Genomic DNA, 71535 nt, shown 5'->3' with positions numbered 1-71535 from the left:
GGGGGGGGAACCCTGTGGCACCCCCTCCCCAGAAAGCCCTCTCCCCCGGTTCAGGAATAGCCAAATTCAAGAAAATGTAAACCAGGCTTGACTTTCCAGAAATTATTTTTGGCCGGGTTTAGCTGCACCCTCCAGGCTCAGGATCACCGGTGTATTTGCAGGTTTTGCTCTGCATCATCAGCCTGCCCAGACTCTGCTCGGTGTTTCACAAATGGAGAAGACAATGGATATTGTGCCAAGCTTCCTTGCAAACAGCAACACCTGCATCAGCATGACAGAAAAGAAGGGAAAAAAAAAAAAAAGAAAATAATCAGCGGTTAGAACAGAGCCAGTGTCCCACCATCTTCCCCTCCACTGTTATTATAGAGGCAAACCTGGGCCTAAAGCTTCCACCTCTCAGTTCCTGATGCTGTTTGACTTCAGCCTTGACTCCCCCTGATCTACCTGACTGCCGTCCAAGTGGGGCTGGGGATGCTCAGCCTGGAAACAGGAGACACTGGGGAGGCCTCCCTGCAGCTCTGCAGGACTGGAAGGGTCCCACAGGAAAGACGGGGACAGTGTTCAGCCGGGCCCGTGGCAACAGGACAAGGGGGGATGGCTTTCAACTGCAGGAGGCTGATTGAAGTTGGATCTGAGGGAGCTGCTCTTTTACACGGAGGCTGCTGAGGCACTGGCCCAGGCTGTGGATGCCCCATCCTTGGCAACAGGGCTGTGAGCAGCATGGGCTGGGGAAGATTGCTCAGCTCGGAACAAGATGCTCTTTAGATCCACTGTGATGTCACAGATGCGATGTTCCAGCAGGAACTTCCAGCGTCCAGCAAAGAGCACAACACAACCACTGGCCCTTGTGTCAGCCCACCCTGTGCCAGCCCTCGTGCCAGCTCACCCTTCACCATGTTCCCTGTCACTCTTCTCGTCACCTGCGCCCTGATACTCCCATCAGTCCTGAAAGCTCTCTGTTGCCTGGATTTTGTCATCCGTCCCTGCAGGATGCTCACATTTGTCCTGAGGAAGGTACAGTGCCATTCCATGGAGGTGGACACCCCCCAGCTGCCCGGCTGGGCTGGAGTTCTGTGGGGATGGGGTGGGACAGGGACCCCACTCTGAGGTGTTGCTACCTCTGCAGGCTGTCACCGAGAGAGAGGACGAGATGGAGGTGGACATGCAGGCTGATAGAGAGGAGGACATGGAAGTGGATGGCGAAGAGAGTGGAGACAATGCGATGGAGGTGGACATGGAGATTGATACAGAGGAGGAGATGGAAGTGGATGGAGAAGAGAGTGGAGAGGACGAGATGGAGGTGGACATGCAGATGGATACAGAGGAGGAGATGGAAGTGGATGGAGAAGAGACTGGAGAGGAAGAGACGGAGGTGGACATGGAGATTGATACAGAGGAGAATATGGAAGTGGATGGAGAAGAGACTGGAGAGGAAGAGATGGAGGTAGATGTGGAAGAGGAGATGGACGTGGACATTGATGAGAAAGATGAGGAAGAGGCCATGATCTTGGGATGAAGAGCAATACCAGCAGCAGGACAGGCATGTGGTCCCCACAGGCAGAGCGGGTCCCCTGCTGCCAGGCTGGGACTGGGCTGGGTGGTCCCTGCTCAGGGATGTGGGACCCGGTGCATTGGGTTCTGGTGGCCATCCCCAGCCTGTGCTGCGCTTGCTGGGCCAGCCTGGGGGCACATGGAAGAGCCCTCTCTGCCTGATTGGAGTGACCGTGCCTCTTGCTTTTCCTCAAGGACCGATGGAGATCCCGGACAGAGATGCCACCCTTTTGTACATACGTTGTAGAGTTTGTTGTTGTCTTTAGGCTATAGGTTTTAGGGCTTCTTTTTGTCTTCTGTAAATACGTTTCATAGACTTTTGTTAGATATGTTCTTAGGTATATACGTTCCATAGATAGTTGTTGTTACAAATATTCTTACAATGTAAATGTGTTCTGTGTTTTCTTTGCTGTTTTTCTGAAAATAAACAAGCTTTATTTTTCACACCCCAGTTCTCTTTCCATTTGCTTCAGGCACAGGTAGCATTTGCAAAGTTGTGGTTTCCGCTTGCTCCAGGTTCCCAGGGCTGGAGGTCGGTGGGGGCACAGCCACAAGCTTTTGTTTGGGGGCAATATTGGGAAGGGGGTGGGAGAGGGGGCACAGGGGGAGGTGGGACCCACTGAGGCTCCCCCAGGTCACCCCAGGACCCCCAGGCCCCGTCCCAGCCCCCCCAGTTCCCTCCACAGCCCCGGCTGAGGGGGGCTCAGCCCAGGAGCCGCCGTCGTTCGGGGCTCCCCCGAGGGCAGCCGCCAACGGGAGAGCTCCCGGCTCGGAGAGGCCCCAGCAGAGGAGGGGATCTTGTCCCTCCTCGAGGGCCCTGAAGGGTCTTCAGGCCCCTCTGAAGAGGAGTTTTTCTCTTTTTAGGGATGTTTGGGGGGACCTCACCCCTCCAAGGGTGTTTTTTCCTCCCCATTTTCAGGTGTTTGTGGGGCCACAGCCCCACAAGCCCCTTTTCAGGGGTGATCATGACAGCTTTAAGTGACATTTTTCTGGGGGACTCACTCCAAGCCGCTGTAGGGGATGTTTTGCCCCCCAGGGTGGATTTTTGGGGTTTAAGGGCCCCCGCTCTGGTCGGGTCCCACTCTAACTCCCCTGAAGAGGCCAACACCACTCCTGCTGATTCCGGCAGCGGAGCCCTAGGAGGGTTGTAAGAGTTGAAATTTTTAAATTTCATTTTTATTCTATTTTATTTAAATTCAAATTTATTGATTTTTAGTTTTATTATAACTCGTTGAGAGGACAGCAAGGACATTCAAGGGCAGGAACATTTTTTCCTGGCTGGTGACTGGAATTTCAGACCCTGGCAGTGTGTGCAGAACCACACAGACTGGGATCAAACATGGGCTGGGATCACCTGGACTGAGATCCTATGGACTGGGACCATATGGAATGGGACCATAGGGATCAGGACGGTACACACTGGGATAAACTGGGTTGAGATTCTATGGACTGGGACCACATCGACTGGGATTGCACAGACTGGGATCCCATGGACTGGGAAAAAGCATTGGCTACCATTGGCTACCATCCACATAGAAAGGTGGCCACCTCAAGTTGTCTTGATCCTTTTTGGGTGTCCCATCCCCCTCTTTCCCCCGCCTTCCCCATCGTTCCCGCAGTCCCCGCTCCCCTCCCCCGTGTTTGGTTTTGGGGGTTCCAGGCCCCTCCTGCTCCGTGGGGGGGGGTCCCGATCCCTCTTTGGTTTAATTTGGGGCCCCCAACCCCTTCTCACCGCGACCCCCGCGGCCGGGGGGGCTCTCAGCACCACCAGTGCCACCAGTCCGGCCCCAGCTGCCCCCGCACGCCCCATCCCCATCCCCAGGGTCACCTCCCCCCTCCCCAAATTCCGCTCCCGGGGAGCGCTGGGCGCTGCGGCTCCGCCTGGCGACTGAGGAGTCATCGAGAACAAGCGCTCTGATTGGCTAGAAATGGCCCCGCGCAGTCTCTGATTGGCTAGCGCATTGAGAAGCGCTGTGATCTGCCTGGCAACCGATGAGCAGCGCTATCGCAGGCGCTGATTGCCTGAAAATCGCCGGCCCGGCAACTGAGTTGTCAGCAGCGCCGCGCGCTCTGATTGGCCAGGAGCTGTTTTGGGGTGGGGACGGGGGGAACTGGGGACCCCCAGGAGTCCCCCGGCTTTGGGGGTTTCCATCCCCCCTCGGCCCTCGGGGCAGCCCTGGGGCCACCCCAACACCCCCAAAGTGGGGAGGGTCCCCGGAGCCCTTTGGATCCCCCAAAAATGGGCTGGAAGCGGCAGGAGCCGCCCCAAAAAGGGATTGAAGGGTCCGGTCCGGGAATGGGGGAGGCTCCGGGGATGGCTCCAATCCGGATCGGGGCGGGCTGGGATTGAGGGAGGGTCCGTTCAGCGACTGGGCAGGGGTCTGGGACTGGGTCAGGGGCTGGCATTGGGGAGGGTTTGGGAATTGGGGAGGGGTCTGGGATTGAGGGGATTGGTCCATCTCGGGATTGGGGCAGGGTCGCTCCCTGGGGGAGGGGTCCATTATTGGGCCAGGGCCTCTCCCCTTCCCGAGCCCAATCCCGTTCCTGATCCTGTTCCCGATCCCAATCCCATTCCCATTTCTGTTCCCGTTCCCGATCTCATTCCCGACCCCGATCCCACTCCCATTCCCGATCCCGATCCTGTTCCCAGTCCCGGTCCCGCCGCTGTTTCCAGGAAATGGCTCTGCTCTCAACCCCGACCCCAAACCCAGCGGGTCAAACACCCCAGATCCTGGGGTCAACTCCCCCCGACCCCAAATCCTGGGGGTTCAAACACTGGGGGGGTCAAACACCCTCAAACCCAAACTCTGGGATGTCAAGCCCTACCCCCCCCCCCCCCAGCCCCGAACCCCAAATTTTAGGATCAAACCCTCCAAATCCCAGATCCTGGGGTGTCAAACACTCCCCAATTCCCAAACGATGGGGTTAAATACCCCTGATTTTGCTGATGCAAAAAAAACTTCTTTTCAGGGTTGGACGACCTGGTTGCGACAGCGGAACCCTTCTAAAAGACGGATGCTAAGAGACATAACCGGTGCTGTGGGAACAGGATTGGGAATTCTAAATAGCATTGATTCAGAAGTATTAATGAACACATTGGCTGCCACCACTAGATTTGACCAAATTCCAACAACCACTGCAGTCGTCCTTCTTGGCCTTGGGAAGACATCAGCGCTTGCTATCAAACATATTACCAAGTTGGGAGGAAGCAAGCGTAAATGATCACAAATTGGTAATTGATGCACTCGGTGCCACACAAAAGAACGTTTCTTTAGCTCTCAGCTGTATCCAGGCTCAATTAGGGATGCAGTCGGTTGCTGCCTCGATTATAAGAGAAGGTGAAGAAGGCACTTTTCCTACTGAGATTCGGAAAATAGTTTGGGACAGTGCCGCTGATTTTGAAAAGGAATTCCAATCCCGGTGGAACCTAGTGAACTTTACCTATGACCCCATCACAAACATAGCCACAGCTTTGGTGTTAACCGTACGTGATGCCTCAAGTGCGTTTGGTATTCCCCATCATTGCACTAGGACTGGGACACATATGGAGCCACTGGGAATGTGCTGGGGGCAACTGGGACCACGCTGGGGGCAACTGGGGACAAGGGTGAGTGACTGGGGCCCTGCTGGCAGAGACTGGGATCATACTGGACTCATACTGGGATCTTACTGGGAGTGACTGGGACTATTCTGGGGGCAAGTGGGAGAACTGGGAAAACACTGGATGGCACTGGGAACAACGGGAACAGTGCTGGGGGCGAATTGTATCATAACGGGGAATGACTGTCAGCAACTGGGCTCCTGCTGGGAGCAGCCCCTGGCGGCCCCGGGAGCCCCGCACCCCTTTCCCGGCCATGCCGCCCCTCCAGCCCCAGCACCCCCCATTGCCGGGGTGCCGGCACTGCCAGGGGTCCCCCCCTCTCGGGTTCCCCGCTGGGGCTTCTGGGGCTCTCCTCTCTCGGGGCTCCCGCTCAGGGCAGCCGCGGCTCTCCCGGGGCTCCCCAAAACCGGTGTCCCCCCGACGGGGCTCTGCCGCCACCCACACTGGGATCCCCCAAAAACACCTCTCGGGGACCCCCCGATGTCCCCCCGAGGGCCAGCTGCGGCTCGGCTTTGGAGCCCTGCCAGCTCCAAACATCCCTCCCAAAGAACCCGAACCCAGGCACCCCCCGGGATATTTGGGCCGAGCTCCCCCTCCCTGGGCACCTGCGGGATGGGGGCGATGCTCCCGGGGTGCTGCGAGCTCAGGCAGCGCCAGGGCCACGCGATTCCTTCTCTCCTCTCCTCCGGCTGCTCCCTGCTGCCGCTGCGCCTCTTCCTCCCTCCCTCCTCCTCCTGCCCCGCTCCGGGATCCTGAACCATGAGGGGAAAGGAGCGAGGAAAGGGCAGAACCATGAGGGGAAAGGAGCGAGGAAAGGGCGGAACCGTGAGGGGAAAGGAGCGGGGCCAGGGGGACGCGCTGTCCTAAAAAAGCCCGGTTTGACCCAAAATCACCCAAAAGGGCATCAAATGCAGCCTACATCCACATGGTTCGGCCTGACACCAACCAAATGGGATTAAAAGTATCCAGAGGGCTCTAAAATCCAACCCAAGGGGCTTAAAACTGCCCCAAGTGTTTTATAGCCCTCAAGAAATGGCTTAAGATCACCCGTAAATCTTTCAAATGTGACTAAAATCCACCCTGAAAGTATCTGGTCCAGCCTAAAATCATCCAAAGGTATCTAAAATCACCAAAATGTCCCTGACACCAACACAAGAAGACCTAAAATCACCCTAAAAAGGCTTGGTTCAACCTAAAATTGCCCAAAGCAGCAAAAAACCCTACTTAAATGCACCCAAAATACACAAAAAAGGGACCTAAAATCACCCACACAGGATTAGGATTCACCCATATGGGCCCAGTTTTTCCTAAACTCACCCAAATGGGCCCCAGCCCCACCCACATGGGCCTAAAATCATCCAAAGGGGTCTGAAATCCCCCCTAAACCCCACCAGATTCGGCCTCAAATCAGCCACAGGGGCTGAAAATCCACCCGAAAAGGCTCGGGATCCCCGCAAGGGATCTGAAGCCCACCCTAAACCTGCCCGGTTCGGCCCAAAATCCCCCAAAGGCGCCGAGCCCGAGGCCGAGCCCGGGATCGGCTCCGGGGTCACTCCGGGACCTCCGCGTCCGCTCCGGGCAGTTTTGGCCGCAGCCCCGGACGGGCCTGGGCGGGACCGGGAGGGACCAGGGAGGGCTCGGGAGGGGTTTGGACATCTGGGGCTTTTTTGGGCTTTTGGGAATTGTGTTGGGAGTTTACAGGGAATTGTTGGGGTTTTTGGGGAGAATTATTGGGTTTGGAGGCAGTTGGGGGATTTTGGGGAGTTTGGTTTTGAGGGGTTTTATTGGTGCTTTGAGGGGGAAGTTGTTTTCCTGGGGGTATTTGGGGGTTAATTGAAATTTTTTGTGTTTTCTTTAGAATTTTGGAAGGTTTTACTGGGATTTTGTGGGGATTTTGTGGGATCCTCTGGAATTATTTCTGGGTTTTATTGGGATTTTTAGGGGATTTGGAGGCAATTTATTGGAATTGTGGGGGCATTTAGTGGGATTCTTTGGGGATTTGGGTTTGTTAGGAATTTTAGTGGGGATTAGGGGGGGTTTTGTAGGTTTTTTCTAGGTTGTTGTCAAGATTTCTTTGGACTCGTGAGTATTTTGTGGGGCTTGTTGTGGTTTTGGAGACATTTTTGGGAGGATTTGTGGGGTTTAATTGGGATTTTGTGGGCTTTTATTGGGATTCGAGGGTGTTCTAATGGGAATTTGTGAAATTTAATTGCGATTTCATGGGGTTTATTGGGACTTTCAGGGGTTTAAAGGAGACTTTGGTGCCTCTCAGCCCTTCCCCACACCCTGGGACAACTCCAAAGCCCCCCAAAATTCCACTAAAACCCCCCAAAATCCCCCAAAAATCCCAATTAAAAACTCCTAAACACCAAAGAATCCCACAAAATCCCAATGGAACCCACCAAAATTAAAAAAAAAAAAAAAAAAAAAAAAACCACAAAAAAACGCCCAAAAATTTCAATAAACCCCCCAAAAAATAACCACCCCAAAACCCTAAAAAATCCCCAAAATCCAAAATCCTCAAAACCCACAAAACCCCCATAACCCCACAAACCCAGTAATTCTCTCCAAAATCCAATAATTCCCCCTAATCTCCCAACAAAATCCCCCAAAGCCCATACATGCCGCCAAAATCTCCCCAAAATCCCCCCAGAGCGCCCCAGACTCACCGGGGGCAGTCCTGGATCAGGGGGCACCGGCCGGTGGAACAGGAGCCACCTCAGGGGGCCCGCGGTGCTTTTTGGAGAGGGGGCACCATGGGAGACCCCCCAAAAACGGGGGAGGGGAACCCCTGTGGCACCCCCTCCCCAGAAAGCCCTCTCCCCCGGTTCAGGAATAGCCAAATTCAAGAAAATGTAAACCAGGCTTGACTTTCCAGAAATTATTTTTGGCCGGGTTTAGCTGCACCCTCCAGGCTCAGGATCACCGGTGTATTTGCAGGTTTTGCTCTGCATCATCAGCCTGCCCAGACTCTGCTCGGAGTTTCACAAATGGAGAAGACAATGGATATTGTGCCAAGCTTCCTTGCAAACAGCAACACCTGCATCAGCATGACAGAAAAGAAGGGAAAAAAAAAAAAAAAAGAAAATAATCAGCGGTTAGAACAGAGCCAGTGTCCCACCATCTTCCCCTCCACTGTTATTACAGAGGCAAACCTGGGCCTAAAGCTTCCACCTCTCAGTTCCTGATGCTGTTTGACTTCAGCCTTGACTCCCCCTGATCTACCTGACTGCCGTCCAAGTGGGGCTGGGGATGCTCAGCCTGGAAACAGGAGACACTGGGGAGGCCTCAGTGCAGCTCTGCAGGACTGGAAGGGTCCCACAGGAAAGACGGGGACAGTGTTCAGCCGGGCCCGTGGCAACAGGACAAGGGGGGATGGCTTTCAACTGCAGGAGGCTGATTGAAGTTGGATCTGAGGGAGCTGCTCTTTTACACGGAGGCTGCTGAGGCACTGGCCCAGGCTGTGGATGCCCCATCCTTGGCAACAGGGCTGTGAGCAGCATGGGCTGGGGAAGATTGCTCAGCTCGGAACAAGATGCTCTTTAGATCCACTGTGATGTCACAGATGCGATGTTCCAGCAGGAACTTCCAGCGTCCAGCAAAGAGCACAACACAACCACTGGCCCTTGTGTCAGCCCACCCTGTGCCAGCCCTCGTGCCAGCTCACCCTTCACCATGTTCCCTGTCACTCTTCTCGTCACCTGCGCCCTGATACTCCCATCAGTCCTGAAAGCTCTCTGTTGCCTGGATTTTGTCATCCGTCCCTGCAGGATGCTCACATTTGTCCTGAGGAAGGTACAGTGCCATTCCATGGAGGTGGACACCCCCCAGCTGCCCGGCTGGGCTGGAGTTCTGTGGGGATGGGGTGGGACAGGGACCCCACTCTGAGGTGTTGCTACCTCTGCAGGCTGTCACCGAGAGAGAGGACGAGATGGAGGTGGACATGCAGGCTGATAGAGAGGAGGACATGGAAGTGGATGGAGAAGAGAGTGGAGACAATGCGATGGAGGTGGACATGGAGATTGATACAGAGGAGGAGATGGAAGTGGATGGAGAAGAGAGTGGAGAGGAAGAGATGGAGGTGGACATGGAGATTGATACAGAGGAGGAGATGGAAGTGGATGGAGAAGAGACTGGAGAGGAAGAGATGGAGGTGGACATGCAGATGGATCCAGAGGAGGAGATGGAAGTGGATGGAGAAGAGACTGGTGAAGAAGAGATGGAGGTAGATGTGGAAGAGGAGATGGACGTGGAAATGGAAGAGTACCTTGAGGACATGGACATTGATGAGAAAGATGAGGAAGAGGCCATGATCTTGGGATGAAGAGCAATACCAGCAGCAGGACAGGCATGTGGTCCCCACAGGCAGAGCGGGTCCCCTGCTGCCAGGCTGGGACTGGGCTGGGTGGTCCCTGCTCAGGGATGTGGGACCCGGTGCATTGGGTTCTGGTGGCCATCCCCAGCCTGTGCTGCGCTTGCTGGGCCAGCCTGGGGGCACATGGAAGAGCCCTCTCTGCCTGATTGGAGTGACCGTGCCTCTTGCTTTTCCTCAAGGACCGATGGAGATCCCGGACAGAGATGCCACCCTTTTGTACATACGTTGTAGAGTTTGTTGTTGTCTTTAGGCTATAGGTTTTAGGGCTTCTTTTTGTCTTCTGTAAATACGTTTCATAGACTTTTGTTAGATATGTTCTTAGGTATATACGTTCCATAGATAGTTGTTGTTACAAATATTCTTACAATGTAAATGTGTTCTGTGTTTTCTTTGCTGTTTTTCTGAAAATAAACAAGCTTTATTTTTCACACCCCAGTTCTCTTTCCATTTGCTTCAGGCACAGGTAGCATTTGCAAAGTTGTGGTTTCCGCTTGCTCCAGGTTCCCAGGGCTGGAGGTCGGTGGGGGCACAGCCACAAGCTTTTGTTTGGGGGCAATATTGGGAAGGGGGTGGGAGAGGGGGCACAGGGGGAGGTGGGACCCACTGAGGCTCCCCCAGGTCACCCCAGGACCCCCAGGCCCCGTCCCAGCCCCCCCAGTTCCCTCCACAGCCCCGGCTGAGGGGGGCTCAGCCCAGGAGCCGCCGTCGTTCGGGGCTCCCCCGAGGGCAGCCGCCAACGGGAGAGCTCCCGGCTCGGAGAGGCCCCAGCAGAGGAGGGGATCTTGTCCCTCCTTGAGCGCCCTGAAGGGTCTTCAGGCCCCTCTGAAGAGGAGTTTTTCTCTTTTTAGGGATGTTTGGGGGGACCTCACCCCTCCAAGGGTGTTTTTTCCTCCCCATTTTCAGGTGTTTGTGGGGCCACAGCCCCACAAGCCCCTTTTCAGGGGTGATCATGACAGCTTTAAGTGACATTTTTCTGGGGGACTCACTCCAAGCCGCTGTAGGGGATGTTTTGCCCCCCAGGGTGGATTTTTGGGGTTTAAGGGCCCCCGCTCTGGTCGGGTCCCACTCTAACTCCCCTGAAGAGGCCAACACCACTCCTGCTGATTCCGGCAGCGGAGCCCTAGGAGGGTTGTAAGAGTTGAAATTTTTAAATTTCATTTTTATTCTATTTTATTTAAATTCAAATTTATTGATTTTTAGTTTTATTATAACTCGTTGAGAGGACAGCAAGGACATTCAAGGGCAGGAACATTTTTTCCTGGCTGGTGACTGGAATTTCAGACCCTGGCAGTGTGTGCAGAACCACACAGACTGGGATCAAACATGGGCTGGGATCACCTGGACTGAGATCCTATGGACTGGGACCATATGGAATGGGACCATAGGGATCAGGACGGTACACACTGGGATAAACTGGGTTGAGATTCTATGGACTGGGACCACATCGACTGGGATTGCACAGACTGGGATCCCATGGACTGGGAAAAAGCATTGGCTACCATTGGCTACCATCCACATAGAAAGGTGGCCACCTCAAGTTGTCTTGATCCTTTTTGGGTGTCCCATCCCCCTCTTTCCCCCGCCTTCCCCATCGTTCCCGCAGTCCCCGCTCCCCTCCCCCGTGTTTGGTTTTGGGGGTTCCAGGCCCCTCCTGCTCCGTGGGGGGGGGGTCCCGATCCCTCTTTGGTTTAATTTGGGGCCCCCAACCCCTTCTCACCGCGACCCCCGCGGCCGGGGGGGCTCTCAGCACCACCAGTGCCACCAGTCCGGCCCCAGCTGCCCCCGCACGCCCCATCCCCATCCCCAGGGTCACCTCCCCCCTCCCCAAATTCCGCTCCCGGGGAGCGCTGGGCGCTGCGGCTCCGCCTGGCGACTGAGGAGTCATCGAGAACAAGCGCTCTGATTGGCTAGAAATGGCCCCGCGCAGTCTCTGATTGGCTAGCGCATTGAGAAGCGCTGTGATCTGCCTGGCAACCGATGAGCAGCGCTATCGCAGGCGCTGATTGCCTGAAAATCGCCGGCCCGGCAACTGAGTTGTCAGCAGCGCCGCGCGCTCTGATTGGCCAGGAGCTGTTTTGGGGTGGGGACGGGGGGAACTGGGGACCCCCAGGAGTCCCCCGGCTTTGGGGGTTTCCATCCCCCCTCGGCCCTCGGGGCAGCCCTGGGGCCACCCCAACACCCCCAAAGTGGGGAGGGTCCCCGGAGCCCTTTGGATCCCCCAAAAATGGGCTGGAAGCGGCAGGAGCCGCCCCAAAAAGGGATTGAAGGCTCCGGTCCGGGAATGGGGGAGGCTCCGGGGATGGCTCCAATCCGGATCGGGGCGGGCTGGGATTGAGGGAGGGTCCGTTCAGCGACTGGGCAGGGGTCTGGGACTGGGTCAGGGGCTGGCATTGGGGAGGGTTTGGGAATTGGGGAGGGGTCTGGGATTGAGGGGATTGGTCCATCTCGGGATTGGGGCAGGGTCGCTCCCTGGGGGAGGGGTCCATTATTGGGCCAGGGCCTCTCCCCTTCCCGAGCCCAATCCCGTTCCTGATCCTGTTCCCGATCCCAATCCCATTCCCATTTCTGTTCCCGTTCCCGATCTCATTCCCGACCCCGATCCCACTCCCATTCCCGATCCCGATCCTGTTCCCAGTCCCGGTCCCGCCGCTGTTTCCAGGAAATGGCTCTGCTCTCAACCCCGACCCCAAACCCAGCGGGTCAAACACCCCAGATCCTGGGGTCAACTCCCCCCGACCCCAAATCCTGGGGGTTCAAACACTGGGGGGGTCAAACACCCTCAAACCCAAACTCTGGGATGTCAAGCCCTACCCCCCCCCCCCCCAGCCCCGAACCCCAAATTTTAGGATCAAACCCTCCAAATCCCAGATCCTGGGGTGTCAAACACTCCCCAATTCCCAAACGATGGGGTTAAATACCCCTGATTTTGCTGATGCAAAAAAAACTTCTTTTCAGGGTTGGACGACCTGGTTGCGACAGCGGAACCCTTCTAAAAGACGGATGCTAAGAGACATAACCGGTGCTGTGGGAACAGGATTGGGAATTCTAAATAGCATTGATTCAGAAGTATTAATGAACACATTGGCTGCCACCACTAGATTTGACCAAATTCCAACAACCACTGCAGTCGTCCTTCTTGGCCTTGGGAAGACATCAGCGCTTGCTATCAAACATATTACCAAGTTGGGAGGAAGCAAGCGTAAATGATCACAAATTGGTAATTGATGCACTCGGTGCCACACAAAAGAACGTTTCTTTAGCTCTCAGCTGTATCCAGGCTCAATTAGGGATGCAGTCGGTTGCTGCCTCGATTATAAGAGAAGGTGAAGAAGGCACTTTTCCTACTGAGATTCGGAAAATAGTTTGGGACAGTGCCGCTGATTTTGAAAAGGAATTCCAATCCCGGTGGAACCTAGTGAACTTTACCTATGACCCCATCACAAACATAGCCACAGCTTTGGTGTTAACCGTACGTGATGCCTCAAGTGCGTTTGGTATTCCCCATCATTGCACTAGGACTGGGACACATATGGAGCCACTGGGAATGTGCTGGGGGCAACTGGGACCACGCTGGGGGCAACTGGGGACAAGGGTGAGTGACTGGGGCCCTGCTGGCAGAGACTGGGATCATACTGGACTCATACTGGGATCTTACTGGGAGTGACTGGGACTATTCTGGGGGCAAGTGGGAGAACTGGGAAAACACTGGATGGCACTGGGAACAACGGGAACAGTGCTGGGGGCGAATTGTATCATAACGGGGAATGACTGTCAGCAACTGGGCTCCTGCTGGGAGCAGCCCCTGGCGGCCCCGGGAGCCCCGCACCCCTTTCCCGGCCATGCCGCCCCTCCAGCCCCAGCACCCCCCATTGCCGGGGTGCCGGCACTGCCAGGGGTCCCCCCCTCTCGGGTTCCCCGCTGGGGCTTCTGGGGCTCTCCTCTCTCGGGGCTCCCGCTCAGGGCAGCCGCGGCTCTCCCGGGGCTCCCCAAAACCGGTGTCCCCCCGACGGGGCTCTGCCGCCACCCACACTGGGATCCCCCAAAAACACCTCTCGGGGACCCCCCGATGTCCCCCCGAGGGCCAGCTGCGGCTCGGCTTTGGAGCCCTGCCAGCTCCAAACATCCCTCCCAAAGAACCCGAACCCAGGCACCCCCCGGGATATTTGGGCCGAGCTCCCCCTCCCTGGGCACCTGCGGGATGGGGGCGATGCTCCCGGGGTGCTGCGAGCTCAGGCAGCGCCAGGGCCACGCGATTCCTTCTCTCCTCTCCTCCGGCTGCTCCCTGCTGCCGCTGCGCCTCTTCCTCCCTCCCTCCTCCTCCTGCCCCGCTCCGGGATCCTGAACCATGAGGGGAAAGGAGCGAGGAAAGGGCAGAACCATGAGGGGAAAGGAGCGAGGAAAGGGCGGAACCGTGAGGGGAAAGGAGCGGGGCCAGGGGGACGCGCTGTCCTAAAAAAGCCCGGTTTGACCCAAAATCACCCAAAAGGGCATCAAATGCAGCCTACATCCACATGGTTCGGCCTGACACCAACCAAATGGGATTAAAAGTATCCAGAGGGCTCTAAAATCCAACCCAAGGGGCTTAAAACTGCCCCAAGTGTTTTATAGCCCTCAAGAAATGGCTTAAGATCACCCGTAAATCTTTCAAATGTGACTAAAATCCACCCTGAAAGTATCTGGTCCAGCCTAAAATCATCCAAAGGTATCTAAAATCACCAAAATGTCCCTGACACCAACACAAGAAGACCTAAAATCACCCTAAAAAGGCTTGGTTCAACCTAAAATTGCCCAAAGCAGCAAAAAACCCTACTTAAATGCACCCAAAATACACAAAAAAGGGACCTAAAATCACCCACACAGGATTAGGATTCACCCATATGGGCCCAGTTTTTCCTAAACTCACTCAAATGGGCCCCAGCCCCACCCACATGGGCCTAAAATCATCCAAAGGGGTCTGAAATCCCCCCTAAACCCCACCAGATTCGGCCTCAAATCAGCCACAGGGGCTGAAAATCCACCCGAAAAGGCTCGGGATCCCCGCAAGGGATCTGAAGCCCACCCTAAACCTGCCCGGTTCGGCCCAAAATCCCCCAAAGGCGCCGAGCCCGAGGCCGAGCCCGGGATCGGCTCCGGGGTCACTCCGGGACCTCCGCGTCCGCTCCGGGCAGTTTTGGCCGCAGCCCCGGACGGGCCTGGGCGGGACCGGGAGGGACCAGGGAGGGCTCGGGAGGGGTTTGGACATCTGGGGCTTTTTTGGGCTTTTGGGAATTGTGTTGGGAGTTTACAGGGAATTGTTGGGGTTTTTGGGGAGAATTATTGGGTTTGGAGGCAGTTGGGGGATTTTGGGGAGTTTGGTTTTGAGGGGTTTTATTGGTGCTTTGAGGGGGAAGTTGTTTTCCTGGGGGTATTTGGGGGTTAATTGAAATTTTTTGTGTTTTCTTTAGAATTTTGGAAGGTTTTACTGGGATTTTGTGGGGATTTTGTGGGATCCTCTGGAATTATTTCTGGGTTTTATTGGGATTTTTAGGGGATTTGGAGGCAATTTATTGGAATTGTGGGGGCATTTAGTGGGATTCTTTGGGGATTTGGGTTTGTTAGGAATTTTAGTGGGGATTAGGGGGGGTTTTGTAGGTTTTTTCTAGGTTGTTGTCAAGATTTCTTTGGACTCGTGAGTATTTTGTGGGGCTTGTTGTGGTTTTGGAGACATTTTTGGGAGGATTTGTGGGGTTTAATTGGGATTTTGTGGGCTTTTATTGGGATTCGAGGGTGTTCTAATGGGAATTTGTGAAATTTAATTGCGATTTCATGGGGTTTATTGGGACTTTCAGGGGTTTAAAGGAGACTTTGGTGCCTCTCAGCCCTTCCCCACACCCTGGGACAACTCCAAAGCCCCCCAAAATTCCACTAAAACCCCCCAAAATCCCCCAAAAATCCCAATTAAAAACTCCTAAACACCAAAGAATCCCACAAAATCCCAATGGAACCCACCAAAATTAAAAAAAAAAAAAAAAAAAAAAAAACCACAAAAAAACGCCCAAAAATTTCAATAAACCCCCCAAAAAATAACCACCCCAAAACCCTAAAAAATCCCTAAAATCCAAAATCCTCAAAACCCACAAAACCCCCATAACCCCACAAACCCAGTAATTCTCTCCAAAATCCAATAATTCCCCCTAATCTCCCAACAAAATCCCCCAAAGCCCATACATGCCGCCAAAATCTCCCCAAAATCCCCCCAGAGCGCCCCAGACTCACCGGGGGCAGTCCTGGATCAGGGGGCACCGGCCGGTGGAACAGGAGCCACCTCAGGGGGCCCGCGGTGCTTTTTGGGGAGGGGGCACCATGGGAAACCCCCCAAAAATGGGGGGGGGGAACCCCTGTGGCACCCCCTCCCCAGAAAGCCCTCTCCCCCGGTTCAGGAATAGCCAAATTCAAGAAAATGTAAACCAGGCTTGACTTTCCAGAAATTATTTTTGGCCGGGTTTAGCTGCACCCTCCAGGCTCAGGATCACCGGTGTATTTGCAGGTTTTGCTCTGCATCATCAGCCTGCCCAGACTCTGCTCGGTGTTTCACAAATGGAGAAGACAATGGATATTGTGCCAAGCTTCCTTGCAAACAGCAACACCTGCATCAGCATGACAGAAAAGAAGGGAAAAAAAAAAAAAAAGAAAATATTCAGCGGTTAGAACAGAGCCAGTGTCCCACCATCTTCCCCTCCACTGTTATTACAGAGGCAAACCTGGGCCTAAAGCTTCCACCTCTCAGTTCCTGATGCTGTTTGACTTCAGCCTTGACTCCCCCTGATCTACCTGACTGCCGTCCAAGTGGGGCTGGGGATGCTCAGCCTGGAAAGAGGAGACACTGGGGAGGCCTCCCTGCAGCTCTGCAGGACTGGAAGGGTCCCACAGGAAAGACGGGGACAGTGTTCAGCCGGGCCCGTGGCAACAGGACAAGGGGGGATGGCTTTCAACTGCAGGAGGCTGATTGAAGTTGGATCTGAGGGAGCTGCTCTTTTACACGGAGGCTGCTGAGGCACTGGCCCAGGCTGTGGATGCCCCATCCTTGGCAACAGGGCTGTGAGCAGCATGGGCTGGGGAAGATTGCTCAGCTCCGAACAAGATGCTCTTTAGATCCACTGTGATGTCACAGATGTGATGTTCCAGCAGGAACTTCCAGCGTCCAGCAAAGAGCACAACACAACCACTGGCCCTTGTGTCAGCCCACCCTGTGCCAGCCCTCGTGCCAGCTCACCCTTCACCATGCTCCCTGTCACTCTTCTCGTCACCTGCTCCCTGATACTCCCATCAGTCCTGAAAGCTCTCTGTTGCCTGGATTTTGTCATCCGTCCCTGCAGGATGCTCACATTTGTCCTGAGGAAGGTACGGTGCCATTCCATGGAGGTGGACACCCCCCGGCTGCCCGGCTGGGCTGGAGTTCTGTGGGGATGGGGTGGGACAGGGACCCCACTCTGAGGTGTTGCTATCTCTGCAGGCTGTCACCGAGAGAGAGGACGAGATGGAGGTGGACATGCAGGCTGATAGAGAGGAGAAGATGGAAGTGGATGGAGAAGAGAGTGGAGACGATGCAATGGAAGTAGACATGGAGATGGATACAGAGGAGAAGATGGAAGTGGATGGAGAAGAGAGTGGAGAGGAAGAGATGGAGGTGGACATGCAGATGGATACGGAGGAGGATATGGAAGTGGATGAAGAAGAGACTGGAGAGGAAGAGATGGAGGTAGATGTGGAAGAGGAGATGGACGTGGAAATGGAAGAGTACCTTGAGGACATGGACATTGATGAAAAAGATGAGGAAGAGGCCATGATCTTGGGATGAAGAGCAATACCAGCAGCAGGACAGGCATGTGGTCCCCACAGGCAGAGCGGGTCCCCTGCTGCCAGGCTGGGACTGGGCTGGGTGGTCCCTGCTCAGGGATGTGGGACCCGGTGCATTGGGTTCTGGTGGCCATCCCCAGCCTGTGCTGCGCTTGCTGGGCCAGCCTGGGGGCACATGGAAGAGCCCTCTCTGCCTGATTGGAGTGACTGTGCCTCTTGCTTTTCCTCAAGGACCGATGGAGATCCCGGACAGAGACGCCACCCTTTTGTACATACGTTGTAGAGTTTGTTGTTGTCTTTAGGCCATAGGTTTCAGGGCTTCTTTTTGTCTTCTGTAAATATGTTTCATTGACTTTTGTTGGATATGCTGTTGTGGTTTGACATGGAAGTGAATTCTTTCAGGAAGTTGGGTCAAACCAATCAGTAGTCAAGTTTGGATATTGGCACCTAAAGTGGCCACTAAAGGTGTGGATACGCCTCTGAGAAGACAGGGGGTTAAAAGCAGGAACTCCCAAGAGCTCGCTCTCTTTGGTTCCGGTCAGGGTGCAGTGCAGATCTCCCCTGCCCAGCCATGGGGCTGAGTGGGGGAGGGGAAGCCATGTGGTCTGGTCGAGGTGAGCCGAGGGGGCTGAAGGATTGGAACCGAGCCAGCTCCTGTGGACAGAAGGGTGGAGAGAAGCAGAGATGTCTTTGTCGTTCCCTCGCCAAGAGGGAAGAGACAGAGAGTCCAGACGGCACCTGTAACTTTGCCGGCGCGGAGGAGAAGGAGGGGTGGGGGAATGCACCCAGCCTTGGCCTTGGGAATCGGCTGCTGGGCAGAGATATCAGCCGTCCAGGGAGTCTGAGCTTTTAACCCTTTCCTGAGAAATGAAGGCTTTGTAAAATATTACTCCTCCTTGATTTGAAGTAGAAGAGAGACAGTCTGGGATCCGAGATGATGGAAGAAGAAATTCTTGAGTTGGAAGGAGATGATGGAGTGGCTTGTGGCTGGACTTTTCTTGTTAGCCATAGACTGAACCAAATTCTCCTGACAGAAGCTGCACTTAGGGGGGTGGTTTGGTGAGCCAAGAGACTTGTATTAGTGATTACCAGCAGAGGATTAGAGAGAACAGAGGAGAGTTGGAGGAGAAAGTGTGGAGAAGCCCTCTATCTTCAAGGAAGAAGAAGAGGAGAAGAAGACCTCTGTTCTTGGACCCTCAGCCCCAGGGGAAAATGGGGGGGACTGTAGTCCCGCAATGAGAAACTGAACTGTTGTCTCTTTTGGTCCATGGCAAAGCATCCTTAAAGGAGCCCTATGAGCAGTCTGTCCATGCACGGTGGTGAGAGCACTGTGACATGGAGAGGAGAGTGTCACCACGGCAGATTTTCTCTGGGCAGTTGCCATGTGTGACATGGAAACACAAGGGTGGCAATTGTGTTTCCTGGGGGGTCTGTGGCACAGGAGAGACTCCTGTCTCCCTTGAAAGATTGAGTATTTGAATATCTGAAGGGTGGCAACTTGATCAGGATCCCGGGTGGTATCTCACTGTGGTTCCATTTGGAAATTAGGTGGGAATTAGTTGGGAGGAGGAAGAGTGTTTTGGAAGGTCTTCGTCCAGGATTGAGTGTCTGTGTTTTTATAGTAGTAGTAGTTTAATAAAGTTCTTTTCTTTGTTATTAAGCTTGAGCCTGCTCTGCTCTGTTCCTGATCACATCTCCCAGCAATTATTTTAAAAAGTGCATTTTCATGGGAGTGCTGGCATCGCGCCAGCATCAAACCATAACATATGTTCTTAGGTATATACGTTCTATAGATAGTTGTTGTTACAAATATTCTTACAATGTAAATGTGTTCTGTGTTTTCATTGCTGTTTTTCTGAAAAGAAACAAGCTTTATTTTTCACACCCCAGTTCTCTTTCCATTTGCATTAGGCACAGGATCCCGAGAGGATCTGGGGGTACCCGGGTGATGCCGATGATGGTGATGGGGATCCCGTGCTGGGTATAAATTTCATGATGAATTCCTGGGGAGGGTTTTGTCTATATCCAGGGTTTTTGCGGTCCCGGTGGATTTTTGGGGGTTCCCAGGGGGGTTTTCAGGATTCCCAAAGGGGGCGATCGGGCGATCCCAGGGGGAACCCAAGGCTGGTTTGGGGTACCTGCCGGTGAAAGAGATGGGGACCCTCTGCCATGTAAGAACCTTCTCAGGGGCATCTGGGGGTGCTGGGAGCTCTTGTGGGAATTTTGATGTCCTGGGATGGTTTGGGGGGTGTCTGTGTGGGGTTTTTGTGGTCCTGGGGAGTTTTTGGAGGGCCCAGGGATGATTTTGGGGTCCCGGGGAGGTCGGGGTGTCCAGGGGGGTTTGGGGGTTCCCGGGAGGGTTTGGGGGTTCATGGGCAATGCTGATGACAGAGCTGGGACCCCGTGCCGGGTATGAACCTTCTCACTACGCACGGGCAGCGTCAGCGTGTTCAGGGAGATCCTGGGGGGCCCGGAGGTCACCCCAAAACCCAGGGGACCCCAAATCCTCAGGGACCCCCCCAAACTCCCCTCCCCGCTGGATCTGCTGCAGGCAGGGGGGCGCCAGCACTCGGCCCCCACCCCCACCATCACAGGGGGCTGTGATGAAATCTGGGGGTGCACGGACAGGTCGGGGGGACCCCCAAAGTCCTGGGAAAGGGGGAACACAGGGGAACTCCCAGGAATGCCCACTGGGGGCTTAGGGGAGATCCAGGAGGAGTTTTGGGTGAGCTTAATTGTGTCACTATCGTCAGGAAAGGGGACTCCAAGGGTCCCCGGTGTCCACATACCCTGCAAAAGGTGGGAAAACCCGGGCTGGCTGGGAATAGGGGTCCCAGGTGTCCTCGGTGTTGAGGAAAGGAGGGTCTGGGCGCTGGGAAAGGCAGGAATAGGGGTCCAGGGGGTCTCTGGGTGAAAGAAAAGGGGGCTCTGGGGGTCGGGAGAGGCGGCATGGCCGGGAAAGGGGTGCGGGGGTTGCCGGTGCCGGATAAAGGGGGTGCGGGGTGGAATCCCGGCCAGGAATGGGGGTGTGTGGGGGGATGGTGGTGCCCGGGAATGGGGGTTCAGGGGCCCCTCGGTGCTCCGGAATGGGCGACCAAGGAGTCCCGGTGCCGGGGGTCCCCCTCACCTCTCGCTGCCCCCCCGGGGCCCCAGGAGCGCCCCCAGCTCCAGCGCTGGAGCCATCGCGCTGCTCCTCCTCACTCCCAGTACGATCCCAGTATGATCCCAGTAGAACTCGGTCACCCAGGAGCCGCTCCCAGTATGATCCCAGGACAGCCCAGGCACTGCCACTCCTGGCATCCCCCCCAGCCCTCTCTGCGTTCCGACCTGTCCCGGCTCCATCCCCGCCCCTCCCGCGGCTGCGGGGGCTTCGGGAGCGGGGGAGGAGGAGGAGGGAGGGAGGAAGAGGCGCAGCGGCAGCAGGGAGCAGCCGGAGGAGAGGAGAGAAGGAATCGCGTGGCCCTGGCGCTGCCTGAGCTCGCAGCACCCCGGGAGCATCGCCCCCATCCCGCAGGTGCCCGGGGAGGGGGAGCTCGGCCCAAATATCCCGGGGCTCCCTGGGTTTGGGTTTTTTTGGGGGGATGTTTGGAGCTGGTAGGGCTCCAAAGCCGAGCTGCAGCTGGCCCTCGGGGGGACATCGGTGGATCCCCGGGAGATGTTTTCCGGGGGACCCGGTAGGCGGTGAGGGCAGCAGAGCCCCGGCGGGGGGACACCGGTTTTGGGGAGCCCCGGGAAAGCCGCGGCTGCCCTGAGCTGGAACCCAGAGAGAGAAGAGCCCCAGAAGCCCCAGCGGGGAACCCGAGAGGGGGGGACCCCTGGCAGTGCCGGCACCCCGGCAATGGGGGGTGCTGGGGCTGGAGGGGCGGCATGGCCGGGAAAGGGGTGCGGGGCTCCCGGGGCCGCCAGGGGCTGCTCCCAGCAGGAGCCCAGTTGCTGCCAGTCATACCCCATTATGATACAATTTGCCCCCAGCATAGTCCCTGTTGCTCCCACTTTCATCCAGTGTGTTCCCAGTTGCTCCCAGTCACACCCAGTATGGGGGATGATGTGCCTGGTGTGTTCCCAGTCACTCTCAGACACTCCCAATATTAGTCCAGTCCTTCCCAGTATGGTCCAGAGATGAGCCCAGTGTACTCGCAGTCACTCCCAGTATGAACCAGTTGTGCCCCACATGGTTCCAGTTGCTCCCTTTCACCCTCACTTTTGTTCCAGTCACTCCCAGTCTCTCCCAGTCTCTCCCAGTGTTCCTTCCAGCATACTCCCAGTCACTCCCAGTTCCTTCCAGCATGATCCCATTTGTTCACAACCACTCCCAGTCAGCCTCAGTGTAGTTGCACTCACTGCCAATATGATCCCTGTCACCTCCAGCATGATCCCTGTCACCTCCAGCATGATCCCAATTGATCCCAGTATAAGCCCAGTTGTTTCCAGTCACCGCCAGCATGCACCCAGTGACTCCCAGTTCCTCCCACTTGCTCATAGCATGATCCCAGTTGCTCCCAGTTGCTCCCAGTCAAACTCAGAATGATCCCAGTCACTCCCAGTGTATCCTATTTGCGCCAGCATGGTCTCAATTGCCCGCTGCAGGCTCCTACTCTGTCCCAGTGTGATCCCAGTATGATCCCAATATGATCCCAGTCTCCCTCGGTGTGACCGCAGTCTGCCCCAGCATGGGCCCAGCTGCTCCCAGTATGATCCGAGTGCGATCCCAGTATAAAAAAGTCACTCCCAGTGCTGCTATTCCTGGGATCCCCCAGCCCTCTCTGCGTTCCCCCCTCCCGGATCTCCCGAGAGGATCCCCAAGGGCTGGCAGTCCCCTGGCAGGGTCCCCAGCAAGGCCCAGTTTGGATGTGCAGCCCCCAGTTTTCCCAGTTTGCTTCTCCTTTTGCCCGGGCCGGGTTCCCCTCGCCCCCAGCGGGTGGGAGCAGCCGAGAGCCCCGCGCTGCCCATCCCGACCTGTCCCGGCTCCATCCCCGCTCCTGCCGCAGGCTGTCAGGGCTGCGGGAACGGGGCACCGAGGGTGTCACTGCTCCTGGGGGAGGAGGAGGAGGGAGGGAAGAAGAGGGATGGAGGAGGAGAGCCAAAAGGGATGGAAGTAGGAGAAGGAGGTGGGCTTAGGGAGGAGGAGGAGGGATGGAAGAGGAGGACTGGGATGAAGAGGAAGAGGAGGGACAAAGGAGGATCAGGAAAAGAAAAAGGAACCACGAGGTTGAGCCCTTCCTGAATTCACAGCCCCCCTGGGACCATCAGCCCCCATCCCATGGGTGACCAGGGATGGGGAGCTCGGCCCAGATATCCTGGGGGGGTCCCTGGGTTGGGTTTTTGGGGGGGATGTTTGGAGAATGAAGAACTGCAAAGCTGAGTGGAAAAGGCCCCTTGGGGGGACACTGGGGGGTCCCGGTGGCAGCTGACAGCAGAGGCAGCCTGGAGGAGCAGAGCCCTGTGTCCCCCAGGAGCCCAAAGTGGGGAGCCCAGAGAGGGGGGAGCGCCGTCATTGGCGGGACCCTCAACAGCCTGGAGAGGGGCAGGGGGGACTCCTTGGAGCCCCTGCAGCCCAAAGCAGAGAAGGAGGAGAGAAGGGACCCTGGGAGCCCAAAAAGCCCTGGCATCCTGTGCCAGGAAGCTGGACAGAGCTTCAGCCAGAGCTCGGAGCTGGTGGGCCATGAGCAGGTTCACCATGGGGAGAAGCCCTACAAGTGCTTGGAGTGTGGGAAGAGCTTCAGGCAGAGCTCCCACCTGATCCAGCGTCAGATGATCCACACCGGGGAATGGCCCTAGGAGTGTGGGGAGTGTGGGAAAGGCTTCAGCTGCAGCTCTCACCTCGTCACCCACCAACGCATGCACACTGGGGAGAGGCCCTACGAGTGTCCCGAGTGTCAGAAGAGGTTTCAGACCAGCTCCAGTCTCCTCAGGTACCAGCGGATTCACACGGAGGAGAGGCCTTTCCGCTGCCCCGACTGCGGGAAGGGCTTCAAACAAAAGTCCCACCTCGTCACCCACCAGCGCATCCACACTGGGGAGAGGCCCTACGAGTGTCCCCAGTGTGGGAAGAGCTCCAGAAGCTCTACCTTGACCCAACACCAACGGAGGCACCGGTAAGGGAAGCCCTGCAAATGCCTCAGCTGTGGGAAGAGCTTCGTGCCCTGCTCCAACTCCATCCCCCATGGGAGGACCCACTTTGGTCAGAGCCCTGGTGACCCACATTCCCAGTGATCCCTGCTGAGAAGACACCTGGAAGGTGGTCTCCATGTCCTCCTGGATCCCCATAGGCACCTGTATGAACACAGAGGCAGGAACATCCATCAGGACTCTGATCTAAACTGGAAATTCACTGGCAGAAAGCGATTTGTTGACTTTACACCCCAAAGAAATTTCACCCGCTCTGTCCAGTTATTTCTTCTGGTGGCATCAAGCAGTGCTGCATGATCTTGGAGGTCTTTTCCATTTCAATAATTTCTTTCCTCACACTGTCTAAAAACCAAAACTGGGGTGAAAATAAAGAGATTGAGCAAAGAGATCTAAAGCTGCACCATTTACCAGGATTTGGGGGTGAATTTGGGGTTGGTTCAATAGAATATTTGGGAGGATTTGGGTGTTCTGAAGCTATCAAAGGCAGGGGACATGTCCACAATCTCATAGGTGTGCCGGCAAAAGGTGTCCACCTGAGCCCGCCTGTTCTCCAAGAATTCTAATTGTCTGTCCCAGTCCCTGGCCTGGGTCTCCCTATCCGGGATGTTCCCCCAAAGTGCCCAAATCACTGCTGAAGTGCCCGAGCTGATCCTGGCTGTAAATGTTCCTGTCCACCAACCTCTCCTGGTCAGTGCCATGGGAGGTGGGCGTTTAGGGGCTCCTGGGGGGACTGGGAAGGGCTTCTGTCAATCCTGTGGGCATTTGTGGTGCTGGGAGGGCGCTTGGCAGGGTCTATGAGGGAGATTTGGGTCCCTGACAGGGCTGTGTGGCTTGCAGAGAATTTGGGTGGGTCCTGGGGGAGATGGAAACGGGTTTTGGTGGTTCTTGGGGTCATTTATCTTGCAGGGAGTAGTTGGGGGGGGGATCCTGGCTGGGAGCTGTGGGGTGGTTGGAGGAGTCTGGGAGTGGCTGTGGGTCTGGGAGGGCGTTTTTGGGTGGTTGTGACTCCCCCAGACTCCCAAAGCTGCCACCAGACCCCACCCTCAAGATACTGCCAGAGCTCAGTGGCTCCATGTTGGGGTTCATCGTCCTGGCTCTGCAGAAGATATGGGGGGGTCCCCGGGGCCGTGTGTGTCCCCCCAGAGCGTGTGTGACACCCCCCATCCCATTGTCACCCCCTTGTCCCTCCCCACAGGGCTCCAGCCCCAGCTCCTGCTCCCCCAGAGGGAATTTGGGGAGGGGGCAGGAGGGTGTGCAGCCCCCGCCGGGGAATGGCCCCGGCCCAGCCCCTTTGTTCAGCACCAAGCTGGGCTCGGGGCCGCAGGAGGAAGAGGCCGGTGGGAAGCAGATCCTGCAGCTGGGACAGTGCTGGGGGTCAGGGCAAGGGCCTGCCCTGCACACCTGGCTCAGGTGTGACCCTGCCCCGGCAAGGGAGCGGGACATTCCCATCCCCACGGATCAGGGCTGGGAGCAGCACTTGGGGCACGGACATGGAAATACTGGGAGCGACTGGGAGCACACTGAGGGCGTGAATTATTCCCCCGCCTCCACCTTCTCCGGCCGCCCTGACAGCTGAGAAATGCTCGCTGGGCCTCGGCCTTGGCCAACAGCCCCTGGGCTCAGCTCCTTGGAGCTCATCACAAACACTGTCTGCTCCAGGCACTGCTGCTGCCCAACCAGCTCCTGGCTGCTTTAGGAGCAGCCCCGGGAAGTGTTTTTGTTCCCTCGGTGGCACAACAGCCTTGTTCTCACCCTGCCAAAGAAAGCTGTGGATGCCAAGTGCGGCCAGGATGAAACATTGCTGGCACTGAAGCCCCTCTCTTGGGGCCCTACAGACAGCGCTCCAAAAGGAGCCCCTTGGAGCTCTCCTGGGCCAGCGACTCCCTCGGAGTGGGGCCTCTCCGAGCCGGGAACTCTCCCGTTTGCTGCACTCGGGGATCCCCAACAACGAGGGAGCCTGGGCCGATCCCCCCACTCCTCCAGGCTCAACCCTTCCCCCGCTGGGGAGATGCCAAAGCATCTGCAGGGAGCATTTCCCGGACCTCAGGGGAATTTCTCACAGGTGCCTTGCACTGACTCTTTGTGTCTGTGTGCACACAGGAGTGCCTGTGCTCGGGAAATGTGGCAGAAATGCTGCTCTCTGATGGGTCTGAGTGCCTTGGAGAGCTGAGCCAGTCAGGCCTGTCAGTAGGGTTAAATCACAAGGTCTAAGCTAAGTTAATTTGTGCTAAGAGTTGTTCTTTGCTAAGTTGTTAGGTTTAAAATATAAGCCAAGTTGAATATTGTTAAATGTTATTTCTCAGTTAAATTGCAAAGTCATAGGTTATAAGTTAGGTTAAATACTGTAAAGTGCTGTTCTTTTGCTAAATTGTGAAGTTGAAGGTGGAAGTTAAGTTTAAGGTATAAGTTAAGTCCTGTTAAGTTTGAGCTCTGTAAGCTCTTGGGCCTGTATTCCTTTTATCCTTGCCCTCATTTCCTTGTGTCTCACACTCACACAGGGACAGTTCTCGGTTCATTTCTGGTTTGATTGCCTGGATTCTGTTTGGTTTTGTTGTTGCTTTGTTTCCTTGGTGTGCCTGAAGTGTCCAGTCAGGAGCAGAGTGACTCTTGCCAAGGAACATTGTGGTGCTGTTGCTCAATATTAAATCTGGTTTTTGCTGCTCCCTTGCTGGGGATTTTTTCAGCGCTCTCAAGCCCTCGTTGGTAACAGGGTGAAGGAGCCCTGGGCCAGGCTCTGGCCCTGGGGAATACGAGCACGCTGCCGGGGGGTCCCTGTCCCCTGTCCCGCCCCCCATGGCCCTGTGTCAGGCTCTGGGCTCGATCTCGTGGAACATCCTCTGGGGGAGGCTGCGGCGCCGGGGGCGGGGGGACCTGGGGGGACAGGGGACCCCGCTGTGCACGAGCAGCGTTGGACTTCTCTGGGGGAACTGGGAGGGGGGGCTGGGGCAGAGTCACCTCCCCAGTGACCTCACACAGCCCCTGTGATGTCACACAGCCCCTGTGATGTCACAGAGACAACTCTGAGATGTCACCCTGTGATGTCAGACAGCTGCTCTGTGATGTCACAGAAGACTCTGACATGTCACCCTGCAATCTCACTGTTTGTTCTTTGATGTCACAGCCTGCTCTATGAAGTTACACAGCCACCCGGTGATGTCACAACCCACACTCTGATGTCACAGAGCCACCCTCCATGACAGCAGAATCTGCTCTATGGCCTCATACCCGACTCTATGATGTCACAGTCCACTCTCTGATGTCACAAAACCCTCCCTGTGATGTCATACTGCCACTCTGTGATGTCACAGCACACACTTTGACCTCACAGCCCGCTCTATGATGTCATACAGCCATGCCATGATGTCACAGCCTGCTCTCTGATGTCACACTGTCCCCTCTATCATGCCTTAGCTGCTTGATGACCTCACACAACAAACTCTGTGATGCCATAGCCCAATCTGTGACAGCAGCACCTCTGTGGCTGTGTCATGGAGGCACAGAGCAGCTGTGATGTCAGAGAGGGGCTGTGTGACAGCACAGCGTGGGTTGTGTGAGGTCACAGATTGGGCTGTGACATCACAGAGCTTGTTGCATGAGGTCATCCTCACGAGGGGATCCTGCTGCCCGAGCACAGCATTCCTTTGCACTGTGCTGGCCGCCAAACGAGCCCACTTGGCCTCAAAAACCTCAAACTGCACAGAGTCAAAAAGAGCATGTGCCACAGAACGGATGTCGGAAGGTGTCAGCAACTCAGCAACGAGCATTCCGATCGTCTGCATAACTTCAGCAGACCCGACACCACGCAGGGCAACGGTGTCACGGATTTCTTTCACCATCTTAAACGATAAAGGCTGATGGGTGCTGTGAGTAACGCCCCTAAGCACAGGGAAAGCCTTGGGACCCCCTGGCAAGGTCGCATCACCTGCCGTGTCCCGTCCCGTGGGCTCCACAGGGACAGCAGCAGCCGCCTGACTGCGAGGCAGCGCAGCATCACTTGACACCACGCTCCCCGCAGCATCAGCAGAGCCAGAGGAGCCTCCTCCGCGATCCTGCAGGCGCTGCGAGGAGGCAGAGTCGCACATCTCCTCAGCCTTACCGAGGACCTCCTGCCAAAACCGCCCGCGGTCCCTGGGACGCACGGTCACCTGGCAGGCGGGGAGGGTCCACAAAGCCGACGGGGAGGGTCCGCGGCCACGGGAACCCACCGGCCTCCCGCCGGCCGCGTCAGCAGCCGCGCTCAAGGTAAACAGCCCCGCGCCCCGCCGCAGCCTCAGCCCCCGCGGCAGGCGGGGGAGCGGGGCCGAAGCAGCCGGCAGCTCGGCGGTGCCGCCCGCCGCAGCGCTGGCAGAGGGCACCGCGGCGGACACAGGCGCCGGCGCGGAACGGAGACCCGGCGCGGCGCCCCCCGCCCCCGGCGCGGGGCAGGGATGGGGCGCAGAGAGAGACGCGGTGTGCGGAGCCGCGGCACCGCGGGCCGACACGAGGGAGCCCGGCACGGCCCAAGGAGCGGCGGAGCCGTGCCGCGGAGCCGCGCAGCGGGCACCGCCCCCGCCGGGCGGAGCGGGGCGGGCTGCCCGCCTGCTGGGCCGGGGCCCGACGGAACAGCGGCCAGCGCCCCGGCTCCGGCGGCTCCCACTGCCGCCGCACGCCCAGCAGGCTGCGCAGGCTCGGGAACGGGAGACGCCGCTGCCCCGCAGGACGAGCCCGCGGTCGGAGCGGGCGAGCCCGCTCCCGCCGCCCCCAGGGCTATGTCGTGGAAACATTGACATGACAGCTTTTACTGAGGATAGCTCTGTGGAAAATCAGAAGTGTGGCAGCTTCACCATTTGTTAACTAGAACAGAAACTCAAGGGGAGAATGACTTGCAAGAGAAACTGTTTTGAAGGCCCAAATAGCTGTTTTTTCACCATTCTGACCCCTTCCCCTGCTGAGCAGATTGATAGCCGAGATCCCAAGGTGCACTATTTCCACTCAAGCAGAGCCTCCTGAAGGTGTTAATGGCTGACAACGTTTTCGTGTGGAGCAAGGAGATGTCTCCTCCCTGTTAATTGCAATCGATGTACGATGTTTCTCTATCAAGCACTGAAATGCTTTAAAGAGAAGTGTTTGATTCCTGGTTTAAAGAACTGTTTCAGCCATCCCAGACACCTTCTGGGAGGCAGAAGGTGTCTCAAGGAATGCTCTGGAGTGCTTTATGTAGGAGTCAGATAAGGGGATTGCAGTGGCCCCGCTCAGGGAGGAGGTAGGGTGGATGTTTGCTGCTGTTTTAAAGGTGTGAACAGGCGATAAGGAGCAGCAGAAACACGGGGTTTACAGATCCATTGATTATGCGATCACTCCATTCAGCCAAGTAAAGGTTTTTGTGATTTAGACAATTTACCTTTGAAAGGAAGAAAAAAAATAAAGGTTGAAGAAGATACAGATGGGCACAAACACAGGAGATGAGCACTGATTTTAGGGTATGGGGAGAAGCAGAAGAAGGCAGTTTGAAGGAAGATGAGGGAAGCTCTCAGGGTGTCAAGAGGCCCTTGAAAGGGACCCATCTGTCTGCAATTTCCTGCCCTCTCAGGTGGAAGGAGTGATTAATGACCAGGAAAGGATATGAGGGATGTGTAGAGAGCTGAGGGTCTTTTGCAGAAGTTTGTGAAGCTTTAAGTAGTCTGCTGAGTTTCTTGCAGCAGAGAAGCTGAGCCTTGGTTGTTGGTAAGCTTTGAGAAGCTGATGTTGAGCTATCTCAATTGAAAGAAAATCTGCTGTGGTCTGAAATGTTTTCTACCACTGAAGAACCAGTACTGGGGTAGAAATGTGTTCTAACCAGGTAGGAAGCTTTTCTTTTTGTGGGGCAATGTGAAGTGGAGAATGAGAGAAGACCTAGTAAAACTGGGAGGGGATAAGGCTGGAAAACTGTGTGCTGAGATGTTGATTGGAAAATACAGGGATGGGGCAGCAAATGGAAGTTGCTGTTGGAGAAGAATAATATGATTGTGTTAGAAAGCTAAGTTTTTGGGACATGGCCTAGAGAAATGAAAGAGCAGGCAGGGGGAAATGTGGGAGAAGGTGAGGTTTGTGCATTGGGGCAGTACAATCCAAATAATAGGTTTTAATAGTGGTTTAAGATCCAGGACTGGCTAAAAAGTCACTCTAGAAGAAAAAGAACATTTCACTCTTTTAGATGCAGATAGCTGGATTGATTTCATGCAAAGAGAGAAATATGATCTTTTTGAGAAAGAGTGTTGGTTTTGTTCTATTGGGGATTTTGGACTTACCTGATGTAGAAGGACTGGCTGGTAACAAGAGATGCAGACAGAGGATCAGAGCCAGGATAGAAGTAAAACAGCCTGATTATGTCTTGGTAAAAGAGCTTGGTGGAGATGATAAGGAAACACATTGGCAGATATTAACACTATTAATTAACATTCAGCCTTCATCTGCATGAAGAGCTATCTCACAGTAATTTGGTAGTGGCAATGGAGATGAAGAATAGATGCAAGATTGGATGCAGCTGGCAAAGAGCACCCTAGATCCTCAGGATGAAGGATAGTCTGCTGGCTGTGATGCAAGGCATCAAGGGGGAGAGGAGCTGTAATAGGAGGGATCTGGCACTTGAATTAAGAGAATCAATCAGTGGTTGGTAACTGGCCATGGTAGACATCTGGCAGCATGACTGTACAGCTGTGACCCTTGCATCTGGAGACAGTTACATGGGTTTGTGTCCAAAGCAGGAGTTTCAACAGGAATCTGAACTCGAGTGCAAAGTCATTCCTCACTGATTGATGTGTGTGCAGTAAGACAAGGGTGCACCAGAGCAAAGCTCCCCCCTGGCTGCCTGTTCTGGCAGTTTTAGGATCATGTTGGCCAAGGGAGCAAGCCTGAGGGTGCCATCACACTGGGGATATATCTGGCATGGTGGAGGTGGATTCAACTCCAGACCTGTCACCTGTCCCCACTCCTTGGTGATGAGCAGTGACACAGCCATGGCTTTGCCTGTGGATTTGTGGCTTTCCAACCTTCCTTTGCTTGTCCTTAGAAGAAAGACATGAGATGGCTTTGTTCTAAAATTAAATAGCTTTGTTCCATTGCCAGTGAAGAAAAAAGCAAGAGTTCATTTTTTTCATCTCCCTTAAAGGATGCCAAACATGGACTGAATTCCTCAGGGCATCTGTAGCATTGCCACTCTGTCTTCTTGTTACTCTGACCATCTTCATCTCTGCAGAGAGCGCGGGACTCCAGGACGGTTTGGATGGATGAGAGTTCTCTGAAGTCAGGTCTTGGAAGATGTGGTTTATTAAAAGGGGTCAAAGGCCCTGCTTGGAGTTGCCAGGCCCAACTCGTGGCAGGCCCAGGGAGAGGGAGAGAGCGAGGGTTCCAGGTGAGGGTCCCAGGGGAAGGTCCAAGAAAGAGTCTGGTCCCTCGGGCACACCTTATCAGGGGGCTTCAAGGTGGGCTGGAGCAGGACTTGGGCCAATGGGGTCACAGATACCTGATACTTCAGGGGAGGGTCACAGGTGTGGGATGAACCATACATTGGGGGTGAGACAGAGCATTCCATTTGACCTTTGGACCTATCTGCAGGTAAAGGGCGTTGTTTAATCAGAAGGGGGGGTTGCTTTCAGCCTGGCTATACTATTATTTTCTAGTTATTCAGTAGTCAAGGTTTGTTATTTCAAATCTAGTTCTCATCTCAATGTCTGTATTTTCCAAATCTTTTGCCAGGCAATCATATTTATAAGGTTTTCCTATTTCATCTTCCCCAACAAGTGACCCCAAAACCTGAGGGACTGAGGGGACTTGTGGGATTTCAGAGAGGTTTTATGGGATTTTAGTGAGAACTTAAGGGATTTTAATGGAATCTTATGGGATTTTAATGAGGTTTGATAAGATTTTTTTGGGTATTTGATGGGATTTTAATGGGATTTAAGGGATTTGGATTAGGGACCAATTCCCGTCTGAGCCCTTGAGTCCAGACATATGGGATTTTATGGGCGGAATATTTATGGGAGGTTTTCACTGGAATTTTTGGGAGGGTTTATTGGGGATTGTGAGGAGGATTTTGGAGGATTTTTGCAGGAATTTTTTTGAGTGATCTTTGTGGGATTTCTGGGGTGGATTTTGTGAGATTTTGTTGGGGTTTGGTGGGATTTTGAGGGAAGTTTTTGTAGGGATTTTTTGGTTGGATTTTCTCAGACTTTGGGTGGGATTTGAAGGGACTTGGGAGCATTTTTGGGGGATTTGAGAGGGGTTTGGTGGGATTTTGGTGCAGATTTTTTGAGTGGATTTTTGGTGGAGTTTGGGGGGTTTCTGGGGAAATTTTTGTGGGATATTTTGGGTGATTTGGAGGGATGTTATGTGTGGATTTTGTGTGCTTTGGAGATTTTTGGGGGGATTTTTGTGCAGATTTTTCTGTGTGGATTCTGTGGGATTTTCACGGGGATTTAGTGGGACTTTTTGAGAGATTTTTCTGTGGGATTTAGGGGGGATTTTGGGTGTGATTTTTGTTGGGATTTTGAAGGATTTGTGTGGGCTTTGGGGCGATTCTTGTGGGGATTTTTAGTGGGAGGATTCTATGGGGGATTTTGGGGCACTTTTGTGGAATTTTGGTGGGGCTTTACCTGGAATTTTGGGTGGATTTTGTGGGATTTTTGAGGATTCTTTGTGAAAGTTTTGCGGGCATTTGAGGGGATTTTTGTGGAATTTTGTTGTGAATTTTTTAGTGGGATTTTTGATGGGATTTTTGGTGAGTATTTTGAGGAGATTTTTATTGGATTTAGGTGGGGTTTCTGTGGGGTTTGGGAAAGACTTTTGTGGGATTTTGGGGTGATTTTTGTGGTTTTTTTGGGGATTTTGGGCAATTTTTGTGGGTGTTTTTTTTTAGGATTTTGGGGGATTTTGGACAGATTTTTTTGGTGTGTATCCAGAGTGACTTTTGGCAGATTTTGGGCCTGATTGGGGCAGCTTTGGGGCTGATTTTGGGGTTTTTCTCCCGTTTCCCCCAGCTGTGGGAAGCCCCGAAGCACATCCTGTTCCTGCCCGAGCTCCCTGAGCAGCCCCAGGAGCTGATGCTCTCCGTGCTCCTCAGCCAGTGAGGTCTGGGGCAGTCCCGGCATTCCGGGCATTCTGGGGATTCCGGCCGGGCTTTAGGGCACTTGGGGATTTTGGGGCTCGGGGGGGAGAGAGGATGAGGGGGGCTTGGGGCTGGATGTTTTGGGAAAATATCGGGATTTTTGGGGGGAATATCTGGTTTTTAGAGGGGAATTTCTGGATTTTGGGGGGAAAATACCAAATTTGAGGGGGGGGGGAAGGAAATACTGGACTTCTTAGGGGGGAATTTCTAAGGTTTTGATGGGGGAGTTACTAGTTTTTGGGGAGGGATTTCTGGATTTTTTTCAAGGGGGAATTTCTGGATTTTTTGGGGAATGTTTCTGGATGGGGAACGAGGTTTGGTTTGGATTCTTTGGGGGGGAATAATTCTCGATTTTCTGGAGGAATTTCCTAGTTTGTTGGGAATGTTCCCGGATTTTTTGGAGCATCATTTCTGGATTTCTTTGGGGAAAATTTCTGAGTTTCTGGGAGACTATTTCAGGATATTGTTTTTTTTTTTTTGGGAGCATTTCTGGATTTGTGGGGAACATTCCCAGGTTTCTGGGGGAACATTCCCGGGTGTCTCGGGGAACATTCCTGGGTTTTTGGGGAACATTCCCAGGTTTCTGGGGGAACATTCCCAGGTGTCTGGGGAACATTCCCGGGTTTCTGGGGGAACATTCCCAGGTGTCTGGGGAACATTCCCAGGTATCTGGGGGAACATTCCAAAATAACTCCAAAATAACCCCAAACTAAAAAAAAAACGGGCCTGAAATACCCAAAAATCACAAAAAAATGCATCAAACCCACCCCTAAATACCCAAAAACCGCCGCAAAACACCCAAAATCCCACCAAACCACCCCAAAATCCCATAGAAATGTCCTGAAATCCCACCAAACCCCCCCAAAACCCCTCAAAATTGCCCCTGAATACCCTAAAGCTGCCCCAAATCCTTCAAGCTGCCCCAAAATCCCATAGAAACACCCTAAAGACCCTCCAGACCAGCCCAAAAGCCCATAGAAACACCTGAAAATCCCTCAAAACCACCCCAACACACCATAAATCCCATCAAACTGTCCCCAAATGCCATAGACCTGCCCCCAAATCCCATCGAAATATTTCAAAATCCCAGAAAACTGCCCCAAAAATGGTCCTGACCCTGCCCCAAACCCCCCTGCACGCCCCCACTCCCCCAGGTAAGTTCAGTTCATCCGAAATCCTCCTTTTTTGTACTTAATTCTCCTTTTTTTATCCCAAATCCTTCTTTTTTTATCTCAAGTTCTCCTTTGTTATCCTAAATCCTCCCTTGTTTATCCCAAATCCTCCCTTTTTTGTCCCAAATCTTCCTTTTTTCAACCTCAAAATATCTTTTCATCCCAAAGCTCCTTTTTTGATCTCAAATCCTTCTTTGTGCAACCCAAATTTCATTTTCCCACCACAAATTCTCCCTTTTCCACCCCAGATCCTTTGTGTGTCCCCAAATCCCTTTTCCCATCCCAAAATCTCCCTTTTCCACCCCAAATATTTCTTTGTGCATGCCAAATCTTCTTTACCACCCCAATTCCCCTTTCCCCACCCCAATCCCCTTCTCCCACCCCAAATCTCTTTTTCAACCCCAAATCCCCTTTTCCCACCCAGGATCTTTCCCCATCCTGAATCCCCCAATTCCCACCCCAATCCCCTTTTTTTCCCCAGCGTTGGACCCAGGGTCTCTGCAGACATTGCACCTGGAGCTGCCCAAATAACCCCAAATAAACCCCAAATAACTCTAAACAAACCCCAAATAACCCCAAATCACCCCAAACAAACCCCAAATAAACCTAAACAAACCCCAAATAACCCCAAAAAAATCCCAAATAAACCCAAACCCCACTGTGCCCCCCAGGGCTGGAGGGGGTTTGGGGGGAGGGGATTGGGGACTGGGGGGGTCATGACCCCAAACTTTGGGGATTGGGGGTGTTTGATCTTAAAAATTTAGGGGGTGGGGGGGGGGTTGACGCCTAAGGGTTTGGGGGATTTTGACCCCAAGCTTTGGGAATTGGGGGTGTTTGATCCTAAAATTTGGGGTTTGGAGGGGTTTGACACCAGGGTTTGGGATTTGGGGTTTTTGACCTCAGGATTTGAGGATCAGGGTGGTTTGACCCCCAAACTTTGGGATCAGGGCATTTGGACAACCCAGATGTTTCAAACTCCAGGATTTGGGGTCAGGGGGTTTTGACCCCAGAATTTGGGCATTGACCCCAGGATTTAAGGGGGATTTAACCCCAAAGTTGAGAGGATCAGGGGGATTTGACACCCCCACGTTTGGGATCGGGGGGCCTTGACCCCAAAGTTTGGGTATTGGGGTGTTTGAGCCCAAACTTTGGGGAGGAGGTGGGTTGGGCACCCCAGATATTTCAAACCCCAGGAAGTTGGAGATTGGGGGTTTTAACCCCAAACTTTGGGGGTGTGGGGTGTTTGACACCTCAGGATTTGGGATTTGGGGGGATTTCAGCCAAGATTTTGGGAATTGGGGGTGTTGGACACCCCAAATGTTTCAAACCCCAGGATTTGGGGTCAGGGGGATTTAACCCCATTGTTTGGGAATTGGGGAGTGTTTGACACCCCAGGATCTGGGATTTGGAGGGTTTGATCCTAAAATTTGGGGTTCGGGGCTGGGGGTGGGGCTTGACATCCCAGAGTTTGGGTTTGAGGGTGTTTGACCCCCCCAGTGTTTGAACCCCCAGGATTTGGGGTCGGGGGGAGTTGACCCCAGGATCTGGGGTGTTTGACCCGCTGGGTTTGGGGTCGGGGTTGAGAGCAGAGCCATTTACTGGAAACAGCGGCGGGACCAGGACTGAGAACAGGATCGGGATCGGGAATGGGAGTGGGATCGGGGTCGGGAATGAGATCGGGAACGGGAACAGAAATGGGAATGAGATTGGGATTGGGAACAGGATCAGGAACGGGATTGGGCTCGGGAAGGGGAGAAACCTTGACCCAATAATGGACCCCGCCCCCAGGGAGCGACCCTGCCCCAATCCCGGGATGGAGCAATCCCCTCAATCCCAGACCCCTCCCCAGTTCCCAAACCCTCCCCAATGCCAGCCCCTGACCCAGTCCCCCTCCCCAGTCGCTGAACGGACCCTCCCTCAATCCCAGCCCGCCCCGATCCGGATCGGAGCCATCCCCGGAGCCTCCCCCATTCCCGGACCGGAGCCTTCAATCCCTTTTTGGGGCGGCTCCTGCCGCTTCCAGCCCATTTTTGGGGGATCCAAAGGGCTCCGGGGACCCTCCCCACTTTGGGGGTGTTGGGGTGGCCCCAGGGCCGCCCCGAGGGCCGAGGGGGGATGGAAACCCCCAAAGCCGGGGGGCTCCTGGGGGTCCCCAGTTCCCCCCGTCCCCACCCCAAAACAGCTCCTGGCCAATCAGAGCGCGCGGCGCTGCTGACAACTCAGTTGCCGGGCTGGCGATTTTCAGGCAATCAGCGCCTGCGATAGCGCTGCTCATCGGTTGCCAGGCAGATCAAAACGCTTCTCAATGCGCTAGCCAATCAGAGACTGCGCGAGGCCATTTCTAGCCAATCAGATCGCTTGTTCTCGATGACTCCTCAGTCGCCAGGCGGACCCGCAGCGCCCAGCGCTCCCCGGGAGCGGAATTTGGGGAGGGGGGAGGTGACCCTGGGGATGGGGATGGGGCGTGCGGGGGCAGCTGGGGCCGGACTGGTGGCACTGGTGGTGCTGAGAGCCCCCCCGGCCGCGGGGGTCGCGGTGAGAAGGGGTTGGGGGCCCCAAATTAAACCAAAGAGGGATTGGGACCCCCCCCACGGAGCAGGAGGGGCCTGGAACCCCCAAAACCAAACACAGGGGAGGGGAGCGGGGATTGGGGGAATGATGGGGAAGGCGGGGGAAAGAGGGGGATGGGACACCCAAAAAGGATCAAGACAACTTGAGGTGGCCACCTTTCTATGTGGATGGTAGCCAATGGTAGCCAATGCTTTTTCCCAGTCCATGGGATCCCAGTCTGTGCAATCCCAGTCCATGTGGTCCCAGTCCATATAATCTCAACCCAGTTTATCCCAGTGTGTACCGTCCTGATCCCTATGGTCCCATTCCATATGGTCCCAGTCCATAGGATCTCAGTCCAGGTGATCCCAGCCCATGTTTGATCCCAGTCTGTGTGGTTCTGCACACACTGCCAGGGTCTGAAATTCCAGTCACCAGCCAGGAAAAAATGTTCCTGCCCTTGAATGTCCTTGCTGTCCTCTCAACGAGTTATAATAAAACTAAAAATCAATAAATCTTAATTTAAATAAAATAGAATAAAAATGAAATTTAAAAATTTCAACTCTTACAACCCTCCTAGGGCTCCGCTGCCGGAATCAGCAGGAGTGGTGTTGGCCTCTTCAGGGGAGTTAGAGTGGGACCCGACCAGAGCGGGGGCCCTTAAACCCCAAAAATCCACCCTGGGGGGCAAAACATCCCCTACAGCGGCTTGGAGTGAGTCCCCCAGAAAAATGTCACTTAAAGCTGTCATGATCACCCCTGAAAAGGGGCTTGTGGGGCTGTGGCCCCACAAACACCTGAAAATGGGGAGGAAAAAACACCCTTGGAGGGGTGAGGTCCCCCCAAACATCCCTAAAAAGAGAAAAACTCCTCTTCAGAGGGGCCTGAAGACCCTTCAGGGCCCTCGAGGAGGGACAAGATCCCCTCCTCTGCTGGGGCCTCTCCGAGCCGGGAGCTCTCCCGTTGGCGGCTGCCCTCGGGGGAGCCCCGAACGACGGCGTCTCCTGGGCTGAGCCCCCCTCAGCCGGGGCTGTGGAGGGAACTGGGGGGGCTGGGACGGGGCCTGGGGGTCCTGGGGTGACCTGGGGGAGCCTCAGTGGGTCCCACCTCCCCCTGTGCCCCCTCTCCCACCCCCTTCCCAATATTGCCCCCAAACAAAAGCTTGTGGCTGTGCCAGCGCCCCCACCGACCTCCAGCCCTGGGAACCTGGAGCAAGCGGAAACCACAACTTTGCAAATGCTACCTGTGCCTGAAGCAAATGGAAAGAGAACTGGGGTGTGAAAAATAAAGCTTGTTTATTTTCAGAAAAACAGCAAAGAAAACACAGAACACATTTACATTGTAAGAATATTTGTAACAACAACTATCTATGGAACGTATATACCTAAGAACATATCTAACAAAAGTCTATGAAATGTATTTACAGAAGACAAAAAGAAGCCCTAAAACCTATGGCCTAAAGACAACAACAAACTCTACAACGTATGTACAAAAGGGTGGCATCTTTGTCCGGGATCTCCATCGGTCCTTGAGGAAAAGCAAGAGGCACGGTCACACCAGTCAGGCAGAGAGGGCTCTTCCATGTGCCCCCAGGCTGGCCCAGCAAGCGCAGCACAGGCTGGGGATGGCCACCAGAACCCAATGCACCGGGTCCCACATCCCTGAGCAGGGACCACCCAGCCCAGTCCCAGCCTGGCAGCAGGGGACCCGCTCTGCCTGTGGGGACCACATGCCTGTCCTGCCGCTGGTATTGCTCTTCATCCCAAGATCATGGCCTCTTCCTCATCGTTCTCATCAATGTCCATATCCTCAAGGTACTCTTCCATTTCCACGTCCATCTCCTCTTCCACATCTACCTCCATCTCTTCTTCACCAGTCTCTTCTCCATCCACTTCCATCTTCTCCTCTGTATCCATCTGCATGTCCACCTCCATCTCTTCCTCTCCAGTCTCTTCTCCATCCACTTGCATCTCCTCCTCTGTATCAATCTCCATGTCCACTTCCATCGCATCGTCTCCACTCTCTTCCCCATCCACTTCCATCTCCTCCTCTCTATCCGCCTGCATGTCCACCTCCATTGCATCGTCTCCACTCTCTTCCCCATCCACTTCCATCTCCTCCTCTCTATCAGCCTGCATGTCCACCTCCATCTCTTCCTCTCCAGTCTCTTCTCCATCCACTTGCATCTCCTCCTCTGTATCAATCTGCATGTCCACCTCCATCTCTTCCTCTCCACTCTCTTCTCCATCCACTTCCATCTCCTCCTCTGTATCAATCTCCATGTCCACCTCCATCGCATTGTCTCCACTCTCTTCTCCATCCACTTCCATGTCCTCCTCTCTATCAGCCTGCATGTCCACCTCCATCTCGTCCTCTCTCTCGGTGACAGCCTTCAGAGGTAGCAACACCTCAGAGTGGGGTCCCTGTCCCACCCCATCCCCACAGAACTCCAGCCCAGCCGGGCAGCTGGGGGGTGTCCACCTCCATGGAATGGCACTGTACCTTCCTCAGGACAAATGTGAGCATCCTGCAGGGACGGATGACAAAATCCAGGCAACAGAGAGCTTTCAGGACTGATGGGAGTATCAGGGCGCAGGTGACGAGAAGAGTGACAGGGAGCATGGTGAAGGGTGAGCTGGCACGAGGGCTGGCACAGGGTGGGCTGACACAAGGGCCAGTGGTTGTGTTGTGCTCTTTGCTGGACGCTGGAAGTTCCTGCTGGAACATCACATCTGTGACATCACAGTGGATCTAAAGAGCATCTTGTTCCAAGCTGAGCAATCTTCCCCAGCCCATGCTGCTCACAGCCCTGTTGCCAAGGATGGGGCATCCACAGCCTGGGCCAGTGCCTCAGCAGCCTCCGTGTAAAAGAGCAGCTCCCTCAGATCCAACATCAATCAGCCTCCTGCAGTTGAAAGGCATCCCCCCTTGTCCTGTTGCCACGGGCCCGGCTGAACACTGTCCCCGTCTTTCCTGTGGGACCCTTCCAGTCCTGCAGAGCTGCACTGAGGCCTCCCCAGTGTCTCCTGTTTCCAGGCTGAGCATCCCCAGCCCCACTTGGACAGCAGTCAGGTAGATCAGGGGGAGTCAAGGCTGAAGTCAAACAGCATCAGGAACTGAGAGGTGGAAGCTTTAGGCCCAGGTTTGCCTCTGTAATAACAGTGGAGGGGAAGATGGTGGGACACTGGCTCTGTTCTAACCGGTGAATATTTTCTTTTTTTTTTTTTTTTTCCCTTCTTTTCTGTCATGCTGATGCAGGTGTTGCTGTTTGCAAGGAAGCTTGGCACAATATCCATTGTCTTCTCCATTTGTGAAACACCGAGCAGAGTCTGGGCAAGCTGATGATGCAGAGCAAAACCTGCAAATACACTGGTGATCCTGAGCCTGGAGGATGCAGCTAAACCCGGCCAAAAATAATTTCTGGAAAGTCAAGCCTGGTTTACATTTTCTTGAGTTTGGCTACTCCTGAACCGGGGGAGGGGGCATTCAGGGCAGGGGGTACCACAGGGGTTCCCCTCCCCCGTTTTTGGGGGGTCTCCCATGGTGCCCCCTCCCCAAAAAGCTCCGCGGGCCCCCTGAAGCGGCTTCTGTTCCACCGGCCGGTGCCCCCTGATCCAGGACTGCCCCCGGTGAGTCTGGGGCGCTCTGGGGGGATTTTGGGGGGATTTTGGCGGCATTTATGGGCTTTGGGGGATTTTGTTGGGAGATTAGGGGGAATTATTGGATTTTGGAGAGAATTACTGGGTTTGTGGGGTTATGGGGGTTTTGTGGGATTTGAGGATTTTGGATTTTGGGGATTTTTTAGGGTTTTGGGGTGGTTATTTTTTGGGGGGTTTATTGAAATTTTTGGGAGTTTTTTTTTTTTTTTTAATTTTGGTGGGTTCCACTGGGATTTTGTGGGATTCTTTGGTGTTTAGGAGTTTTTAATTGGGATTTTTGGGGGATTTTGGGGGGTTTTAGTGGAATTTTGGGGGGCTTTGGAGTTGTCCCAGGGTGTGGGGAAGGGCTGAGAGGCACCAACATCTGGTTTAAACCCCTGAAAGTCCCAATAAACCCCATGAAATCGCCATTAAATTTCACAAATTCCCATTAGAATACCCTCGAATCCCAAAAAAAGCTCACAAAATCCCAATTAAACCCCGCAAATCCCCCCAAAAATGTCTCCAAAACCACAACAAGCCCCACAAAATCCTCACGAGACCCAAAGAAATCTTGGCAACACCCAAAAAAACCCACAAGCCCCCCCAAATCCCCACTAAAATAACTGAAAAACCCAAATCCCCAAAGAATCCCACTAAATGCCCCAACAATTCCAATAAAATGCCTCCAAATCCCCTAAAAATCCCAATAAAACCCAGAAATAATTCCAGAGGATCCCACAAAATCCCCACAAAATCCCAGTAAAACCTTCCAAAATTCAAAAGAAAACACAAAAAAAATCAATTAACCCCCAAATACCCCCAGGAAAAAAACTTCCCACTCAAAGCACCAAGAAAACCCCTCAAAATCCAAACTCCCAAAATTCCCAAACACCCCCACACCCAATAATTCTCCCCAAAAACCCCAACAATTCCCTGTAAACTCCCAACACAATTCCCCAAAGCCCAAAAAAGCCCCAGATGCCCAAACCCCTCCGGAGCCCTCCCTGGTCCCTCCCGGTCCCGCCCAGGCCCGTCCGGGGCCGCGGCCAAAACTGCCCGGAGCGGACGCGGAGGTCCCGGAGCGACCCCGGAGCCGATCCCGGGCTCGGCCTCGGGCTCGGCCCCTTTGGGGGATTTTGGGCCGAACCGGGCAGGTTTAGGGTGGGCTTCAGATCCCTTGCGGGGATCCTGAGCCTTTTTGGGTGGATTTTCAGCCCCTGTGGCTGATTTGAGGCCGAATCTGGTGGGGTTTAGGGGGGATTTCAGACCCCTTTGGATGATTTTAGGCCCATGTGGGTGGGGCTGGGGCCCATTTGAGTGAGTTTAGGAAAAACTGGGCCCATATGGGTGAATCCTAATCCTGTGTGGGTGATTTTAGGTCCCTTTTTTGTGTATTTTGGGTGCATTTAAGTAGGGTTTTTTGCTGCTTTGGGCAATTTTAGGTTGAACCAAGCCTTTTTAGGGTGGTTTTAGGTCTTCTTGTGTTGGTGTCAGGGACATTTTGGTGATTTTAGATACCTTTGGATGATTTTAGGCTGGACCAGATACTTTCAGGGTGGATTTTAGTCACATTTGAAAGATTTACGGGTGATCTTAAGCCATTTCTTGAGGGCTATAAAACACTTGGGGCAGTTTTAAGCCCCTTGGGTTGGATTTTAGAGCCCTCTGGATACTTTTAATCCCATTTGGTTGGTGTCAGGCCGAACCATGTGGATGTAGGCTGCATTTGATGCCCTTTTGGGTGATTTTGGGTCAAACCGGGCTTTTTTAGGACAGCGCGTCCCCCTGGCCCCGCTCCTTTCCCCTCACGGTTCCGCCCTTTCCTCGCTCCTTTCCCCTCACGGTTACGCCGTTCCCTCGCTCCTTTCCCCTCACGGTTCAGGATCCCGGAGCGGGGGAGGAGGAGGAGGGAGGGAGGAAGAGGCGCAGCGGCAGCAGGGAGCAGCCGGAGGAGAGGAGAGAAGGAATCGCGTGGCCCTGGCGCTGCCTGAGCTCGCAGCACCCCGGGAGCATCGCCCCCATCCCGCAGGTGCCCAGGGAGGGGGAGCTCGGCCCAAATATCCTGGGGGGTGCCTGGGTTCGGGTTCTTTGGGAGGGATGTTTGGAGCTGGCAGGGCTCCAAAGCCGAGCCGCAGCTGGCCCTCGGGGGGACATCGGGGGGTCCCCGAGAGGTGTTTTCGGGGGATCCCAGTGTGGGTGGCGGCAGAGCCCCGTCGGGGGGACACCGGTTTTGGGGAGCCCCGGGAGAGCCGCGGCTGCCCTGAGCGGGAGCCCAGAGAGAGAAGAGCCCCAGAAGCCCCAGCGGGGAACCCGAGAGGGGGGGACCCCTGGCAGTGCCGGCACCCCGGCAATGGGGGGTGCTGGGGCTGGAGGGGCGGCATGGCCGGGAAAGGGGTGCGGGGCTCCCGGGGCCGCCAGGGGCTGCTCCCAGCAGGAGCCCAGTTGCTGACAGTCATTCCCCATTATGATACAATTTGCCCCCAGCACTGTTCCCGTTGTTCCCACTTTCATCCCGTGTGTTCCCAGTTCTCCCACTTGCCCCCAGAATAGTCCCAGTCACTCCCAGTAAGATCCCAGTATGAGTCCAGTATGATCCCAGTCTCTCCCAGCAGGGCCCCAGTCACTCACCCTTGTCCCCAGTTGCCCCCAGCGTGGTCCCAGTTGCCCCCAGCACATTCCCAGTGGCTCCATATGTGTCCCAGTGCTAGTGCAATGATGGGGAATACCAAATGCACTTGAGGCATCACGTACGGTTAACACCAAAGCTGTGGCTATGTTTGTGATGGGGTCATAGGTAAAGTTCACTAGGTTCCACCGGGATTGGAATTCCTTTTCAAAATCAACGGCACTGTCCCAAACTATTTTCCGAATCTCAGTAGGAAAAGTGCCTTCTTCACCTTCTCTTATAATCGAGGCAGCAACCGACTGCATCCCTAATTGAGCCTGGATACAGCTGAGAGCTAAAGAAACGTTCTTTTGTGTGGCACCGAGTGCATCAATTACCAATTTGTGATCATTTACGCTTGCTTCCTCCCAACTTGGTAATATGTTTGATAGCAAGCCCTGATGTCTTCCCAAGGCCAGTAAGGACGACTGCAGTGGTTGTTGGAATTTGGTCAAATCTAGTGGTGGCAGCCAATGTGTTCATTAATACTTCTGAATCAATGCTATTTAGAATTCCCAATCCTGTTCCCACAGCACCGGTTATGTCTCTTAGCATCCGTCTTTTAGAAGGGTTCCGCTGTCGCAACCAGGTCGTCCAACCCTGAAAAGAAGTTTACAAAAAAGGTGAACAAGCTGGCTGAATTTCTGAGACATTTCTTTGCATCAGCAATTTTACTTGTTTGAGAGACCACGCTGGATTAAAGAATATTTGTTGTTGACCTGTTTTCCTGATTATGTATGGTCCAATTTCAAAAATTTTCAGGCCAAGCGTAACCTGTTGTTGAGTGGTAGGTGTCACAACATTAAGATAAGTTCTCCCCAGGATTTAAATCAATACTTTAAACTTAAAAAAAAAAAAAAAAAAAAAAGCTGTTCAGTATTTTTAGACCAAAGCCAAAATTCTTCTAGAGTTTGTGTTAATGTAAAATTGTGCCAGTCCTGTACGCTTGGGTGCGTACAAACCTTTTTGTGCTTCAAAAGATCCTTTCACTTTTTTTCTGCATGCTACCACAATTATTTCAGACCACTCAGCTGGTTTCTGGCCATGGGGTTGTGGCAGGATGCAGAAAAGTATCATCAGTTTTATCATGGTTTAGGTGGTCTTCATGTCCCTCGGAGTTCTTCCGTAAAAGTAAACACAACAGAATCCTGCCCCCGAGAGGCAGAAAAGTTAGAATGATGGAATTATCCAGCATGTATTGATGCGATGCTCTTTCCCTAGAGCACCAGAGGCTTCCCATGCATATTTATTCAGAGGGGGTGTTAGCACAAGTGGTACTAGCCCTAGAGTAAGGGAGGTCCAGCAGAACAGGTTGGCCAGGGTAATGTGCTGGATTGTTAGGATCATTTGGTGCACAGCAGAGGAGTCAGAGTAGATACAGACAAGAGAGGTATTCTGTGCCACACGCTGGGAAACACTCCAAACTGCTATCAGCTCCCCAGCCTGAGCACTGCTTTCTCCCCCAGTAATAACTAGTTCACCAGAGGAAATGTGGGGGGCTGCTGCCCTGTATCTCCACACCTTCCCCTCTCGTTTGGCAGAGGCATCAGTGAACCAAGAATTTGCTGATTGTTCAGGGGAGAAAGGAGGGGCTACTTTGATTCCAGAGGCAGGTTTGTCATTGCTGCTATCCAAGCTCTCAGTTGCATCATCAGGAGCACACAGCAGCCTGGAGGGTGAGGAATGCTGGATCTGTACCAGTGTGTGCTCATCCTTCACCTTAATGTGGAGCTGCCCCCAAAGTGGCCATGTATCACTTTTACAGTTCTCCTGTTGGCTACATCTTGGAGCAGCTGTTATATGTGGCTTTTCATGGTGATCCTCTGGGAAGCAGCCATTTGCCTGCTGTGATATCCTCACAACTAATACTAACTCCTCATTCTCTTTGGTTTTATTCGTTTTTTTAATCTATTTGTTTGATTGGTTTGCGTGGGTTAGTTTGTTTGGGTTTTTGTCTGTTTTGGTTTGAGCTTTATGTTTGCTTTTTTATGAATGACTGGTGAAGTTGGCATAGCCAAACTCAAGAAAATGTAAACCAGGCTTGACTTTCCAGAAATTATTTTTGGCCGGGTTTAGCTGCATCCTCCAGGCTCAGGATCACCTGTGTATTTGCAGGTTTTGCTCTGCATCATCAGCCTGCCCAGACTCTGCTCGGTGTTTCACAAATGGAGAAGACAATGGATATTGTGCCAAGCTTCCTTGCAAACAGCAACACCTGCATCAGCATGACAGAAAAGAAGGGAAAAAAAAAAAAAAAGAAAATATTCAGCGGTTAGAACAGAGCCAGTGTCCCACCATCTTCCCCTCCACTGTTATTATAGAGGCAAACCTGGGCCTAAAGCTTCCACCTCTCAGTTCCTGATGCTGTTTGACTTCAGCCTTGACTCCCCCTGATCTACCTGACTGCCGTCCAAGTGGGGCTGGGGATGCTCAGCCTGGAAAGTGGAGACACTGGGGAGGCCTCACTGCAGCTCTGCAGGACTGGAAGGGTCCCACAGGAAAGACGGGGACAGTGTTCAGCCGGGCCTGTGGCAACAGGACAAGAGGGGATGCCTTTCAACTGCAGGAGGCTGATTGATGTTGGATATGAGGAAGCAGCTCTTTTACACGGAGGCTGCTGAGGCACTGGCCCACGCTGTGGATGCCCCATCCTTGGCAACAGGGCTGTGAGCAGCATGGACTGGGGAAGATTGCTCAGCTTGGAACAAGATGCTCTTTAGATCCACTGTGATGTCACAGATGTGATGTTCCAGCAGGAACTTCCAGCGTCCAGCAAAGAGCACAACACAACCACTGGCCCTTGTGTCAGCCCACCCTGTGCCAGCCCTCATGCCAGCTCACCCTTCACCATGCTCCCTGTCACTCTTCTCGTCACCTGCGCCCTGATACTCCCATCAGTCCTGAAAGCTCTCTGTTGCCTGGATTTTGTCATCCGTCCCTGCAGGATGCTCACATTTGTCCTGAGGAAGGTACAGTGCCATTCCATGGAGGTGGACACCCCCCAGCTGCCCAGCTGGGCTGGAGTTCTGTGGGGATGGGGTGGGACAGGGACCCCACTCTGAGGTGTTGCTACCTCTGCAGGCTGTCACCGAGAGAGAGGACGAGATGGAGGTGGACATGCAGGCTGATACAGAGGAGGACATGGAAATGGATGGAGAAGACAGTGGAGATGATGCAATGGAGGTGGACATGCAGGCGGATAGAGAGGAGGAGATGGAAGTGGATGGGGAAGAGAGTGGAGAGGAAGAGATGGAGGTGGACATGGAGATTGATACAGAGGAGGAGATGGAAGTGGATGGAGAAGAGACTGGAGAGGAAGAGATGGAGGTGGACATGCAGATGGATATGGAGGAGGATATGGAAGTGGATGGAGAGGAGACTGGAGAGGAAGAGATGGAGGTAGATGTGGAAGAGGAGAAGGACGTGGAAATGGAAGAGTACCTTGAGGACATGGACATTGATGAAAAAGATGAGGAAGAGGCCATGATCTTGGGATGAAGAGCAATACCAGCAGCAGGACAGGCATGTGGTCCCCACAGGCAGAGCGGGTCCTCTGCTGCCAGGCTGGGACTGGGCTGGGTGGTCCCTGCTCAGGGATGTGGGACCCGGTGCATTGGGTTCTGGTGGCCATCCCCAGCCTGTGCTGCGCTTGCTGGGCCAGACTGGGGGCACATGGAAGAGCCCTCTCTGCCTGATTGGAGTGACTGTGCCTCTTGCTTTTCCTCAAGGACCGATGGAGATCCCGGACAGAGACGCCACCCTTTTGTACATACGTTGTAGAGTTTGTTGTTGTCTTTAGGCCATAGGTTTCAGGGCTTCTTTTTGTCTTCTGTAAATACGTTTCATAGACTTTTGTTGGATATGCTGTTGTGGTTTGACATGGAAGTGAATTCTTTCAGGAAGTTGGGTCAAACCAATCAGTAGTCAAGTTTGGATATTGGCACCTAAAGTGTCCACTAAAGGTGTGGATGTGCCTCTGAGAACACAGGGGGTTAAAAGCAGGATCTCCCAAGAGCTCGCTCTCTTTGGTTCCGGTCAGGGTGCAGTGCACATCTCCCCTGCCCAGCCATGGGGCTGAGTGGGGGAGGGGAAGCCATGTGGCCTGGTCGAGGCGAGCTGAGCGGGCTGAAGGACTGGAACCGAGCCAGCTCCTGTGGACAGAAGGGTGGAGAGAAGCAGAGATGCCTTTGTCGTTCCCCCCGCCAAGAGGGAAGAGACAGAGAGTCCAGACGGCACCTGTAACTTTGTCGGCGCGGAGGAGAAGGGGTGGGGGAAGGTGCCCAGCCTTGGCCTTGGGAATCGGCTGCTGGGCAGAGATATCAGCCGTCCAGGGAGTCTGAGCTTTTAACCCTTTCCTGAGAAATGAAGGCTTTGTGAAATATTACTCCTCCTTGATTTGAAGTAGAAGACAGACAGTCTGGGATCCGAGATGATGGAAGAAGAAATTCTTGAGTTGGAAGGAGATGATGGAGTGGCTTGTGGCTGGACTTTTCTTGTTAGCTATAGACTGAACCAAATTCTCCTGACAGAAGCTGCACTTAGGGGGGTGGTTTGGTGAGCCAAGAGACTTGTATTAGTGATTACCAGCAGAGGAGTAGAGAGAACAGAGGAGAGTTGGAGAAAGTGTGGAGAAGCCCTCTATCTTCAAGGAAGAAGAAGAGGAGAAGAAGACCTCTGTTCTTGGACCCTCAGCCCCAGGGGAAAATGGGGGGGACTGTAGTCCCGCAATGAGAAACTGAACTGTTGTCTCTTTTGGTCCATGGCAAAGCATCCTTAAAGGAGCCCTATGAGCAGTCTGTCCATGCACGGTGGTGAGAGCACTGTGACATGGAGAGGAGAGTTTCATCACGGCAGATTTTCTCTGGGCAGTTGCCATGTGTGACATGGAAACACAAGGGTGGCAATTGTGTTTCCTGGGGGGTCTGTGGCACAGGAGAGACTCCTGTCTCCCTTGAAAGATTGAGTATTTGAATATCTGAAGGGTGGCAACTTGATCAGGACCCGGGTGGTGTCTCACTGTGGTTCCATTTGGGAATTAGTTGGGAGGAGGAAGAGTGTTTTGGAAGGTCTTCGTCCAGGATTGAGTGTCTGTGTTTTTATAGTAGTAGTAGTTTAATAAAGTTCTTTTCTTTGTTATTAAGCTTGAGCCTGCTCTGCTCTGTTCCTGATCACATCTCACAGCAATTATTTTAAAAAGTGCATTTTCATGGGAGTGCTGGCATCGCGCCAGCATCAAACCATGACATATGTTCTTAGGTATATACGTTCTATATATTGTTGTTGTTACAAATATTCTTACAATGTAAATGTGTTCTGTGTTTTCATTGCTGTTTTTCTGAAAATAAACAAGCTTTATTTTTCACACCCCTTTCCAAAGTTCTCTTTCCATTTGCATCAGGCACAGGATCCCGAGAGGATCTGGGGGTACCCGGGTGATGCCGATGATGGTGATGGGGATCCCATGCTGGGTATAAATTTCATGATGAATTCCTGGGGGGGGGTTTTGTCTATCTCCAGGGTTTTTGGGGTCCCGGTGGATTTTTGGGGGTTCCCAGGGGGGTTTTCAGGATTCCCAAAGGGGGGGATTGGGCGATCCCAGGGGGAACCCAAGGCTGGTTTGGGGTACCTGCCGGTGACAGAGATGGGGACCCTCTGCCGTGTAAGAACCTTCTCAGTGGTGTCTGGGGGTGCTGGGAGCTCTTGTGGGAATTTTGATGTCCTGGGATAGTTTGGGGGGGTGTCTGTGTGGGGTTTTTGTGGTCTTGGGGAGTTTTTGGAGGGCCCAGGGATGATTTTGGGGTCCCGGGGAGGTCTGGGTGTCCCGGGGGATTTGGGGGTTCCCGGGAGGGTTTGGGGGTTCCTGGGCAATGCCGGTGACAGAGCTGGGACCCCGTGCCGGGTATGAACCTTCTCACTGCGCACGGGCAGCGTCAGCGTGTTCAGGGAGATCCTGGGGGGCCCGGGGGTCACCCCAAAACCCAGGGGACCCCAAATGCTCAGGGATCCCCCCCCAAACTCCCCTCCCCGCTGGATCTGCTGCAGGCAGGGGGGCGCCAGCACTCGGCCCCCACCCCCACCATCACAGGAGGCTGTGGAAGAAATCTGGGGGTGCACGGACAGGTCGGGGGGACCCCCAAAGTCCTGGGAAAGGGGGAACACAGGGGAACTCCCAGGAATGCCCACTGGGGGCTTAGGGGAGATCCAGGAGGCGTTTGGGCGAGCTTAATTGTGTCACTATCGTCAGCAAAGGGGACTCCAAGGGTCCCCGGTGTCCCCATTCCCTGCAAAAGGTGGGAAAACCCGGGCTGGCTAGGAATGGGGGTCCCAGGTGTCCTCGGTGTTGAGGAAAGGAGGGTCTGGGCGCTGGGAAAGGCAGGAATAGGGGTCCAGGGGGTCTCTGGGTGAAAGAAAAGGGGGCTCGGGGGGTTGGGAGAGGCGGCATGGCCGGGAAAGGGGTGCAGGGGTTGCCGGTGCCAGATAAGGGGGTGCGGGGTGGAATCCAGGCCGGGAATGGGGGTGCGGGGGGATAGTGGCGCCCGGGAATGGGGGTTCAGGGGCCCCTCGGTGCTCCGGAATGGGCGACCAAGGAATCCCGGTGCCGGGGGTCCCCCTCACCTCTCGCTGTCCCCCCGGGGCCCCAGGAGCGCCCCCAGCCCCAGCGCTGGAGCCATCGCGCTGCTCCTCCTCACTCCCAGTACGATCCCAGTATGATCCCAGTAGAACTCGGTCACCCAGGAGCCGCTCCCAGTATGATTCCAGGACAGCCGAGTCACTGCCACTCCTGGCATCCCCCCCAGCCCTCTCTGCGTTCAGACCTGTCCCGGCTCCATCCCCGCCCCTCCCGCGGCCGCGGGGGCTTCGGGAGTGGGGGAGGAGGAGGAGGGAGGGAGGAAGAGGCGCAGCGGCAGCAGGGAGCAGCCGGAGGAGAGGAGAGAAGGAATCGCGTGGCCCTGGCGCTGCCTGAGCTCGCAGCACCCCGGGAGCATCGCCCCCATCCCGCAGGTGCCCGGGGAGGGGGAGCTCGGCCCAAATATCCCGGGGCTCCCTGGGTTTGGGTTTTTTTGGGGGGATGTTTGGAGCTGGCAGGGCTCCAAAGCCGAGCCGCAGCTGGTCCTCGGGGGGACATCGGGGGGTCCCCGGGAGGTGTTTTTCGGGGGTCCCGGTGGGCGGTGAGGGAAGCAGAGCCCCGGCGGGTGGACACCGGTTTTGGGGAGCCCCAGGAGAGCCGCGGCTGCCCTGAGCGGGAGCCCAGAGAGAGGAGAGCCCCAGAAGCCCCAGCGGGGACCCCGAGAGGGGGGGACCCCTGGCAGTGCCGGCACCCCGGCAATGGGGGGTGCTGGGGCTGGAGGGGCGGCATGGCCGGGAAAGGGGTGCGGGGCTCCCGGGGCCGCCAGGGGCTGCTCCCAGCAGGAGCCCAGTTGCTGCCAGTCACTCCCCATTATGATACAATTTGCCCCCAGCATAGTCCCTGTTGCTCCCACTTTCATCCAGTGTGTTCCCAGTTGCTCCCAGTCACAGCCAGTATGGGGGATGATGTGCCTGGTGTGTTCCCAGTCACTCTCAGACACTCCCAGTATTAGTCCAGTCCTTCCCAGTATGGTCCAGAGATGAGCCCAGTGTGCTCCCAGTCACTGCCAGTTTGAACCAGTTGTGCCCCACATGGTTCCAATTGCTCCCTTTCACCCTCACTTTTGTTCCAGTCACTCCCAGTCTCTCCCAGTGTACCCCAGTTCCTTCCAGCATACTCCCAGTCACTCCCAGTTCCTTCCAGCATGATCCCATTTGTTCACAACCACTCCCACTCAGCCTCAGTGTAGTTGCACTCACTGCCAATATGATCCCTGTCACCTCCAGCATGATCCCAGTTGATCCCAGTATAAGCCCAGTTGTTTCCAGTCACCCCCAGCATGCACCCAGTGACTCCCAGTTCCTCCCACTTGCTCATAGCATGATCCCAGTTGCTCCCAGTTGCTCCCAGTCAAACTCAGAATGAACCCAGTCACTCCCAGTGTATCCTATTTGCACCAGCATGGTCTCAATTGCCCGCTGCAGGCTCCTACTCTGTCCCAGTGTGATCCCAGTATGATCCCAATATGATCCCAGTCTCCTTCAGTGTGACCGCAGTCTGCCCCAGCATGGGCCCAGCTGCTCCCAGTATGATCCCAGTACGATCCCAGTATAAAAATGTCACTCCCAGTGCTGCCATTCCTGGGATCCCCCAGCCCTCTCTGCGTTCCCCCCTCCCGGATCTCCCGAGAGGAGCCCCAAGGGCTGGCAGTCCCCTGGCAGGGTCCCTAGCAAGGCCCAGTTTGGATGTGCAGCCCCCAGTTTTCCCAGTTTGCCTCTCCTTTTGCCCAGGCCGGGTTCCCCCCATCCCCAGCGGGTGGGAGCAGCCGAGAGCCCCGCGCTACCCATCCCGACCTGTCCCGGCTCCATCCCCGCTCCTGCCGCGGGCTGTCAGGGCTGCGGGAACGGGGCACCGAGGGTGTCACTGCTCCTGGGGGAGGAGGAGGAGGGAGGGAAGAAGAGGGATGGAGGAGGAGAGCCAAAAGGGATGGAAGTAGGAGAAGGAGGTGGGCTTAGGGAGGAGGAGGAGGGATGGAAGAGGAGGACTGGGATGAAGAGGAAGAGGAGGGACAAAGGAGGATCAGGAAAAGAAAAAAGGAACCACGAGGTCGAGCCCTTCCTGAATTCACAGCCCCGCTGGGACCATCAGCCCCCATCCCATGGGTGACCAGGGATGGGGAGCTTGGCCCAGATATCCTGGGGGGGTCCCTGGGTTGGGTTTTTGGGGGGATGTTTGGAGAATGAAGAACTGCAAAGCTGAGTGGAAAAGGCCCCTTGGGGGAAAATGGGGGGGTCCCGGTGGCAGCTGCCGGCAGAGGCAGCCTGGAGGAGCAGAGCCCTGTGTCCCCCAGGAGCCCAAAGTGGGGAGCCCAGAGAGGGGGGAGCGCCGTCATTGGCGGGACCCTCAACAGCCTGGAGAGGGGCAGGGGGGACTCCTTGGAGCCCCTGCAGCCCAAAGCAGAGAAGGAGGGGAGAAGGGACCCCAGGAGCCCAAAAAGCCCTGGCATCCTGTGCCAGGAAGGCGGACAGAGCTTCAGCCAGAACTCGGAGCTGGTGGGCCATGAGCAGGTTCACCATGGGGAGAAGCCCTACAAGTGCTTGGAGTGTGGGAAGAGCTTCAGGCAGAGCTCCCACCTGATCCAGCACCAGATGATCCACACCGGGGAATGGCCCTATGAGTGTGGGGAGTGTGGGAAGGGCTTCAGCTGCAGCTCTGCCCTCGTCACCCACCAAGGCATACACACTGGGGAGAGGCCTTACGAGTGTCCCGAGTGTCAGAAGAGGTTTCAGACCAGCTCCAGTCTCCTCAGGCACCAGCGGATTCACACGGAGGAGAGGCCTTTCCGCTGCCCCAACTGTGGGAAGGGCTTCAAACAAAAGTCCCACCTCGTCACCCACCAGCACATCCACACTGGGGAGAGGCCCTACGAGTGTCCCCAGTGTGGGAAGAGCTTCTCCAGGAGCTCTACCTTGACCCAACACCAACGGAGGCACCGGTAAGGGAAATCCTGCAAATGCCTCAGCTGTGGGAAGAGCTTCGTGCCCTGCTCCAACTCCATCCCCCATGGGAGGACCCACTTTGGTCAGAGCCCTGGTGACCCCCATTCCCAGTGATCCCTGCTGAGAAGACACCTGGAAGGTGGTCTCCACATCCTCCTGGATCCCCATAGGCACCTGGATGAACACAGAGGCAGGAACATCCATCAGGACTCTGATCTAAACTGGAAATTCACTGGCAGAAAGCGATTTGTTGACTTTACACCCCAAAGAAATTTCACCCGCTCCTTACAGTTATTTCTTCTGGTGGCATCAAGCAGTGCTGCATGATCTTGGAGGTCTTTTCCATTTCAATAATTTTTTTCTTCACCCTCTCTAAACAACAGCCAACTGGGCTCAGCTCCTTGGAGCTCATCACAAACACTGTCTGCTCCAGGCACTGCTGCTGCCCAACCAGCTCCTGGCTGCTTTAGGAGCAGCCCCGGGAAGTGTTTTTGTTCCCTCAGTGGCACAACAGCCCTGTTCTCACCCTGCCAAAGAAAGCTGTGGATGTCAACTGCAGCCAGGATGAAACATTGCTGGCACTGAAGCCCCTCTCTTGGGGCCCTACAGACAGCGCTCCAAAAGGAGCCCCTTGGAGCTCTCCTGGGCCAGCGACTCCCTCGGAGTGGGGCCTCTCCGAGCCGGGAACTCTCCCGTTTGCTGCCCTCGGGGATCCCCAACAACGAGGGAGCCTGGGCCGATCCCCCCACTCCTCCAGGCTCAACCCTTCCCCCGCTGGGGAGATGCCAAAGCATCGGCAGGGAGCATTTCCCTGCCCTCAGGGGAATTTCTCACAGGTGCCTTGCACTGACTCTTTGTGTCTGTGTGCACACAGGAGTGCCTGTGCTCGGGAAATGTGGCAGAAATGCTGCTCTCTGAGGGGTCTGAGTGCCTTGGATAGCTGAGCCAGTCAGGCCTGTCAGTAGGGTTAAATCACAAGGTCTAAGCTAAGTTAATTTGTGCTAAGAGTTGTTCTTTGCTAAGTTGTTAGGTTTAAAATATAAGCCAAGTTGAATATTGTTAAATGTTATTTCTCAGTTAAATTGCAAAGTCATAGGTTATAAGTTAGGTTAAATACTGTAGAGTGCTGTTCTTTTGCTAAATTGTGAAGTTGAAGGTGGAAGTTAAGGTTAAGGTATAAGTCAAGTTCTGTTAAGTTTGAGCTCTGTAAGCTCTTGGGCCTGTGTTCCTTTTATCCTTGCCCTCATTTCCTTGTGTCTCACACTCACACAGGGACAGTTCTTGGTTCATTTCTGGTTTGATTGCCTGGATTCTGTTTGGTTTTGTTGTTGCTTTGTTTCCTTGGTGTGCCTGAAGTGTCCAGTCAGGAGCAGAGTGACTCTTGCCAAGGAACTTTGTGGTGCTGTTGCTCAATATTAAATCTGGTTTTTGCTGCTCCCTTGCTGGGGATTTTTTCAGCACTCTCAAGCCCTCGTTGGTAACAGGGTGAAGGAGCCCTGGGCCAGGCTCTGGCCCTGGGAGACACGGGGACGCTGCCGGGGGGTCCCTGTCCCCTGTCCCGCCCCCCATGGCCCTGTGTCAGGCTCTGGGCTCGATCTCGTGGAACATCCTCTGGGGGAGGCTGCGGCGCCGGGGGCGGGGGGACCCGGGGGGACAGGGGACCCCGCTGTGCACGAGCAGCGTTGGACTTCTCTGGGGGAACTGGGAGGGGGGGCTGGGGCAGAGTCACCTCCCCAGTGACCTCACACAGCCCCTGTGATGTCACACAGCCCCTGTGATGTCATACAACCTCCTGTGATGTCACACAGCCCCTGTGATGTCATACAACCTCCTGTGATGTCACACAGCCCCTGTGATGTCACAGAGCCAGCTCTGAGATGTCACCCTGTGATGTCAGACAGCTGCTCTGTGATGTCACAGAAGACTCTGAGATGTCACCCTGCAATCTCACTGTTTGTTCTTTGATGTGTTGGTGCAAAGGCAAAGAGAATAAATACTTCCAAACGACCATGAATCTCTACTATGTATGGCAAGAAGTAAATCATATTTTGTTTAGCTGCATCTGACCATGGATAAAGCTGTGCATGGAAAGTGGCTCTCACTGCTAGACAATATTATATAGGCCTGGTGGAAAAGGTTATATTAATAGACCAGCAGGGCCTCTCCGAAAGGACACAGATAACCAGGAATAGAGAAAAGAGAAAAACAGAAAAATGACTTTCTACTGTCACAATTTTGTGCCAAAACCTTGGTTATGAGAAGACAAAAAAAAGATGTATTGAACCACATGTTTTGCAGTTAGGGACTTCTCTGACTTCAACTCTTAGGACTGAATTGTTCCCCAGGAGCGTATAAAAGTGACTGTGTGAAGAAAACTTTTCCAAATATTCCTAAAAAATTCAGGAGTACTCTGCTGCAAAATTTCAGGCACTTCAGGGCATTTTCACTTCAAGCTTCAAGCGTTTCTATGGAAATGCTTGAGAGACAGCACACTTCATATATCCAACATCTCTGTTTGCAACAAGTTTTTATTTCAGATAGGGGTATAGGAAGGACATTCTCTAAATACAGAGGGTTAAATTCAAAGAATGACCCATTTCAGGCAATTTGAGAAACTTATTTTCTTTCATTAATTTCTCAAACATAGATATTCAAATAATTTTTAAAAGCAGACAAGCAACTACAGTAGGGTATTTCTCTACACTAAGGGTAACTTTGCAGAATAGTTATACACTGACAAGACTAAAGGGAATCTGGAAGGAATGCTAAGAAACAAGTCTAATTAAAGCTACAGCTCATTAAATGACTACATTAAGTCCCTAACAGACTAGGTTGCTGTCTTCGAGATATTTCTAGCAACCTCCATCAACGTCACTGTTCTTCTGTGAGGATGTGCAGGTGGAGCCAGTTTCTGCCTCATAGACTTAGGCAACAGCACCGTCGTAACTGGAAGGTGAAGGGCAAGGCCACTCAGAGATGTGTCTGCATAACGAATCCATGTGCTGCAGCATCTTCCTTCCGCAGGAGCAGGAAAGCAGCTTCAGGATTGCCAGTGACAAATGCAACAATTACGCAGCGTTCATGTGGCTGCCATCGGGTGTGACCCCCCCAGCACAGCTCTGTGCAGGGAACTCCTCTCAGTGGCTGGAGAGCAGTGTCCGGAGGCGAAGTCGCAGCCGACCATAAGCTTTCAGCGCCTCTAGGTGGGCAGCAGGATCTCGGGCCAGGTGCTCAAAGATCTTCCTTCACCTTCACATCATCATTGCCTTCAATGGCATCATCATTGTCTCCTTCATCTACAGCCACAGGACTGCCTCCTCTGTCATTTTCAGTGCTGCTGTCATCTGCCTCCACAGTCATGTCAGTGTTTTCTCCACCTTCCTCTGGATCAGTGCTGTTTTCTTTCTGTTCTGTTCCTTTCTCATCTCCCAAGGTCTTGCAGGAGCTCTGGTCCTTGCTGCTGCTGCTGGTGTCACAGCTCCTTCTCCTGCAGCTAAACCACAGGCCCAAGAAGAGCAGGACGCCAGCAAGAACCCAGAACGGCCACTGCTGCAGGGCACCAAAGAGCACGGCTCCCCAGCCCTCGTCCTGCTGCTCCAGGGGCCCCCGCTCCAGCTCCTGCAGCAGCTGAGCCATCTCACGGGCCAGCAGCTCCTGACGCTCCTTCATTCGCTGGTGCGTGGCCTCATCCAGCCCATCCCCAGCCGGCTGGGGGTACTGGATCAGGCTTTGCACGAGCACGAAGAGCAGTGACAGTAAAGCCATGGTCTGCAGGAGGACACACAGAAGGGGTTCAGTGGGGCCGGAATGGAGACGGACAATGAGGGGCAGGAGCAGCAGGGATGTGGCGGCAGGAAGGAGAGGGCCCCCGGCAGCTGGCAAGGCCTGCACCGCTGCCCCAGCAAGCAGCGCGCCCTCAGCGAGGCGCTCCCGCCGGGGCTGGGCCCTGGATGCGGGGGCAGCCCCAGGTACCGGCGCTTCTCCCCCAGCCCTCCTCCAGCCCCCAGCCCCGTCTCCTCACTGCTGTGCACTCACCGCTTGCCCAGGCTCTACTGGGGCAGCGGCACCCGCTGGGGCCTTTTCTAGCTGCCCCCATTGTGACACGGCGCCTGCGATGTCCCAGAACCCAGAGCGCGGCACAGGACAGCCCCGCCCGCCGTCCCCAGCCCGGTCAGGGAACTCATCGTGGCCCTGGGCACCCCGAGCCCCAACAGACACCAAGTGCAGATCCATCCCTCGGGAACCTGGGAACACCAGAGCTTCCCTTGACAGAGCAGCACAAGCACCCTCACACACAACCCTTGTCAAATTCAAATCTGGGTGACATGACCCAGGGATGTTCTCAGTGTACAAGTGCAGGCTTTTATTTAATACTGGTGGGGGACATTTTTTATTAGTAATATTTATACTTATTACTTTGGCGTAGGATGTCATGTAAGCTAATGCTCTGTTACAGATTTCTGAAAGAAATCTAGGTTGCTTGTATGATGCACAGGAAGAGTTAATACCATCCTAAAAAGGCCAAATAATTTAATTACAAAATTTTGATGCCTTCAATAACCACTTAGCTCTCAAACTCTGTGGTTCAACACTGTGCAAAATTCTGGTATAGCCAGGATTTTGTTCAGAAAGCAGAATGTCTGTGTTTTCAAATTTGTGCAAAGATGTACCTCTGTCACTCCCACCATCTTCAGAATTGTCTCCCTTAAACAGTGTTAGCCAATCTCTTTGACTGATAAAGGAACTTCTGTCTCTTTCTGCCATCTCTTTGTGTATTTATCTCCAAAGGACTGTGAGTACAGGAGAGATGATACTCCTCGACCTTTCTTTGGGGAACTCATCTCTAAATGGAACTGCAGAAATGGGGAGGGAGGAAAGGCAAACAGGATGTGACTTGAGTACCTGCATCATGACCACAGATGGCCACTGCTAGACAGACACTGACGTCAGGCTGATCACGCTCGCCCATTGGTGTGTAGCAGAATAATGTTGGGATGGCTAAAACTGCTCTGAATTGGATTTGCTTAACAGAAGTCATTAGTAAAAGTATTCCAATAAAGAGTTTTAAACTCTCTTCCGAGCTGATGCCACTTATCATGTATCTTCCCCGCATTCTTCTAGGGAAGCTGTTTTTGATGTTGTCCCTTCCTTCTTTTTACAAGGGAGCAAAAATTATTTGCCAAGTATCACTCTTCCAGATTTGTTTCCTCTCGTTTTCCAAGATTTAATAAAGTGAACACTCAGCAGAATAGTTCCGTATTTTTTGAACACAATTCTTCCTTTACACAACCGAGGCCCTTCTGTGACCATGAAAACACAAAAACTGTTGTGAGCTACAGTTTACACTTAAGAGGTTGATATGGGTCAGTTCTCCCAGGTTATTCTTAGTTCAACTGCTATGTAAACTGTTGATGTCAGTGACTGGAAGCTGCTCTCCAGGACATTATATATATGATAATTATATGACAGAAAATGCAACATATAGTTGGATCTGACCTTCAAGTTCACTAGCTTAAAAAAAAAAAAAAAAAAAAAAAAGTCTAAGAAATTTGCTGGTTTTTCTATTTATAAATGCCTTCACATTTATATTTAGTTTATGCACATACGAGAGCCTTTCCTTGCATGGACAGCAGTGCCCATCCATCATCAATCTCGGGTATATTATAAGTCTCAATGATAACTGCCTCCAGAAAGCATTTTTGAGACAAAACAGGCAAATTCTTTTGCATAACTATACGATCTTCCAGTAGTAGGATCTTCACTCTCACATAAACACTTCATGCTTTTCCGCAAAGGAATCTGCGATAGATTTTTCTGAGAAATAACAAACCACCAAAAATTAAATAAATAACAAACAAGAGGAAAACACCATTTCTTCACTCAACACACTTTCCTTGTTTTTCATAAGCATTCAGATTTACAGCTGCTGATACTACCACAGGAGCAGGGCTTTGTCTGGTTTTGCTTCCTCTTCCAGCAGAGCAAGCACAGCTGCAAAATGCAAACTCATTTCTAGGCTCTCTTCTACATCACCAGTTTAGCACATTCCAACCAGTCATAGTTGTGCAACACCCCGTCAGGCAACTGGGATTACTGCAGTGTCACAGACAGTTTAAGTGAGGCTCAAGGAGCTGTACATAATTTTAACTATGTTTCGTATGGATAATTAAATGATGCGTGACATGGAGATAAGCCAGCTGTACTGAAACTGAACAAACTAACTGCTCTGATGCAACAGTCAAGCATCTCATCAGTTATAAAATGAAACAGGTTTAAAGCAGAAACAATAGAGAACAGAATGCATGACAATGTAAAGTAGCATGTTCAAAGGACCATTTCTGAACTTTAGGCAAGTGTACTCATCCAGTCAAATTTTCAAAAGAATTCCCAGCACCAAAATGTTTTCTGTTTGCTTTTTCACCATGGTAAAAGAATGGATCACTCTTAGGGGAAAGAAAATCCTGTGTGCAAAACACTGCATGAAACTAAACAATGCTTTAAACGTGGCTAATTTCCGTGTGGAGCTGATGATTTAGCACTGTCATCCTTCAGCAGAGGAAAAAGAACTGCCTATCTTCAGTTTACTTATGCAAGATGAAGAAAGAATGTGAGGAGTGTGAATTTGATCTTGTTTCAATTTACTTCAGTGGCCAAACACTTGCCATGACTTCAGTGGGAGTGAGACTGCATCTTAGCTCATTCAATGTGGAGAAAAACAAATCAGCTGAGAATAATGCTCTTGTTGATTAGATTGATATGACTACCATAGTTGTTTTTAACAGTGCTAAGTAAATCCTCTTTTAAAAGCCAAAGGTTACCTTCAGTTGTGCTTTTTCCTATGTACTGTGTCACAGTGGAGGATTCCTGGTACTGTGACCAAGTCACCACTGTTCACAGCAAGCATGGCATGCTCTGGGGCGTGGCCACATTCCCACATGGGAATGATATATGTTTGTGGATGTCACTGGGGACAACATCCAAATCTGGGCTGGGGCATCTCCCTCAGTCAATAAACCAGGGTGCACATTTCTGTAAAATAACTGAATTCACTGAGAAAAAAAGACTACACTAACTAAGATGTCCATGAAAATCAGCAAAGTAAATCAAATCAATAGGGTTACATTTGCAGTTAGGAATCTGCATTTCTGCAGGGAAATTTTAGGATAGCCACAAAGTGAAAAATGCTTAATTTTTGGGTTTTTTTCCTGAGACGGCAATCAATCTTCTGGTTTGGCTCTAGTCTACTTTTCCCTATAAAGTAGAACCTAGAGATACACTCAGAAAATATGTATGGAAGTACCTCTCAATTAATTAAAAAATATTATTACTCAGAAGATAGAGACACGACTGTCTACACTGTATGAATTAAACATATATGAATTAGGACACAGACTCTTCCATTCTTTAGTAACAAAACTGATGCTGTCCTGAAAATGACATTAATGAATGAGACTGGTATATGAAAACCTTCTGCATCTGCTCTAGAAGTTGGAATGAGCATGTTAAATGATGCAGCAGACAAGGAGGATGCACTTCTTAGGGAAGCTGAATGTCACTTCTGTGCTTAAGGAGTTCTGCAGTTTGGATGAAGGTCACAGGCTATGTCCAGGTGCACGAAAATGAATGATAAATACACACAGTTTCTCTTAGACTGAAAGCAGAGCTAGACAAAGAGTATTAAAATAAGGAATAATTCATCCCCTGGTTTTCTAAAGATGTCAATCTTCTATCAGAAGACAGTTTGTTAGCTCCTCCATATATTAAAGCTATAACATAATAATAGAAGCACCTCAAACTTGTAGATGTATCTAAGATGCATAGATTAAGTAAGGTCTCTGCAGAGCGAGCACCCTAAAAACATCACAAGAGCAAGCAGTGACAATTTCTGGGATAGTAATGACATGAATTAGTATCTAAAAGTTAAGTATAAGTGAAGAAGAGAATTTTTCAACTAATGGATCAGGGAAAACGTGGGAATAAAGGATATGTGATTAAAGATCATAGTGTATTATATTAACAGAGGTGGAGAATATATGACTTTGATTCTGTATTACAACACATTTCAGTTGAGTTGTGTGTAGCTTTAGTTTTATACATGCACAATTTTTTAGAACACATTTTTAGAGTAGGGCATGCAATAAAGGAAATGCATTGTATTGCATTGATCCCCACATGACTCGCTGGAATATCTTAACATTTCCAGCACAGATTCCCACTTCTGAAGATGAAAACCCAGGGAAGATGAAAACCTGTAACTGCCATTAAGAGAAGGTCTAAAATTTTAATTGCTGCCTGAACACAAAGGAGCTGTGACATGCTGTGGTTTCTTGAAGCACTCCTGCAGTTACAGACACATCTTTAACTACCCCACCCTCTCCCTCTTCCCCATCCACCATTGACTGATGCAGCTGGGAGATTCAGTAACTGTGGAGCAAAATCTTGCTTACTTTCAGCTCTCCTGCCCCAGCAAATGCTCAGCTCCTCTGGGAAGATGGATCTATGCCATAAACACACTGCACCTGGAAGAGAATGAAAACTTCCCTTCAAACACACACGTGACCAGCTTTCTGGAACTGCCTGATGTTGCCAGTTTTCGTCTGTTTCCCACAAAGAAGGGAAAGAACCTTGTATTCTCCTCCTCATGATATTTCAAGTCTTAATTCCAAAGAACAGAGATGCCAGGACTTGTCAGTGACATGACTAACAATCTTATGAGAACTGGCAAGACAGCTCATTTCTCCTACATCTTACAGAAACCTTGGAATTATTTTGTCTGAAACACTTGGGGGAAGCAAGATGGACTTAATTCTGACAACTTTATTGAATATTCAGTACATCTGACATCCTGATATCAACAACAAAAATATGGTTTAATTATGATAAGCCATACTGGTATCATTTACAATACGTAAGTGTGAAAAAACTGCAATGAATTTTTTCTTGATCCATGTGGAAAAATACACACCTTCCACCCCCCCAAGAAAAGTAAGATAAGGCATAATAAATTCTCGTAATTCTCTTTCTTCTGGCTTTTCAGTTCCATCACAGCTCTCCAAATTAAGATTTATGTGCTATTTTGCATCTGTATCTGTTGTTGATTTGCCCCCCTACAGGGATACAGGTGGATAAGTTTGGACAGGAAACGGTATCCCTCAAGCCAAACTGAAAGGTTTATAAAGCTGCTAATAAAAGTTTGGGTCAGGGCCTAAATATCAATCATCTGCTCATTGTCTTTTTAAATGAGCTCAGGCATTTTCCCAACCACTCCCAGCAGGTCTCTGCCACTATTCTAAACTAAGATTTCAGACATTTCTTTTTTTCCTGTGTTGACCTCAACAATTTTTTTTCTCCCCCTCTCTACCTGCCAAATGCATCCATCAGGATTTTGCCAAAGGCTATCTGCTTTTGAAGTTGAGAGGAATTCACTAATCGTGAGTGTCAAATCCACAATAAATGCCATTGCCATATGGTATACGCTGCTTTTGGGAATTATCTCAAAAGGCCTAGCTGTGAGAAGGCTGGCTGTATGTTAGGAGGGTTTTACTGCTAACTTTCATAACGCATGTCAGGTTTTCAGTTTCTGTATTCATTGGCTTCAGTGAGTGCAACTGTTTCCGGAATTTATAAAAATGTTGTCAAGATCCCTTGATCTTGCTTCCTCCGTCTCTCTCACACAAACACATCCAAACACATCTCTACACAGTGGAATAGCATGCACAGTGGCATGCAAATCTAGCAAAAGAGAAGCTTGTAAATAAATAGCATGTCATTCTGCTTACTCAATAAATTCCTCTGGGTGTTAAACTCATGACAAACGTATCATAAGCCCCGATGAAGGGTTTACAGCCTGTCCCATCACACCATCCTGAGTGCAATTCTGCAATGCATAGGAAGACATAAGTTTGAAAAACAGAGCAGAAATAGCTCCCGTAAGGGCAGGGTGCTGACATAGATGAAACATAACTAACTGGAGAGCATTTGTTTTAGCTAAAGAAGACAGCATCAGTGTCACATCTCTGTGCCTGTGGAGGTGTAATCTACATTCAAAGCAACAAGAAATCTATCTCCTTTAAAAAATTGTCCATTAATACATAAATGTGTCTGTGTTGAAACTCCTCAGATACCATTCCCAACTAGAACTACACACAAGACTAAGAAATTCCACAGAGAAACACGATTTTGTGATCCAAAGAGGCAAGGAGAAAGAAAACCACATATGTGGAGTTTAACATACCAACGTAGTGATAGAAAAAGAATTACAAAAATAAATGTCAGTCCCCTTGAAACACTTGAGGCAGCGCTCTCAACCTTCTCTGATGCTCTAGGAAGATGTGAATGTCCTCCATGTCTCACATCATCCCCACCAGCCACATGGAAATATCTCCAATGCAGCTCGGAGTGTTTCAAGTATAACTCCCCTCTAATTTATGTAGTCTGCTAACATCCTCTTGGAGCAAACAGAAATAATAGTTTAAAAAGACAGCTGTATTTCAGAAACATGTGCCTCTACATGACAAAAAAAACCCCAGAATTTAATACCGTCCCTAGGCAGAATTCATCCATCTTTAAGGCTTCTATTTTGTATGTCTGATTTGTTTTCCTGGTAAGTAATACAAATGAACTGCTGGCAACATCACATCAAAACAAAAGCAGCAGAATCAGAAAAAAACACTGAAAAGTTTACCTTTCTAGGAAAGCTTCAGTCTTGGGATATTTTGTTTTGACATTCCAGTGACTGGAAGGAACAGCATCACTAAAGACAGCAGGCTGCAGGCATGTGGCACTTGCAAAGTTCTCATCCTGCTCTCTTCTTCTGCATCTTCTTTTGCACTATCTCCCCACTTTTCAAACAACCCAAGTTTTATCTGGAAGAAAAAAAGGAAAACATCTGTAGACCTGCATTACTGCATAAATAATAATTCTGTAAGCAAGCCAGACCTACCTTTAAAGAGCAGCTCATTTAATTTCTTTGCTACAAAAGGATTTTTTTTCTCCAGTACAAGTAAAAATGTTTTGTTTCTTTAATACTAAATTTACACATTTTGACATTGGAAAAATATGTAAACTTTTCAACACCAGTGTCTAGCATAGCTAAAGTTCAAGCACAAATTAAATTAATACAGTATCCACACAAAGAATATTTGCCATTCAAAAGTGACCACGCAACTTGTTAGTTCATACCAGTCGACTGGATATCTTAATGTTTTATAACTTTTTATCTCAGTACAAAAGCTATTTTATGTTTATGCTATGACTAGAATGAACTGTAAGGTCTCAGATGCCATGGGGGTACAAGCAGCGTTAACAATGAGTACATACCCATCAAAACTTTCATGAATAAACTAAGAAAATTGGGTAGAACAAGCAGTTGTGTTTAGTTTTAATAGAAAAAAAGTCAGTGCAGATGATGGATTTAAAAGTGCTTTCAGTATGATATTTCCAGCAGAATAACTGCAACTCGTCCACCAAAACGTCCTATAAACTTTAATGAGTGTTTCAGGCTGGGGTCAATAGGCTGATATGAGATTTTGTTAGCACAGTGTGCAACTAAGCCAGCTTTGCAGCACTTTTCACTTAATAAGTGTCATTCATAGTCCATAAATCTTGAAGTGTTTTACAAATGAAAGCAATTATCACTGTCCTTATTTTCCCTATGCCAAAACAGAACCATAAAGCTGCAGTGAACCTATTTCCTCAAGGTCACACAGCACAGTAGTTGAAAAGAAAACAGCAACAGCAATCCTGGTGTCCTTTGTACCCAGCTATCAAGGATCTCTTTTGCCCAATAACTCCACTTTTGCACAAGAAATTATTTTAAATGGTGTCTTGAGTTCTGAAGGCAAAACTTGATGGTTAATAAATCACAGAGATCAGAGTATGAAAGTACTTGTAAGACCAGATCCTTCCTCCTGCAAGTGCATGATGCTAGAGGTCAAGGGAGACAGCTGGTGAAATTAAAAATATCAGTGTTTGAGTAATGCTGTAAAACCAAGGAGTAAAGAAATGTTATGCTTAGTCGAGAGATTAATGGCTCATGACTTGCCATGAAAATTATTTTCTGAAAGGTACTGGAACTGCCTGATTAAAAGAGCAATCCTAACGCCCACGTCAGCCAGCACTTGCACAGACATCGAAGGAGAGGCTCCTTACAAGCCCATGAGGGATGCAGCACAGCTCGTGGCCCCTGGTCTAGCATTTGAGCTCCTGCAGCCCTGGGTCAGGCAACTCTGAGCTACAGCAGCACCCAGAACCATGGCATGAAAGCATGGAAACAGTTTTCTCCAGCAGAGGAAATCTCTCTCAGATGAAACTTGGGCTTTCTGAGCCTCCAGAACTTCTGTTAATAGTAAAAGACAAAGAAGTGTGCAAGAAGAGCACGATGGTGAAAGAGAAAGAGGGAAATAATTTGTAAAATGCCCAAAGCGTAGCTCCTATTGCGGAACACTGAGCTTCATTCTTCTCAGTCCCCTCTTCAACACTGACATTCAGTGTCTGAATGTACTACTCTTGGCCAAGGGGAGTGCATGTTCATGAGATGACATGGCGAGAAAACAGACAAACATGAAATGCCTGTTTCATCTTTCCCTTCCCTTTATTACAGAATGAGATCTGAAGAGAAGGCCCTTACTTCTTCTGTGCCAACACATCTATTTGAGGGTGCACCACAAAAGACTGATGTGGATTGGACTATCGTAGGGTTAAACTGCCTTAAAAAAATCTATTTAGGGGGAAGAAGGGGAACAGAGGGGGAGGGGAGGAGGGGGAAGAATATATGAAGGTGAGACACCAGCCCTGTCCATCTTCAGCAGGATGATAGTGACAAACCATACTTCAAAAAGAAGCAATTAAGTGGGAGCCAGTCTCACTGCCAGCATGTTGAGACGTCATGGCCTGAAGGTCTGGGCCTCAGACAACAGGGAATTCACCAAAGGATTTGGGGTTCATTTTCTTGAGGCAAATTACTGTGAAGAATCAAGACTAAATTTGACTAAAAAACCAGTTTTGTCGATGCACTGTCATTTGCTGAATTGATTGAGAATCAGCACCAAACTCAGGCCTTTGGCCATAGCTCACAACCTCACTTTTTCATTTAGGCATTTTTTGCTAATGGGAACCTTCAGGTTTTTTTGGTTGTTTTTTTTTCCTCTTTTCCCTTTTATTTGAATAATGTCTCTGAAAAACCATTTGCCTTCACAAGGCGGTTGGTTAGTTTACACTGGAGGCAGCTGCTCTGTGGGCTCGAGCCAACCCTGTCTTTAGATTCATTGCAATCTGGCCAGATTGTCACATATATTTTTAGTTTATGATGATCCTCTAATACAATTCCAGCTTCCACACAGAGTCCTTCCAACAGTCTAGCTCAGGTTAATGAACTTCAGGCCAACTAACTTGCCATTAATCTTCAGGAAATATCCTTCCTCTCTGTAACATAAGCAATGTCAATCAGTGTCCTGTGCTGAAAAGACCCACAGTCACACTGATCAGAAGCAAACAGTCCCATGAGCAGAAATAAAACATGAATCCTAAAAGCAAATTCTACTACCCCGTTCCTTCCTCCCCTCAAAAGTAAGAAGAATTTGGTCAGAGAAGGAAAAATTACTGGTTTGTTCAGTTCTTTGATACTTGAGCTAAGGACCAACACCTTCTAAAACTTCCTCACCATGAACAGATCCAAAATAAATGAGGAAAAAGAGTCTGAAAAGAAAAATGCCGAGGCTAAAGCTGCTTCCCCACCTTGGCTTCAGCTAGGAAATAGCACTGCACTGTGTTAATTATCACCTGCAAGATCGACCAGGGAAGGAAGCCATGCACACACCTCGCTGAAACGGGGGCATTTCCAGCGGAATAAAGGAGCTTTTATTTGCCCCATGTAGGGGCGGGAGGCACAAGGCTGAGAGGGGCTGAGCAGCCTGGCTCCATCCTGCTTGGACCTCCCAGCAGGGCCCATAAATTGGGACCGGGCTGTGGGTAACGCTGCCAGAAGACAGAAAGTGGAGCTGCGGGTGGGTTGCCATCCTGACAGAGAGAGGGGCCAGACCTGACTGGCACATGTGCCATGGCACGTCCCGAAACGAGGTGTCACCTCCCCGCAATTGGTCACATCTAGTGGAGCCTATAAAACAGATTGCTCCGAAGCTACTGTCTGAAACAAGAAAACCTGGGGCCAATTTACTAAACATAATTTATTCCAGGCCCTTTGTGGCAATAAACAGAGCTCTTCAGCCTTCTCAAACACACAGACAGTAAGGAGCTCTGTGCTTATGGGAGCTTTTTCAGATCGTTCAGCCCAAACCTATCTAAATGCAAAATCTTGCATTCACAAATACTGTGTAGTTTCCGACTTCTCCTGGCGTCAAGACGTCCAGAGCTGAAACGACTGTGACCCATCTGCAAACACACACTTTTTAAACTGTATTCAGGAAACTCTCGGTTAATTCTGTGAAAAAAGCCTTTATGGAATTGGAGGATAATTTAAAACCTGTTTCCAGCACTATTTTTCCAAGGTCATTTTAAAATTCAGAATTTTATTTTCCAATAAAGAGTTGTGACTCAGTTTTAGTGAATCTAATAGCAATGCTGCAAATTGTGACAACTGAAAATCTAGAGCTACAAGCTCTAGATAAAATCTAGTCACTCCAAGCTTATAAATCTATCCACTATAGCTTATAAAATCTAGTCACTATAAGCTTATAAGTTAATTATAAACCTAATAAGTAAGTTGCCTAAGCCACGTAGCTTCAATACGTAATTTTCTATCACTGATGCAAGAGTTTTTCTTTCTTCTCCTCATCTATCCTTGTTTGACATCTTGTGGTTTTATTTTATTTTGGTCAATGGAGTCAGAAGAGAGCAAAAAATGTCCCTTCCAGACATCAGCAAAATAGCATGAGTGGCCTTTCAGACAAATATATTGCTTTAAAAGATTTAAAACTAACCAGCTACAATATAAACAAAAATTACCCCACCTACGATTCATATTTATTGAAAGGTACATTATCCCTTTATCATCTCTTTATTAAGAGATCAATATCTGTTTATTTAGTTAGAATATTTTCTACTATTACAAGTAGAAAATCTATATGCACACAAATTTAAAGCACGTTATTTTAACTACAAGTATACAGATATGTGTGTCCAATGCATTATGCAGATATCTCACCTTGAAATTATCATACAAATTCCAAAAGAAAAATTACTGTGGTTGTCTACTGTGTGGTTCAAAACTGTACTATAATCATGAACTGGATATTGAATTGCCTTTGTTAGTAAGAGGGAAAACTGTAAGCATACATGGCTTAGATTAGTAACTCAGAAAGTCAAATAGACTAAAAATAAAATTACACCTTCAGACTTACTTAACAATCTTAACTTAGTTCTGCAATAACAAAGATGACATTGATCCAGAGCATAATGAAACTATGTTCTTGCAGCCCTTAGATAGATGGTCTGTTTATTATTTGGCAGAAAATGCTTTTCTCTTCATTGTGGAATCTCAGTTAAAGCTAACTCCATCCAAGAACTGGTAAGCAGTATTATTCATCACTATTCTCCTACTTATTAAGTAGGTTTTGTGCTGTTTATAGTCCAGAAAATGTTCCCTTTCAGGATTCAGAAAAATACTGCTTTTTACACAAACCCCAGATCAGCATTACCTCACTTCCCAACACCAGGAGAAATTAATGAATAAAAATACAATGGTAAAATCAAAAAGCATTATGTGAGCCTACAGTAAGTGATTTTTTTTTCATTTTATGTTGCATAAATCACTGGGTTTAGTCTACCTGGTTTAGATGAGGTTTTGCCATGCAGCAGTCTTCGCTATTGTTAAATACCCAAACAATTAGCAGAGACTCCTAAGAAGCATAACCCAGCTTACACTGAGTTTTGCAAAACTATAAAGGCTTTAACTTTTACTGAGCTCCTCACAGGATTTACACACCATCCATTCAACACCAATAACTTGGCAAGAAAAATCACTGCTGTGACTCTCACTTCAGAAAAACCAAATCTAGCAAAGAAAAATGAAGGGTCTGAGAGACAATGAGGACACAACTGAGGGAACAGAGTCAGCAAAAAAATCTTCTTGCAGAGAACCATCTGATAATAAATAAAGCTCTCCAATAGAGAGAGAAAATACATTTGAGGATTACACTGGATTTTTGTTGAGATGAACTCAAGCTCAAGTAAAAAATGGTGACTAAGGAAGTGAAATGAGAGAAGAAGGAGGAAGGAACTCCCTTACTTTGTTTACTTTTTCATACTTTTCAGCATCTTTCTGAAGGGAATCTGCTGGTGGAAGCATTTCTAACAGGCATGTAGCCTGTTTGGAGATAAACACTGGTTAAAATGGTAGAAACCTTACAGAATGGTCTGTGTCACATTGCTCTGAAGAGCTCATCTGACCATGAAATTTACTGTTGGGCACCTAAAATTATACACATAGGAAACGAGCACTACATCCTCAAAAGATATCAGGATCTTTTTCAGGTCAATGTCAGTGAGGTCAGGATTGCACTCAAAAATTTCACACAGACACAGAAGTAATCTTTTCAGAAAGTGACAGATAGACAGCCATGCACACAGACATGTTATGTATCATTACAAACGGTGATTCTGAGAAATTTTATTTGTGGCATTCTATATTTTGGACATGTAACACATAAATCCAAGACTGATGATAAAGCAAATGCTATTCTCTAACCCTAATTATTTGTATATTGTGTCTCCTCAAAAAAAAAAAAAAAAAAAACCAAACAAACAAAAAAAAAACCAAACCCAAAAAAACAACCCAAAAAAACCACCCAAAAAACCCCCCAAAAAACAACCAGACTCACTGCTTTCTACATTCTATAGGCTGTTTCTCAAACACAGTATCTATTGTTCAAGAAAAAGGATAGGATGGAAAGCAATTTGTCATCTGAAAATTGTATTTCCAAGAGGAGGTAGGGACATAAATAAAATGTCCCACCAGTCAGATGTGAAGCTGGGATCTTTGCACAGAAATATCAACATGCCTTTCACTCTACAGTTAGATGCATATGTATCTCTTATGGATTCTTTTTCCTCATTTCCTCTTGTTTCCTTTGGGGAAGGAACTATGACTTCAGGTATTACGTCCATCATAACAGCTTTCTATAGGCTCTTTATTTAGAAAGACATGAGAATGCCCTACAAGTCTGATCATTAAAAAAAAAAAAAAAAAAAAAAAAAAAAAAAAAAAAAAAAAAAACCAAAAAAACCCCAAACAACAAAACCCAAACACAAGCCAAAGAAGAAGGAGAAGAAGGCAGTGTAAGGCACGATTTAGCAACACATAAGAATCAAAAGGAGCCCTAAGCCAAACCTGTGTTACATTATTTTAAGTACAGCATGTTTCCCCAGCAGACCAAAAAAAACCACTAACGCTATGAAAAGTGATTCTAAGATGAGTTTTGTAATTCTGGTATCCAAGAAAAGAAAAAAGCAGTAGTATGAAAATTCCTAGAGACATTAATGAAAATGTAGACTAGATGGAAAACCACGTACTGTGACGTCTGAAGGGTTTCAAAGAGAGACAGAGAATTTTCCTCTGAAATGTCTGTCACCACCTGCAGCACTTGGGGTGGTTTGGCTCAGCTCTGAGTGAAGGAGACAACACTTGCAGGAAGCTCTGCCTGTGGAACAGCCTTGGCCTGCTCTTGAGAAAATACTGGAAAGCCAGAAAAATGTCACAATGGCCATCAGAGAAAACAAATGCTCATTTTGGGGAGATCTGCCTGAGCATTTAAACTCTAGCAGATGGCATTTCTCCTGCTGCAGCCTGAATTACCCTCAGGCAGCACTGTCAAGCCACCTTAACCACTGACCCTGCAACCACCATTCTTCTGCTGGAAGAAACATAAACCTACCTTGGCCAACACAAAGGAAGGATTACAGTCTCATTTTCGCCTCCAGGAGTTCTTGCCAGTGCTTTGCTGTGGAAAAACTGTTCTCTGCTATTTCCTTTCATAGGAGACCTTCCGAAATATGCAGGAGTGAAGCATCAGTCCTCTAGCAGGGACCAGAAGTCTGAACTGGCTGATATTTTTGGGCATTACCAGTAACTGGTGGCAATGGGGTATTCTACAGATTAGTTACTTGAACTTGCCCTATCATGACTTTTGTACATTTGTGAAAAACCCAGCTTGAAGGGACAGTAGTGCAGCACTCTGGTGAAATCTGTGATATATCAAATCCAGACTTACAGCTCTGCAGGATACAGCAGCAAGGTGGATAGCAGTGCATACTCTGAAAGAGAACAGCCTGTGAGTTTCTGCATGGATACATCTACAGATGCAAGTAGGTGGGGCTCTCCTGTCCTTGATCCAAGCAATCCAGACCTCAGCCAGATCCTAGTGCTGTATGGCTCCATTAATTGCACACTATACAGCAATAGATTACACATTTCAGCCATACACACATCTGAGGCACCACCAGACAGCCAACTGTGTGCAGGCACAACCTGCAGATCATGCACACCATCACAACTCAGCAGACCCTACTAAATCAAAAACTCAACCAAAACAACACTAAAGCAAACCCTCCCCAAAGCAGAAGGAAATAAAGGAACAAAGATTTACATTTACATAAATATTTAAAAGGTAAATTTCATTTCACAGCTAATGCTTTATTGTACTAAAATTTGTAGCTATATTATCTCATGTAAGCATTAATGTATTGCCCAACAGTTTGTAATTTTGTGTAAATGCTTGCAGGCACTCACAGCTGTATCTAAAGTCTGTGAGTCTCTCCGATAAAAACAGAATGTTACAAATGTTAAGTAGAGGCAACTGCATGTTGTAGTTGGCATCTTAATATAATAAATTTTTTTTTATTTTTTCTATTTTACAAATCCTGAAAGCATGTTTCCTTAACTGCCAGTACTATTTAGTTTATTGTCAGCTGTGTAGAAGTCAAATCATAACTTTCAAAATAATTCAGGCTAATGCAGTTTAGTAATGATTAAAAAAATGTGTACTTCATACGGCAGCTGGGCTTTGATCAAATCGGTTTGCTGTATATCCAATGGCATATTTTACTAAAATTCCTTTCATCAACGTATGGCCTCATAATTTGATGCACTGTCAGTGAACTCTGTGCAGCACAGTCTGCAGGATTTCATATATAAACTACACTATAGGGAAAGACATGCCAGAAGGATTTTAATTTCCACTTTCAACAAATTGATTTAAAAATTCATTACTATATTCTTGAAGTCTACTGGAGAAGGGTTTTTTTAATGCATTGTCCACCTAATTTTGGATCAACATTTTGTGCAGCTAAAATGTAAAGTGATACACATATGAAC

Source organism: Anomalospiza imberbis, unplaced genomic scaffold, assembly GCF_031753505.1.
Source record: "Anomalospiza imberbis isolate Cuckoo-Finch-1a 21T00152 unplaced genomic scaffold, ASM3175350v1 scaffold_45, whole genome shotgun sequence".
NCBI lineage: Eukaryota > Metazoa > Chordata > Aves > Passeriformes > Viduidae > Anomalospiza > Anomalospiza imberbis.
The sequence above is the reverse complement of the archived record's forward strand: the minus strand, read 5'-3'. Positions refer to the sequence as shown.